The sequence below is a fragment of the Zea mays genome, chromosome 1 (genome assembly GCF_902167145.1).
Source record: "Zea mays cultivar B73 chromosome 1, Zm-B73-REFERENCE-NAM-5.0, whole genome shotgun sequence".
Lineage (NCBI taxonomy): Eukaryota > Viridiplantae > Streptophyta > Magnoliopsida > Poales > Poaceae > Zea > Zea mays.
In genome coordinates, this window is record NC_050096.1 from 56,866,619 (window position 1) to 56,935,394 (window position 68,776).

General features: G+C 45.6%; 7 protein-coding genes and 1 pseudogene across 9 annotated transcripts; 6 read left to right on the top strand and 2 right to left on the bottom strand.

The window, feature by feature from the left end:
- The first annotated feature begins 6,964 nt into the window (after positions 1-6,964).
- LOC100279871 (uncharacterized) lies at positions 6,965-12,949 on the top strand. The gene is made up of 17 exons (NM_001152824.1): positions 6,965-7,182; positions 7,336-7,453; positions 8,014-8,163; positions 8,481-8,591; positions 8,670-8,753; positions 9,199-9,297; positions 9,393-9,443; positions 9,510-9,559; positions 10,017-10,098; positions 10,507-10,601; positions 10,691-10,757; positions 10,853-10,903; positions 11,448-11,543; positions 11,712-11,810; positions 11,906-11,935; positions 12,024-12,089; positions 12,403-12,949. The coding sequence occupies exons 1-17, from the start codon at positions 7,022-7,024 to the stop codon at positions 12,487-12,489; spliced, it is 1,497 nt and encodes a 498-aa protein (NP_001146296.1). The 5' UTR covers positions 6,965-7,021; the 3' UTR covers positions 12,490-12,949.
- A 509-nt stretch (positions 12,950-13,458) lies between these two features.
- On the top strand, positions 13,459-15,879 carry LOC103634622 (probable phospholipid hydroperoxide glutathione peroxidase 6, mitochondrial; annotated as a pseudogene).
- Positions 15,880-16,872: 993 nt separating this feature from the next.
- Positions 16,873-17,851, top strand: LOC103634624 (E3 ubiquitin-protein ligase EL5). The gene has a single exon (XM_008657192.2). It carries the CDS (start codon positions 17,028-17,030, stop codon positions 17,520-17,522), a length of 495 nt encoding a protein of 164 aa, XP_008655414.1. The 5' UTR covers positions 16,873-17,027; the 3' UTR covers positions 17,523-17,851.
- Positions 17,852-17,906: 55 nt separating this feature from the next.
- On the bottom strand, positions 17,907-25,184 carry LOC103634623 (sucrose synthase 4). 2 transcript variants are annotated; one of them, XM_008657186.2, is made up of 15 exons: positions 24,803-25,184; positions 24,578-24,704; positions 24,274-24,425; positions 23,217-23,409; positions 22,992-23,110; positions 22,325-22,541; positions 22,128-22,223; positions 20,788-20,961; positions 20,168-20,284; positions 19,929-20,095; positions 19,433-19,657; positions 18,973-19,294; positions 18,607-18,851; positions 18,387-18,525; positions 17,907-18,265 (listed from the first exon to the last, which is right to left on the bottom strand). In XM_008657186.2, the coding sequence occupies exons 1-15, from the start codon at positions 24,898-24,900 to the stop codon at positions 18,227-18,229; spliced, it is 2,430 nt and encodes an 809-aa protein (XP_008655408.1). In that variant the 5' UTR covers positions 24,901-25,184; the 3' UTR covers positions 17,907-18,226. The 2 variants fall into 2 exon arrangements, with proteins under 2 accessions (XP_008655408.1, XP_020401960.1); XM_020546371.3 differs by having other exon boundaries at positions 18,387-18,851; positions 24,803-25,157.
- A 13,299-nt stretch (positions 25,185-38,483) lies between these two features.
- Positions 38,484-41,460, top strand: LOC103634625 (fumarate hydratase 1, mitochondrial; the record flags this gene model as incomplete). Its single annotated transcript, XM_020541572.1, has 9 exons — positions 38,484-38,582; positions 38,991-39,085; positions 39,175-39,241; positions 39,337-39,387; positions 39,932-40,027; positions 40,196-40,294; positions 40,390-40,419; positions 40,508-40,573; positions 40,893-41,460. Coding segments are annotated over 9 exons (690 nt in total), but the record flags the coding sequence as incomplete, so codon positions are not given.
- Positions 41,461-42,684: 1,224 nt separating this feature from the next.
- On the top strand, positions 42,685-44,290 carry LOC103634626 (probable phospholipid hydroperoxide glutathione peroxidase 6, mitochondrial). The gene is made up of 6 exons (NM_001351704.1): positions 42,685-42,926; positions 43,044-43,120; positions 43,241-43,302; positions 43,442-43,560; positions 43,737-43,904; positions 43,994-44,290. Exons 1-6 carry the CDS (start codon positions 42,888-42,890, stop codon positions 44,027-44,029), a joined length of 501 nt encoding a protein of 166 aa, NP_001338633.1. The 5' UTR covers positions 42,685-42,887; the 3' UTR covers positions 44,030-44,290.
- A 1,029-nt stretch (positions 44,291-45,319) lies between these two features.
- LOC103634627 (E3 ubiquitin-protein ligase EL5) lies at positions 45,320-46,086 on the top strand. Its single transcript, XM_008657202.2, has one exon. The coding sequence runs from the start codon at positions 45,438-45,440 to the stop codon at positions 45,945-45,947; it is 510 nt and encodes a 169-aa protein (XP_008655424.2). The 5' UTR covers positions 45,320-45,437; the 3' UTR covers positions 45,948-46,086.
- Positions 46,087-46,346: 260 nt separating this feature from the next.
- Positions 46,347-53,628, bottom strand: LOC542091 (sucrose synthase 2). Of its 2 annotated transcripts, NM_001111724.2 has the most exons (15): positions 53,258-53,465; positions 53,033-53,159; positions 52,737-52,888; positions 51,681-51,873; positions 51,458-51,576; positions 50,862-51,078; positions 50,665-50,760; positions 49,194-49,367; positions 48,590-48,706; positions 48,351-48,517; positions 47,856-48,080; positions 47,395-47,716; positions 47,047-47,291; positions 46,823-46,961; positions 46,379-46,706 (listed from the first exon to the last, which is right to left on the bottom strand). In NM_001111724.2, exons 1-15 carry the CDS (start codon positions 53,353-53,355, stop codon positions 46,668-46,670), a joined length of 2,430 nt encoding a protein of 809 aa, NP_001105194.2. In that variant the 5' UTR covers positions 53,356-53,465; the 3' UTR covers positions 46,379-46,667. The 2 variants fall into 2 exon arrangements, with proteins under 2 accessions (XP_023156234.1, NP_001105194.2); XM_023300466.2 differs by lacking the exon at positions 47,856-48,080 and having other exon boundaries at positions 46,347-46,706; positions 53,258-53,628.
- Positions 53,629-68,776: the final 15,148 nt, after the last annotated feature.

Here is a 68,776-nt window from a genome sequence, read left to right on the forward strand (position 1 = left end):
CCTTTAGAAGTTTGTGGAGATTCTTCATTCCAACATGGGCTAGTCGACGATGACAGAGCCAACCCATATTAGTCTTAGCAATTAAACAAGTGTTGAGTCCAGCTGTGTTATCATTAAAATCAACTTAATATAGCTGACCCTCTAACACTCCTTTAAATGCTATTGAATCATCACTCCTTCTAAAGACAGTAACACCTGTATCTAAAAATAGACAGTTGTAGCCCATTTTGCATAATTGGGAAACTGAAAGCAAATTGTAATCTAAAGAATCTACAAGAAAAACATTGGAAATAGAATGATCAGGTGATATAGCAATTTTACCAAGTCCTTTGACAAAACCTTGATTTCCATCCTCGAATGTGATAGCTCTTTAGGGATCTTCGTTTTTCTCGTAGGAGGAGAACATTCTTTTCTCCCCTGTCATGTGGTTTGTGCATCCGCTATCAATTATCCAACTTAAGCCCCCGGATGCATAAACCTACAAAACAATTTAGGCCTTGTTCTTAGGTACCCAAACAGTCTTGGGTCCTTTGATGTTAGAAACAAGCACCTTGGGTACCCAAACACAAGTCTTTGACCCCTTGTGTTTGCCCCCAACATATTTGGCAACTACTTTGCCTGATTTGTTAGTTAAAACATAAGATGCATCAAAAGTCTTAAATGAAATGTTAGGCTCATTTGACGCAGTAGGAGTTTTCTTCTTAGGCAATTTAACATGGGTTGATTGCCTAGAGCTAGAGGCCTCATTCTTATACATAAAAGCATTTAGCTCTTTAATCTTAGAAACTAAATTGTCGTTTTCAGTTCTAAGACTAGCAAGTGAATCATTACAAGCATTTAATTTTTCAACCTTAGCAATTAAACTAGCATTCTCAGTTCTAAGGTTTGAAATAGTGTCATGGCAAATGCTAAACTCCTTAGTTAAATTTTCATTTTTCTCTACTTCCTGAGCATAAGCATTTTTTACTTTAACATGCATTTTGTTTTCTTTAATAAGGAATTCCTCTTGGCTGTTTAAGAGTTCATCCTTCATGAATGGCTCCTATCAATTGCATGTTAAGGTTCGCAAAAAGGGTAAGCAAATCATCTTCATCTTCACTAGAACTACCCTCATCACTAGATGTAGTATACTTGGGGCGGTTCTAGTTTGTACCTTCTTTTTGCCGTCCTTTGCCATGAAGCACTTGTGGCCAATGTTGGGAAGAGAAGGCCTTTGTTGACGACGATGTTGGCGGCATCTTCGTCAGAGGAGGAGCCGGTGGAGCTCTCGTCGGAGTCCCATTCCCGACACACGTGGGCATCGCCACCCTTCTTCTTGTAGTACTTCTTCTTTTCTCTCTTCTTCCCCTTCTTGTCTTCGCCCCTATCACTATCACTAGACATTGGACATTTTGCAATAAAATGATCGGGCTTACCACACTTGTAGCACACCCTCTTGGAGCGGGGTTTGTAGTCTTTTCCCCTCCTTTGCTTGAGGATTTGGCGAAAGCTCTTGATGATGAGCGCCATTTCCTCGTTGTCGAGCTTGGAGGCGTCGATGGGAAGCCTATTTGATGTAGACTCCTCTTTCTTCTCTTTCGTCGCTTTGATGGGTTGCACCTCAGGTGTTGAGGTGGCGCCTTGCTCTAAGTTGACGATGTGTTTGGAGCCTTTGATCATTAGTTCAAAGCTCACAAACTTTCCAATTACCTCCTCGGGAGACATTAGCTTATATCTAGGATCACCACGTATTAATTGAACTTGAGTGGGATTATGAAATACGAGGGATCTAAGAATAACCTTGACCATTTCATGGTCATCCCATTTTGTGCTCCCAAGGTTGCACACTTGATTGACCAAGGTATTGAGCCAGTTGTACATCGCTTGTGGCTCCTCTCCTTGGTTGAGGATGAATCGACCGAGCTCCCCCTCGATCGTCTCCTGCTTGGTGATCTTGGTCACCTCATCTCCTTCGTGCGCGGTCTTTAGGACGTCCCAAATCTCCTTAGCGCTCTTTAACCCTTGCACCTTATTATGCTCCTCTCGACATAGAGAGGCGAGGAGTATAGTAGTCGCTTGGGAGTTAAAGTGTCGGATTTGGGCAACCTCATCCGAATCGTAATCTTCGTCCCCTACATTAGGTACCTGCGCTCCAAACTCAACAATGTCCCAAATACTTGTGTGGAGTGAGGTTAGGTGATGCCTCATTTTATCACTCCACATACAATAATCTTCGCCATCAAAACATGGTGGCTTGCCTAATGGAACAGAAAGTAATGGGGGTGCGCTTATAAATACGGGGATAACGAAGTGGCATCTTACTATACTTCTTGCGCTCATGGCGCTTAGAAGTGACGGACGCCGCATCGGAGCCGGATGTGGAGGGCGACGAAGAGTCGATCTCGTAGTAGACCACTTTCTTCCTCTTCTTCTTCTTGTCGCCACTCCGATGCGACTTGACGTGGGGAGGGGATTCCTCCTTGCCTTTGAGGCCGGACTCCCTTGATGGAGCCTTCCCGTAGCTTGTGGCCTTCTCGCCGGTTTCCATCTCCCTCTTGGCGGATGCTCCCGACAACACTTCGAGTTGTTAGACTCTAATGAAGTATCGGGCTCTGATACCAATTGAAAGTCGCCTAGAGGGGGGATGGATAGACAGAATCTGAAAATTATAAACTTAAGCACACACTATAAACCGGGGTTAACATTAGAATTAAATCAGAGTCCGAAAGAGAGGGGGAAACAAATTAACCAAGAAATAAAGCGGATGAACACAGTGATTTGTTTTACCGAGGTTCGGTTCTAAAGAACCTAGTACCCGTTGAGGTGGTCACAAAGATCGGGTCTCTTTCAACCCTTTCCCTCTCTCAAACGGTCACCTAGACCGAGTGAGCTTTCTCCTTAATCAAACGGGTCACTTAGACCCCACAAGGACCACCACACACTTGTGTCTCTTGCTTTGATTACAATTCTCTTGGGAACAAGAATGAGGAAGGAAGAAAGCGATCCAAGAAACAAGAGCGCAAAGAACACGAATAAACTCTCTCTCAAGTCACTAGGTGAGTGAAATGTATTTGGGACTTCGAGAGGCTTTGATTCTATTGAAAATGTGTCTAGGAGTGAATGCACTAGCTCTTGTATTGAATGTGAAGTGCTGGAAACTTGGATGCTTGGAGTGGTGGTGGTTGGGGGTATTTATAGCCCTCAACCACCAAAGGACCGTTGGGGCAGACTGCTGTCGATGGGCGCACCGGACAGTCCGGTGCGTCAGCCACGTCACCCAACCGTTAGGGTTCGGGAGCTTCTGACTGTTGGAGGCTTTGTCCTCTAGTGGCACCGGACGGTCCGGTGTGCCTCTAATGGGCAGCTCTGCTCTACCGCGCACTATTGTGCACTGTTCATCTGAATCTTCAGCTTTTGCAGGCGACCGTTGCGCGAAGTAGTCGTTGCTCCGCTGGTGCACCGGACAGTCCGGTGGCACACTGGATAGTCCGGTGAATTATAGCGGAGCACACTCTGAGAAACCCGAGAGTGGCCAGTTTACTCTGGTACGAACCTGGTGCACCGGACACTGTCCGGTGGCACACCGGACAGTTCGGTGCGCCAGACCAGGGCACACTTGATTTCTTTGCTCTTTTGTATTTGAACCCAATCTTTAATCTTTTATTGGTTTGTGTTGAACCTTTATGCACCTGTATAGTATATAATCTAGAGCAAACTAGTTAGTCTAATATTTGTGATGGGCATTCAACCACCAAAATTAATACTGGGAAAAGGTTAACCCTATTTCCCTTTCACCTGCGCGCTAAGGCCTAGTTGTGATAGGTCATGAGTGTGTCGTAGGTAGGGCTAGAAAAAAGCTCGAGGCTCACGAGTCTGATCTGGCTCACTCAGATTCGGCTCGGCTCGGAGAGGTTCGTGAACCCAAACGAGCCCGAACCGAGCCTACTTTTATGGCTCGCTCAAACAGCAAGCTCAGCCGAGCCAGACTGATCCCAAGTTGGCTCGCGAACCGGGCAGATCATGCAGTACTTATGTCGTGACACTATTACATTATTGTGTTATTGATTTATTTTCATATTTTTATGGACTTAATACTATATATAGTTTAAAATATGTTCATGTATTTTGGTACATATTTTCTATTTTATATATAATGGAAATATACAATTTATGCTCTAAATTGGATTTAGTGTGGTGGCTCGCGAGTCGGCTCGAGAGCCTGATCTCCGAGCTTGGCTCGCTAGGTGACCGAGTCGAGCTCGGATCACTCGTTTCTAGCCCTAGGCATAGGCTGAGGGGCACGTGGGCCATTAATGCGTCACAGTCCGAGGGGTTGGTAGGTTATGAGTGCTATGTGGTTCGAGGGGTTCGTAGGTCATGAGTGAGAGGCGGACTGGTGCCTCCGCAGGGGCTCCGTGCGAGGCATAGTTAATGATGTCGATCATTTATGATGAGTCAGTCTTGGGCCAGGCATGGGATCCAGTCGAGTGGTTTCCCTTCGACACGTCTAGCCCCCTATCAGGTTCCACCATGCCCAACGACCGGCTCGGTGCCGCAGGGTTCGTCTGGGGGCGGGTGCCTCCAGAGTGGACGTTATCCATCTTCTCCAGGCGACCAATGGGCTCTAGCGACCAAGAGCTTTCCCTTAGCGCGCTCCCTGACCAATGGGCCCTAGGGACCGGGGATCATATCACCGATAGTAGCCCTAGAGGGAACAATGTCTCTCTTCGAAGGCTGATGAAGGGTCGGGCAACATTTCGTCCTTCCACCTTTTGAACGATCATGGTGTTTATTCATCCTCCGAACTAGAGCCATTTTTATGGCATCTGGTCATCTCTCGGGGTGGAGTCAGGCGCTTCTCCGCCCCTTTATAAACTCCGGGGGTCCTTTGCTTGTTGGTTACCCTTGACCTCCCTTTCTCTTTGGCCTCTTCCTTGAGCGCACCTCCGACCGGTTGGTGATCGGATCTTAGGTCGTCAGGATGTCGCGCTCCGTGGACCACAAGCCGAGGTAGGTCTCTTCCTGAAGGTTCCCGCGACTCCCTTCTCAGGTTTGACATCATTCTCCCTCCTCCTTTCGTTACAGTGCGGTCACTGCCGACCAAGGGGTTGCGCCACCTGTCGTGCTATTATGGCTAGACTCCTTGTCTCCTTCCCCTCTCCCTCAGGCGTATCTAGGGAGTTGCGACGCCTCCCGCGCGACACATGCATAGGAGGTCGCCGAGGCTGAGGCCGAGCTGCTCCGCGTGCAGCTTACCAAAGCTATAATTTACGCATCAATTGATGGACATTTCATATGTATGAGTGGTGCTTATGACCTATGAGTTAAATTGATGATTAATGAACTATGTCTATTCATTAAATTGGTCTATAAGACTATGACTGTGGATTAAACTGGTGAACATATGTATAAATTATGAATTGATGAGTGATAAGATGTGTTGTGTTACATTGACGTGTATGTGAAACTATGAGTATAATTACAAGTTGCTATTACTAAATTGGTTTGAAAAATAACTAGAAATTATAATTATATATATATATATATATATTTGCAGTGATTTGCGAGCTTAACGAGCTAGCTCGAGCTTGTAAACAAGCCGAACCGACTCTTTATATTAACGAGTCAAATCGAGCCGAGCCAAGTTGGCTCCCAGCTCTAGTGGGCAATGCGCCAACCTGCTACTGCAGCCGTGGTGCTTGCACAGAAAATGGAAGACGCTGGCGACCGCCTGGGGTTCCACTAGGGGTGGGTATTTTAAAACCGAAACCCGAACCCGAACCGGAACCGAACCCGTCGGTCTATTCGGGTTTTTGGGTTCGGGTTTGGTTCCTATAAGTGCTATATTTCGGGGTATAGGTTCGGGTTCGGTTCCTAACCTTTCAAACCCGAATAGACCGAATAACCTGAAATATTAAAAAGCTCTAAATATATGATGATATTATTATATAATTTATGAAATTATTAGCTAAAAATTATGATATCATTTTAACAATAGTATATATATCTATGTATGCTATTTTTTATAGTCAATTGTTGTAATAATAGTACTTCCAATTAATTACTCATTGTATATATTTTAACAAAAGATACTAGTCTCTCTACTAAATCGAACCGAAATTGTGAGTCTATTCAGGTTCGGTTCCTAAAATTATTTTGAAAATTTCGGTTTTCATTTTTTTAAAATCCGAAATTTCATAAACCCGAATAGACCGAACCGAATGCCCAACCCTAAATTCCACACACGCCGCGACCGCCCCCGCCAGCAGCATATGTTACGTGAGCTACGTAGGAGTATAATGTGTATTACTTTTTTTGGATTTAATAGTTTTAAAAAGATCCCAATTTTATGAATTGAAAGATTTATTTTTGGATCTCTAATTTAAAAATAAGTATATTTTATGTGATTTAGAGCACAATAAAATATTCTATTACAATAGTAAAGTCTTAAATATATATTATAGGGCAGCCCACTATAGTAAATACTTGAGCCACTTGAGATGTTGTCTTATAATTTTTGAATCAAATTTTATAAAATGAAGTATTGTTGAAATAGTTTTTCCTACCGGAGTCGTATATTTTAATTTGAGACATCAGTTTGATATATTATTAGAGATGCTTTTAATGTTAGAGTCCTATACTTCAAATTAGGACTTATAGGGTAGTCTAACCCCGAAACAACTATACTAGTCCTTTTTTTTTAAAAAAAACTATCCTATCGTCCTATTGGGACTGCGTATAACAAAAAACAAAAGCATTCAACCGTGGACGGTCTAAAAAAAGCGTCTCCTCTAGTTTTTTTAAGAAAAACGTAGCCAATCAGATCCAACTTTTCCAGCAAGGCAGCCAATCAACCACCTACCACCACCCGATGCAGAATGCACGCGTGAGATCCGCCCATCAAAGCTCCCTGGTTCCCTGCCTCCTCTGTATACTAACTCTCCTCTCTCCCAGAGTCCCGGTCAGCTCGACTGCTCCAGTTCTTCCCATTTCCCAGCCGCCGCGGCGCCACGCAGACCTAGCAGAGAAACACCCACCCGAGATGGCGATGGCTCTGCGCCGCCTTGCGGGCGTGTCCGGATCGCCGTCGGCCTCCTCTGCCGCGGCCACGGTGCTACTCCGGTCGGCGCTGACCCGCCCGATCTCCACCGGCTTCCGCGAGGAGCGCGACACCTTCGGTCCCATCCAAGTCCCCAACGACAAGTGCGTGGTTTTCCCCCTTGCCTCCATAGATGCATAGCAGTTTATTCCGTTGATCTACTTTGTCGCGTGTTGTTTTGATCTGCTGGTTTCGCCGGCAGCCAAGATGATGTGGATGACCTGATGGTTTTTCCTGTTGTGTTCTGTTTCGGGCAGGCTGTGGGGCGCGCAGACGCAGAGATCGCTGCAGAACTTTGACATTGGCGGGGAGCGTGAGAGGATGCCCGTTCCCATCATCCGTGCCTTTGGCGTGCTAAAAAAGTGCGCCGCTAAGGTACAAAGTCAAACTGTTTTTTTTTCTGCACGTAGTGGGTGGCTAGATGCATTTCGTTGATTATCCCTTGTGGGCACTGCAAGCTGTAAAGCAATTTCTGTATTCCATGGAAGGAACGTTTGTCATAAGCAATGCGTGATGTGCCCAAATCCCATCTGCTTTATTATTCAGTGGTTATGATTGTATTTTGGAGTATATAAGATCACAACTCTGGATTTTCCTGTTTGTTGTGAGCCACCAAATATCTGTTTGCTTAACTTATTATAAGATCACAAATGGGATATTCTAGTTACAACTTACAACTTATATTTTGTTTGACTTATTGAATGTCACAAGACTACTTTCTAATTTCAGATAAATTCCATATTAGGTAGGCGCCTCTCACTTTTTTATTATCAATTTCAGATTGCTCTGTAGATCACATTAGACACGGTTATTTAGTGCCAGCTCGAACTTTTCTATATACATCCAACATTTCACTTTGGTATTTTGTAGGCTGCTTGGAAGTACTATCATTTATGTATGGATTAATGGATACCTTTTCCTTTTTTCTTTTGAAGGTGAATATGGACTATGGCCTTGATCCAACAATAGGGAAGGCCATAATACAGGCAGCTGAGGAGGTCGCAGAGGGAAAGTTGGATGATCACTTCCCACTTGTTATCTGGCAAACTGGCAGTGGCACACAAAGCAACATGAATGCCAATGAGGTCGGTGTCCTACACACCCAATATTTTTACTTCAAATCTTCCATAAAAACATCAATTTTAAAGTAGTATAGCTGTTTTTTTTTTGAATGGCAATCCCTGCTAAAGTGTGAAAAGTTAAGCTTCACTGTCCAAACACATGGCAAACTGAACCAACCTCCATTTGTGCTCCACTCTTCTGATTATCTCTAATTCTCTAATCTCTATGCAAAATAGTATTTAGTTTTCCTGTAAGCTAATGTTCATGTGAATTTTATTGTGAACCTATCATGCTTCTGCCAACTGTGCTATATTGTTTATGATCTCTTTTCCGAATTCAGGTAATTGCAAATAGGGCATCTGAGATCCTTGGACACAAGCGCGGTGAGAAGTTTGTGCACCCAAATGACCATGTGAATAGGTCACAATCTTCAAATGATACATTTCCCACTGTAAGCCTTAACTATTTTTATTTCAGTATTACTATTACTGCTGCAGATGTTTATTATTCATGGCATTGACGTTTCCAGGTAATGCATATAGCGACGGCCGTTGAGATACATTCGAGGTTTATCCCAAGTTTGCAACAGTTGCATGATTCACTTCATTCGAAAGTATTAACTTCTCCTTTCCTTAGGAACTATTTTACTATGCTTGTCAGTTGTCAAATGCCTTCCATAATTATATTGTGACCGTTTTGTAGTTTGTACTATGCTTGTTAGTTGTTAAGTGCCTTTTGTATAACTATATCATGACCTATTAATATTATATTATCCTACTGTGAATTTGTGCCTATTGATTATATCCACCTGCTGATTAGGGATTCAGATTGAAGTTGAAACATTAGAAATTTAGAAAATCATCAAAGATCTTAATATTTCGACATTGCTTGTACAAGAACTACATAGCGTGGCTCCTAACTATGTACAAGTTCTGTAGCAGTCCATTAGAGTCGCTTAATTCTTTTCCTGATTGAAGTTCGTATTAATAATTAGGTGCTTCATACCAATTTGTACATGCTAATGCTAATGTTTTGGATTTGCTAACGTGACTGTGCAGACTATTGAGTTTAAAGACATAATTAAAATTGGACGTACACATACCCAAGATGCCACCCCATTGACTCTTGGCCAAGAATTCAGTGGCTACACTACACAGGTAGGATTTATTCTAGCATCTTTTGTTGTCTTATTTATTAACTACGCAGTTAAGATTAACAGGTAGACTTATTAACTATTTAAGATTCTATGCAGGTCAAATATGGAATTGACCGCATTAATTGTACATTACCTCGGATGTACCAGGTACTATACTGCTAATGTTTGTTTTCTTTACAAATTAACACTACTGATAATTATTTTGCTGAGCAGCTTGCTCAAGGTGGAACTGCAGTTGGAACTGGCTTGAACACCAAGAAAGGGTAAATTGTCAATTAATGTTTGAGATAATTTGTTTACATTGATACATTTGACCGATAAATTTCAAATTTGGTTTTTGTTTCTAAATTTTATTGAGTTACCTAGTAGTCAATCACCAATTGCCTCTGGAAGAAAATTCATGTAACCTTGCCATCCAGAGTGCAATGAATAACCCAGGTTAATCTGTCAGTTCGAATTTTCGAATTAGTTTCATTACTATCTAGTTTCTTTTTCCAGTTTCATCTCCTATGTCTACTTCTGGATTAAAAGAAGTGGGATATGGAGATTTGAGTATCCTCCCAAATTGTTTTTTTTCTTTTATATGGTTAATCATTACCAATCTTATGGACTTATGGTACTTGGTTTAGGATTACTTTGAAACAGAGTGTTAATTCCATGCTTTACCTAAGGCGTTCCTTTCATTTATTTAAATACCTAAATCCAATCTGTCTTTTTCAGATTTGATGCCAAAATAGCTGCTGCAGTGGCTGAGGAAACAAACCTACCCTTTGTGACAGCAGAGAACAAGTTTGAAGCTTTGGTTAGTAACAGTGCACATATATAAATCTTACTCTAATTTGTTACTGCATATAGACAAGGAATTTGTTACTGTTTAGCAGTTGGAAGGGCATTTTTGAATATGTTGCCTCACAAAATGAAAATAACAAATAGTTACGAACTGAAATCAACTGACACAAATATCATCTGTTCCCAAGTTGAGTGGACGAAATATTAACATGTGTATGTCATTTTCATTTATTTTATTTAATTCTAGTTGTTAGGCTTTGTTCTTTGTAGAAGCAAAATCCAACCACTTATTTGTATAGTGTATTTAATATGGCTTTCGGTTTTATTGTCTGGCTACTTTTCCTTCTAATTTTATATTATTCAGACTATATTCTATTGTTTCATCACTATATGTTTTCATCAGTTTTTTCCTTATAAGTAGGCAGCACATGACGCTTTTGTTGAGAGCAGTGGTGCCGTAAATACAATTTCTGCATCTCTTATGAAGATAGCAAACGACATACGTTTGCTAGGAAGGTCGTTATTCCAATCTTCTATTTTTTATAACATATGATTTTCTCTAGCATTCTGGGGGCATGCACTAAATATTTCCAACACAATCATAGTGGTCCTCGGTGTGGTCTTGGTGAACTAATCCTACCAGAAAATGAGCCTGGGAGCAGCATTATGCCTGTAAGCAGACTGTTATTATATCATGATATGGTTTTTGTATGTTGATCAACGGAAGACAGCATTGTGAAGCTTCTGTTTCAACTTGTACTTTTCAGGGGAAAGTTAATCCAACCCAGTGTGAGGCTCTGACAATGGTTTGTGCACAGGTACAAAATTTAATGTTTGAAGAAAATTCTAATCTCCATATTCCTTGTGAGGACTACATATTCATCTATTATGTTGTTTATGGTTAAGGTGATCTGCACCTCATAAGTCATAACTACCTTCCAGCTTGCTTAGATAGTCAGAAACATTTTTAGGGAGCAGTTGTTGTAATTTACTGTAGGAAATTACATAGATCTGAGTCATATAATTTGTCTGATGCAGTGCTTTTTACTATACTTTTAAAACTAAATGTTGGATAAGGAACAATTGCATCTGAATAGCGATCAATAACAAATAATTGAGTTGATAAAAATGAATTCTTTTAGCATATCTGACAAATGAAATATGCTTATACGAGGGGCCCTCCACCTTTACTTTTTGCAAATAAGCTGAAATCTTGGTACCTGACTGTGGCTGCTGCTGAAGCTGAACCATATTTGTCTTGACATTCTATTTCTTCTGCATTATTTACTCTAGCATATGCATCTGACTATATCTGAATTTTAATAATTTCAAATAACTGTCATTTGGTTGATGGCATTGCAGGTTATGGGTAATCATGTTGGTGTTACAATTGGTGGTGCCAATGGGCATTTTGAACTGAATGTTTTTAAGCCAATGATCGCAGCCGGATTACTTCGAGTATGCTTTCTACTATCATACTTCAATACGGTTAATTTACTATAGGGACTCTTTCTAGCCTCATAACCCTCTTGTTGATTTAGGTACATAATGTTAATATATGAGTTGGTAACTTTAACCTCGTGATTTTTACTGCAAATGTCTTATAACCTTTCCCTTTTTCAACAGTCATTGAGGTTGTTAGGGGATGCATCCGTGTCCTTTGAGAAAAATTGTGTCAGGGGAATTCAAGCAAACCACAAGAGAATTTCACAACTTTTGCATGAGGTAACAATCCATGACATTTTTTACTGAGTACTTGCAAATGATTTGTGTATACTGTATAAGGTGCAATACTTATTTCTCTTCCTTTTTTTGTCCAGTCTCTGATGTTAGTGACATCTTTGAACCCTGTAAGTAAAATGAAAATTTACCTTTTTTAAATATCTGTTTGTGGTTGTAAAAAGTAGTGAGCCATGCTTACTTTTTGAACGATTGCAGAAAATTGGCTATGACAATGCTGCAGCTGTTGCTAAGAAAGCCCACAAAGAAGGAACCACGTTGAAGGTGATCTTTCGTTACTTATTTCACTTTGCCTTGGCCTTGCTCTGTGGTGTATTACGTGCTATCTTAGCTTAGGTGACTTGCGCATGTTGATATCTTGGCCTGGTTGGCTGAACTATTCAATTCTTAAGGCATTAGATATCTTGAATGACATTAAATCATGTGATATAAGTTCATTCTCCATTCTCTTGTTTATTCTTATCCTCCTAGAGTACCACCTAATCATGGGAATTGTATTTTGTGTTGATTTCACATTTTTTAAACTTCTCTCATGGTATTATACACTAATCCCTTCTCTATTTTATCTTTTCCCCAGGAAGCTGCATTAGACCTTGGAGTATTAACGGAGCAAGAATTCCATGAGCTTGTCGTCCCGGAGAAAATGATTGGTCCTTCTGATTGATAACCCCATGTTCACTATGTTTCTTTGAAGCATTCAGGTTGCCACATCCGCGAGTTCTGGTGGCCCTGTGTTTCCAAGTTAATGATTCTAGCGCACCCATAAATAAAGCAAATAATTTTTCATATGGTCATTAGGTCCTCACCGTACCGCACTAGAGAAATGATTTTTGCATGGCGGATGGTATCTGAGAAAACAGTTGTATTCTTGTTCAAATAGGGAGCAGTGCACTTTGATTCATGAGGCGCCTTCCATTATCTTGGCATCAGTCAACCTTTTCTTGCCAAGTAGCTAGTGCTATGTAACAAGTGACATGGCAACCATGTATAGAAATTATTTGCATGGGTTTGTGTTCTTGCCAGGTAGCTAATGTTATGTAATAAGTGACAAGGAAACAATGTCATGAATTATTTGCATTGGGTTTTGACGAGTGAAATAGAAATATACGCCCTGTTTTAGTTTTCTTTTTAGGGCTAGTTTGACCACTCCATTTTTCCAAATTTTTATTTTTACAAGGGAAATGAACTAATTTTCCTTGTAAAAATAGAAACACCTTCAGAAAATGAACTAATTCTCCTGCCTGTTGGCGTGTTGCCCATGGAAACCTGGAAGGTAGTCATCCTACGTCATTCTCGATCTTTGATCCAGGGTCGAATCCTGTTCAGACATATGGAGCAAAGGCAGTGAGGCCGTGCTTATATTAGTCGGCGTGAACTACAATGCCGGGCAGCTGGAGGAAGATGCTGAGGTTTATGCTCTCCCGTACGACTTTCCTGTGGTTCCATTCCCCTTGTACCGATCAAGAATCTCGTCAAGCTGCGGCTCTGCCTGCCTCAGATGATGGCGCAACACCAACCACAATGCAACCAAGGCGACAGCAACCTCGATCGTAGCTACAGCTAGCAGCCGCGGCGCAGCGTAGACTGCTCGGCTGATCCGCTATACTATAAAACGGGATCGAACCCACACGCATCCTCCCAGCAGGTGGCTGTCTGTGGCTCTCGCCTTGGTATATCCTCCTCCGACCGGGCTCCGGCAATCCGTCATGGCTGCCGCCAGCTCCGTCCACGGCTTCACCGTCAAGGTCCGGCCGCCTGCTAGTGCTAGCTAGTAGTTCCCTTGGAAAACTAATGCGTGCGAACGGTGATTCGATCAGAAGTGCATGCGTTATCACATTGCCTGTGTGTGTGTGTAGGACGCAAGCGGCGAAGACGTGCACCTGAGCACCTTCAAGGGCAAGGTTCTCCTCATCGTCAACGTCGCATCACAGTGGTAATACTACATACAGCCACCATGCAATATTATGTTCCCTCTGTCAGCACATATAGCATGCATCTGAGCGATTGCCTACGCAATGTAACTGTTGTTTCCTTACAATGACACACAGTGGCCTGACCAACTCCAACTACACGGAGCTCGCCCAGCTACACGAGATGTACAAGGACCAGGGTGAGTCACTAGTACAGAGAAGTTCTATAGTGGCGGTTGTAAACCTATTTATAGTGGCGTTTTTCGTAACCGCCGGTTGTAAACCTATTTATAGTGGCGTTTTTCGTAACCGCCAGTGCTAGGGGCCAGTAGAAATCATCATTTGTACAGGCGGGTAACTGAGGACCGCCAGTGAAAATCAATTTTCACTGGCGGTCGGCGTAATAAAACCGCCAGTGAAAATCGATTTTCACTGGCGGTCGACGTAATAAAACCGCCAGTGCAAATCGTTTCCAGGAAACATAAAACATATTTAAAAAATAGTTAAAAAAATTATTGTTATTAGGCCCACCCCACGCTACGCGGTTGCTAGTATTCGAAGCGGCGACCTCACCCTCGCGCGTACCCTCCCCTACCACTCCGTCTATGACATGTCTTGTGTCTAGTTTGTAGTTGTTTTCTCCACATATTACAACCATTTGAGTGTAAATTGCTTATTTGAGACCCTAAACGAATTCAAAAAAACAAGTTGTCAACTACAAAGATAAATAACTTTTGAAGTTCTAAAACTTTTATTTTGACACTTTTTTCATCCGAGGTAGTTTGCAAAATTTGAATTTTAAATTTGACATACTTAGATTCAATTTTTGAGAACCGAAATGAGTTCAAATAAAAAAGTTGTCAACTACAAAGTTTCATAACTTTTAGAGATCTACAACTTTTATTTTGGTGGTTTTGTCATACGAGGCCGTTTGAAAAACTCGAAAAATTAAGGATAAAAATGATTTCTAGTGGCGGTTCCTTAAGAAAACCGCCACTAGAAATCGTATTTCTAGTGGCGGTTCCTTAAGAAAACCGCCACTACAAATCATGGATTTCTACTGGCGGTTTTCTTAAGGAACCGCCAGTAGAAATACGATTTCTAGTGGCGGTTTTCTTAAGGAACCGCCACTAGAAATAACACAGTCGGTGGTGAAGCGAAACCGCCTGTAAAAATATATTGTCCCCGCAGGCTTTGAGCCTTTTTGTACTAGTGAGTCTCGGTCGGTCGGTCGCCTTTCAGAGAGACATCGACCGAATCCAGTTTCTCTTCTGGTTCTGCCCGTTTTCCTCACGTAATTAATTTGGGTCGGTTATGATTCATAATTTGGCGGACGTGACGACGGACGACCTTCAGATTTCGAGATCCTTGCGTGTTGCGTTCCCGTGCAACCAGTTCGGCGGGCAGGAGCCCGGCACGAGCGAGGAGATCGCCCAGCTCGTCTGCGCTCGCTTCAAGGCCAAGTACCCGATTCTTCACAAGGTAAATTTAAATCTGTGCGCGCAAACCTTCTTATAAAATTCTGGGTTTCTTCTTCTTCTTCTTCTTCTTTTGCATGTCCAAGCTGAAATAGACAACGATCGATCACATGCAATTAACGACACGTTTTCGTCGTTTGTTTTTTGCCGGCCGTAAGGTCGATGTGAACGGCGAGGACGCTGCGCCCATCTACAAGTTTCTGAAGTCCAGCAAGACCGGCCCCATGGGCGAAGACATCAAGTGGAACTTCGCCAAGTTCTTGGTGGACAGACAGGGGCATGTCGCCGAGCGGTATGCTCCGACCACCTACCCACTCAGCATCCAGGTGAGTGAGGAGGCGCGCGCGGTTCAGCTTCCTCGATTGGTCATCTCATGTGATCTTACTACAACACTGACTTTTTGCGTACCCGCAGAAGGACATCAAGAAGCTGCTCGGCGGGAGCTATTGAATTGAATATCCGGAGACAATAGATAGATGCATGCACTGCCACTTGAAACGCCTGAAATAAGCTTGCTATGTTTCTACCAGATAGTTTTGATAAATAACATGGTCGTCGCCTCGTTTGTAAATTAGCATGCATCAGAATCGGTTGAAAGAAGCTTGTAAACTGTAACCGTGCATGGCTCCTTCCTTCTTCCGAATTATATATTGGGATAGCAATCTATTTCTCTCGCAATCTAAAAAAACTCTCTAGCAAATATTGATCTATCCGGCAGTGTCATTTATGATATTTTTAGCTTTAATATCAAATTATTTACAATCGCCCCGTGGGCGGCAAAGCTGGTCGCTAGTTTGAGACCTAAGAGTGAGGGTTCCTATATGCACCGAGGAGATAAGGCCCCTGAGAAGTGGGGGGCCAGGGCGGTGACCCCGAGCATTAGTGTCGTGGTACGGTAGTGTTGAGCGCCTTGCGCGATAGTGTCACTCGATAAAAACGGTTCAGAATGAGATAAAACTTTGTGAGCGTAAAGATAGAGATAATCCAAGGGTGTTCTAGAAGTTTGAGCACTTAGATCAAAGACGAAGAATCGGAATAGAAAACTCGAACTCGAAAAGGAGTTTTCTCAAGAAGGTACAATTATGTTAGAGACTTGTGCACAAGATTGAATTAGCCCATACCAGAGGTGGCATAGGTTATTCTAATTTTCTGGAAGAAACAAAACAACCGCAAGTTTGACCAAAACTATGGAGGAAACGACAAAGACATATGGCCTTAACAATTAGTGAAAATCTAACAATATTTATTTGGTATCATAAATAATTGTTTTTTATTATATAAAATTTAGTCAAACTTGATGTGCTTTATCTCTCTAAGAAGTTTTACTTTCCATAGTAAAGTGTGGTTTTTTTATTTAAATCTAATATGCCTATATTAGTATTTGAAAAGCCCCTTAATTACCAAATTTTCGAAGATAAAGAAGCGATTAGATTAAGTGTATATACCGAGTAAGGAAGTAATTTGTGACCTAATTTAGGTCAGCTGCTGCGGCTAATTGCTCCCTTGCGAGTTGCGACATATGAAGGCATTATTCCTACCCAACGGCATGGGTTTAATTTAATACTAGTGAGCATGAGTACGTAACTATCGTTCATGGACGCTATCATATTATATTTGGCCTGATGACCTGATCTCTGGACACAAGACTTCTATGTATGCCTCCCTTCGGTCAGTGCGAAGTGCGAACTTCCCCTCTGCATAGACTGCGTAGTAGTGCGTACTATACCGGCTATGCGAGCTGGTGCGTACCGGCTAGTTTTGTCAGCTAACGGGGGTGGCCAGAGCCTAGGCCGATAGCCCGATACTCGTCGACGATGGACACCGATAGCGGTGGCATTGCGCCGGCGCCGCACGGGCGGGTCTCCAGCCGCGCCTCGTCAGCGCTGGCGGCCCTCAGCGTCCTCGTCGTGCTGCTCTACCTCGTGTGGCGCTTCATCTGGCAGTGCAGGAAGCACGGAACCAGAAGCAACGCCACCGGCGGAGCCACCTCGTCCGCTCGGCCGCTGTCTTGCCCGCCTCGGGACGCGGCGGCGGCCTACGGACCGCCTCGCGCAACGACGGCATCGCCGCTCTCGCTCTCGGTGTCGGTGCCCGTGGCCACGGCACGCAGCGGCGCGGACGGCAAGGTCGAGTGCGCGGTGTGCCTTGCGGAGCCCGGGGACGGCGAGGCCGCTACGCGGCTCGTGCTGGGCTGCGGTCACGGGTTCCACGCGGAGTGCATCCAGGCGTGGTTCCGAGTGAGCACGACGTGCCCGCTCTGCCGCGCCGCCGCACCGCAGAGTGTTCCACGGTACGACATCAGCGTGTGACAGTGCCTAGCACCATTCTTTCCCCCCCGTGTGGCACACTGGCAACGACGCGGCGCGTTGCGTTGCGAATTGTAGATTAATTTCGGTTAAGGGGGTATGACATATTCACATTTAAAGCCGGTTAATGAGCTTGTAGTCGCGTTCTTCTTTCTTGAATCGTTTGGCACGGTTGACACTCCCATGTCTCAGACATGTGGTTCAGGGTTATTCCGATCCTATGGCATATAGATTGGATGCTATTAGAAAAAAAAATTTAAGGATTTTGACTTATCCGATCCACATGGATTTGAGATGAAAACTGTAGCTACATGATGCGACTATTTTATTGAGGGGTGAGAGCTGGTTGTTAATGTTCCCAAACAAGGAGATGCTGAGCAACAGAGCTAGTACAATGGAATCTACCTTGAACAAGTTTCTTCACAGGTCAACAGAATATGATGTATTTATCAGCACTTCACCAGTGCCTGCGGCTTGCCAGCAAAGAAATTGCAGCCGACAGCTTGACATATTACAGTAAACAGTAACGAACACACAACTGCAACCCACCTGCCTTCAGTAATTTTGTTATACTGCCATTATGTACATAATAAAAACCAGTTCAGCTCCGGCACATTTTATTGGCTACCGTCTGCCGCGCCTAAATTACTGAAGGTCCTTCAGGTTTCAGTCTTGTACCAAGTGCTACGCAGTCGCAGTTGCGCAAGCTACTGCGGTTGGTCAATTGCAAGCGGCACGGTCTTCGCCTGCATGCACGGGAAGCAGAAGCCAGCCAGTCAATCTTACAAGGAAATACAATGAGAAGAGACTAATTTCATTTCCATGTACTGTAATGCTAAGACTAAGAGAGCTGAGAACAGAGCACACCAGCTCGCGGAACTTCAGTATGTAGAACATCTCAAGGTAGCGCCTCGTCTCCAGCCTCTCGAGCTTCGACACGTACTTCCAGAAACCGTAGACCCCGGCCAGTGTCATCAACCTCTCTGAGTATATCTTCCATGTGTACCTGGGTACGCAACACGTACGAAAGAAAATGAGCATCACACTAGAGACCAACCATGAGTAGAACAGGATTTCCAGCACCGACTTCTCGTATATGCGCTGCAGCCCTGCTCCAGATATTTTCACCCAGTGATCTGGGTCTTGCTTGCACCGCTCGAAGAAGTCGGCCATCAGATTAGCAGCCTGCTCGGGGTGGTACGGGTCAATGTGGAAGCCCGAGACGCCATGCTCTATGATCTCAGCTGGCCCTCCATGGAGCGTCGCGAAAGTAGGAAGTCCACAGGTCATGGCCTCAACGACGGTGAGACCGAACGCTTCATAGAAGGCCGGCTGTAGTTAACATGCCAAGATTAAAGTCGACCGGACCATACATATGCCAGGTATGGAATGGAACCTCTATATAATCTAGATTGTAATCCAGAGCCATATATATATATATATATATATATACCTGTACGAAAGCACCATGGGTATCAGCGATGTAGCGATAGAGCTCGCCGTTACGGGCCCTGTTTGTCTGGGCAGAGATCCAGCGGAACTGCCCGAACAAGTTGTGGGTCTTGATGAGTTCATGCATCTTCTCTATCTCCGCGATCTCTTCCCTGTCCTTGGACTTGTTGACATCATTGTACCCGGCAACGACGACAAGGTTTACCAGCTCCCTCAGCTTAGCGCACTTAGCAAAAGCTTCGACCAGCCCCGTTATGTTCTTCACCCTGTCGAGTCTTGCCATGGAGAAGAGGATGGGCTTTGACCGGTCATCCAGATGCCCACTGCGAATTAGTGATAACAATACCATCAGCAGAGATTTCAAAGCTCGAATCGAATTAGAAGAGAATACTGCAAAGGACGTCCATGTCACAACCCAAAAAGGCCTCAAAGGACCAGGCAGGATAGCAGAAAGTACTCACATGTGTTCATCGTTTTGCTCCGGGTCATAAATCAAATTTTCGATTGAACCATGAAGAGAGGTGAGTCGCTTGGCCTTCTCGGTATGTGGAAAGTATATGGACATGTCAGCTCCAGGAGAGACTATATTGAACTTTGGATCGAAGACATCGATCCCATGGACAACTCGGTACAGACCAGGCAGAGTAAAGGCAGTATGACTCTCATACTGTCCAACAGTATTTTTGCTGAGAGAGAGGAAAAAATTAGTATATGAGCGTCTTGTAGGAAATTAAGAATAGCTATTATACATATGTGATCACAGTCCATGCAAGATTAATGCATGAAAAAGCATGGATTGCATGTTACCATAACTACAATTAATACAGTAACTTAACATCAGAACAGTATATGCATGAGTGAGGTAAACATGATTCAGTGTGCATGCAAATTAATTGGTGAATGCTAAGTCACAAAAGAAATCTACAGTGGCCAACAAGACGGAAGCAGAATAAAAACCTTCCAGCGATTTCTTGGTATGTGCTGGTGATGATAAAATCAGCATTGTTCATAGCAATTATATCAGCCGTGAACTGACAGGAGAAATGGTACTTCTCATCGAAATTCTTCCAAAATATGTCTGAATCTGGATACTTAGTCTTTTCCAGAGCATGAGCAATGTTGCACTGCAAGGACCATGCATATATGGTTAGTAACGAAACAAATGTAGGACCTCAAGTATGATTAACAGAGCATACCTGGGTAATTCCCATCTTGTAAGATAGCAACGATGCCACAAGATTTCCATCACTGTAGTTTCCAATTATGAAGTCTGGAGTACCTTGTAATTCAGCAGCAATTTCACCAGCAGCATCCTGTATAAAATAGAAAAATACAGCTTTTTATCAAATAGGTAGGACCATTGAAGTAGAAAATGTCATGTAAGAAAAAGAACCAGTACACACAGAGATTTTGCATATAAGAAATCAACACTTACAAAAGGAGAAATGTTACTTTTTATGCAACTCTGCTGGAAATAATTTGAATTTTTACCTTTTGAGTGTTGAGACCTTTTCCTAATATGTACTCACTCCATTACAAATTGTAAGTTGTCTTGGCTTTTTTAAGTATATAGTTTTCGCTATGCACCTAGATATAGATAGTAAAACTATAAATCTAGAAAAAACCAAACGACTTACAATTTGAAATTGAGGGGTTATCAAATATCGTCTCCTAACTAACTATTCACAGATTTTACATTGTACCATGCAAGTCATAAGATACTTTCCTCAGTTTTTTTTCATTAAAAGAAGACAGTTCAGAGCCATCTCATGGTCAATGTTCAAGGTAAGAACCAAAAGAAACCAAAGATATTCACCTCAGCAAATGTTTCCAGATATGGCCACACATCAAATCTTGATATCCATTTCTTAAGTATCCCATTTTCATTTCTGAAGGGAACTCGTAATATGTAAGTATGCTGTGTTCCACTAATTCTCTCAAGCCGCTGATTGCATGATGTTCCTTTTGCATCTGGTATCAGCCGAGTAACCTAAAACAAATAAGTAAATAATTAATGAGCCTTGCTAGGGTACTCTGATACCCCATAAAAAGTAATATCTCGAACAAATCGTGGCCATTGATTTTTGAAAATTATGAACCAAAATAACTAAGAGACCAGAAAAGCGAATACCAAGAAAATAAAAACAAATCCCCTAATTTTAGGTGAACGGCATCCCATCTCACTGGAAACGCTAGGCCAGTTTGTGCATGCGCTTCCATGCATGTGACCAGAAAAGAACATCGTCTGTGCAACTACTCTGCTTGTTAGCGGGTGTTTGGTTCCCCTCACTGAAGTTTAATTCGTGTCACATCAAATGTTTGAATATTAATTATAGATATTAAATATATGTTTAATTAGGTTTAATAAATCTATCTTGTATTTTAGTCTTCATCTGTGTAATTAGATTTATAATCAGACTATATTTAATACCAGTAATTATCATTTAAACATTTGATGTTACAGGGACTAATCCATACAAGAACATGCCACTATCATTGCTTTATGAGCTTGTGTTTTTTTTTTAACTTTTTGCTTGCTAATCCATACAAGAACATGCGGCCACCATTGCTTTATAAGTTCTTTTTTTTTTGCTTCAAAATTCAAGAAGCCTGATGACTGGAGAAAAAATATAGCAACAATAGGTTCTCATTTCAAGTTTGGCACCGCCAGCAGCACTACCATCCAAACGAGCAGCAGGCGGTTGTACACATACTTTCAGGTTTCAGCTAATCATGGTCGATCATGTTCCAAAGTTCCAAAACAAATAGATTTGTCACAGCCAACAAACCACCCATGCAACAATTAGATCTTGAGGAAAAATTTCTTAATCTCAAAGATTTTTTTTCTTATAAAAAATATTTTAATCTCAATGTTTTCTCTTATTTATATAAATTTCACCTACTACCTCCTAGGGTCATATGTGATCACAATCATCTAGATCTAATCAAATGGATAGCTCACGGGTATTTCTGAGTACTGCAGCAAAACCCATAATTAAGAAGCTCTTCTGTTTCCAGTAAGGAGTTAAAACTGAACCAGCATACAAGACCCGGAAAAAATGGGACTGATGAACAATACAGCTAAGCATGTACAGAGAGGATATACAACCCTAACAGATGCTAAAAATGAAAGAATTAAAATAAAAATGCACTTACAATGAGAATCTTTGGGGAAACATCAAGCCCTTGTTTCTTTAAACGGAGAACCATCTCATTTTCTAGTGCACGGACTTGGTCCAGTATATAGACGATCTGGACAGCAACAAAGTAAACTCATGACTTGTGATAAGTGCAGGGTCAGGAAAATAGCTGATTTCAAGATTTGTTAACATCTCAGCCCATGTCATAATTACCTGTCCTCCTGTGTCTGGCAAGCCTAATACATTAGCTTGACCAAAGTATCCATGAGGGGATACCACAACAACGTTAAAAATCATGGGGATCCTCCCCAAGAATTTCTCTAGTGTAGATGGGTCTGGCGCTTGAATAATATCTAGAAGGAGATGGATCATTTCCAAAACATGCCCTGCTGTATCACCCCAACCTTTCTCCAGGCCCCACTCTTGAAATCTGAATGTTACCAAAAGAAAGAAAAAAACATATATATATATATATATGTGTTGAAGCTAACTAAATGCCTTCTTATTATAGAAAGTATTCTTCATTTTGTAGGCATGCCAGAATGCCTAACTAAATGTTACCAAAAGAAAGAAAAAACATTTTCTAGGCATGCCAAAATGCCTAGAAAAGAACAACTAAATGCCTTCTTGAAAGAATTGATTCTGTAAGTATCACCACGAGCTTTATTATAGAAAGTATTCTTCATCCAAATGCTTTTTTAATCAGCTCTGAGAAAATTAAATTGCAAACTTCATGCTAAAATAGTGCACATCTGGGCAATGCAGGGTTTATTCGCAAATTCAAGCCCCAAAGTAGGCGCAACAAAAAAAAATGCCAAACTATTACCTTACAATAGTACATGAAGGAGCAATAAGCCCATTGTGGTAGATAAAGACTTACTTATAAGCAAATTGTGAGTATGGTGTGTCAGCAGGGAGCTTTGACAAGTGCTCCTCAGCTTTGGTCAGCACAGACTGAAGCCTCCCCAAGCTTTGTATTCTATCATTAAGCATCATAACCTATAACCACATATGTATAGCTTCAGCCTCAACAGTTCAACACTATGCATAACATCAGACCAATTTTTGACCCCAAAAAGTTCCATGTGTCTAGAGGAAATCTCACATGCCCCTTGTGCCGGTGGCCACGGAGGAAATCCAGCAGGGGCTCCAAGCAATCCCTGTTGCGGAACATGATTGAGGACAAGTGTCGGTTGAGGAACTGCACACCGTTTCCAATAGATGATGACCGATTTGGGCGTGGGACTGAGACATTGAACGGCTCGAAGTCAAGCTCGAGAACGTAGGGATCATTGTGCCTGCCATTTTGGATACAGTTTAACTTTTTTTTTGGGCGATATATACTCTTAAACATGGCCTTAAATACGTTCTTTATAACGAAGTGACGAAAGAAAAGTATGGATAAACATGAGAACAGTCTGAGAAAAAAAAAGTTTTGTTTGCTTAAAATGTACGAGGAACGTGTCGAAGCAAAGCTCCGGGCAATCCTGGAAGGTACTTCAACTAACTTATTGCATACATCAAATCTAGGAAACAATATGGTCGGAAAGTTATTAACGATAGGGAGCTTACGTTTGTTTGTCCTCCAAAAACATGTATTGACATTAAAAGGAAGGTGTACAAAAGTTTCTCTTCAAAGAAAGGTGTGCAAAAGTGCCATGTTTACTCAATTGGAGTGTCAACCTGACTGGACCCCAGCAAGCGCGGCTGCTGAGTTGCCTGAGAGCAAGTTTACTAAGGTCCCGTTTGTTTCCTTTCATTTTGAGGAATTGGAATCTTACTAATGGAATAGGCTAATTTTTTAGAATATGACATTCCACCACTTTCCAAAGTTATCATATAGGTTTATCTCAAATTCATGGGATGAGAGATGGAAATTGATTCTATAACTTTACATGCTATGTTTCCGATGTACAACTTAAAGCACACTATTCTATTTGCTTTGCTATAACATAAATGTAGTATATAATTATCTTTCTCATATGATTTAGAATAATATACAAATATATTACATATATAAATATATGAAATTAATTAGTTTTGTCTAAATTATAATTATTAAAATGGAATTCAATTGCAACGAAACAAACGGGGCCTAAGAGAACAGGGACGCACGCAAAATCAAAGCAGAGAACGGGGGCGCGGAGTAAAGCAGCACGTACTGGCCGTCGACAAGCTCCTCCTTGAAGCGGAGGTACTCCGAGACTGTGAGCTGCTCGACGCTGAGCTCGTGAACGTTGACGCGGACGTACTCCCAAACTCCCGGGCGCGGGCGCACCGCGATGGCCACGAACGGCGGCAGCACGATCGCCTCCTGCGGAACGGGCGGGGGGGGGGGGGGGGGGGGGGGGGGGGGGGATGCAAACACGCACACAGGGCCAAGCAACAACCCACTCACTCAGCATATAGATATAGCCGAAATCATCGCCGGGAAGGGAAAGAGAGCGCGACGGACGGCGCCGGCACCTGCGCGGAGCGGAGGACGTCGAGGAAGGGTCCCTCGGCTAGCGCGCGGCCCCCGGAGCCCTGGACCTCGTCGAGCGCGTCGAGGATGTGGTGCGGCTGCAGGATGCCCTTCCCCTTGTTCACGTACCTGTAACAGCCAGCCGCGGCAGGCAGAGCAGAGCAGAGGCAAGTGATCAGAGGTCGGCGACCGGGGTCGGTCGGTGCGGCCTGCGGGGGGGCGCTTACTTGGACAGGAGGGCGACGAGCTCGTTGCGGTGCGCGTGGAGGGTGTCCTCGACGCGGTCGCGGATGCTCGGGTTGCGGTCCAGCTTCGGCGCAGACATGGCTGCCGTGCAGCCCGCCAGTGGTCAGTGGGTCGTTTGTTCGCGGCCGCGAGGGTGGGTGTGGTGGTGCCGGTGGCGACTGGCGAATTGCGAAGTGGCGAGAGATGCGAGAACACAGCGGAAGGCGGCCCCCGACTTTATACAAGGCACGCGGCGTGCAACCGCTCGCCGTGGCGCCCTGTCTGTGGACGCGTAGCAGGCGGGGTGGGGGCGACCATCGCGTACGTGTGTGCGTGTGACGCTGTTGTGTTTGTGTGACCCCGCGCGTCAGCACGCGGGTGCGTGGGTTCCGGCAGAGGCAGTCAGCGGATCTAGCCAAGGAGTCGTTTCGTTCCCTGGCGTGGCGTGACGTCTAGAAGGAACGCTAGGGTGTGCCTCGCTGACTTCTGGGTCCAGATACGTGGTATCTTGCAGCACCGGCATGCCAAGAATGCCCACGTTCGCGTGGGGATGGAAGAAAAGGCGCAGCAGGTGGAGGGCACGGGCACTACTGGTCGAGACCGACCAATGGACCCCGCTCTAACGTGGCTCCCATTAGTGCGGATAACCATCACATTTGCTTTTGCTTCCGCCGTCCAGATCGGCGCTCTGCCACGAGATGGTTCCGTTTCCCTTTTCTTCACCACCCCTCTTGTTTAGTTTTTGCCCTGGACTGGGCTTGTTTGTTTCTGTGAGGGGTCGGGGGTGTAGCGAGGGAGCGGCGACGAGACGCTTCTGGAGAGAAAACGACAGAGACGTGGCCGGGGACGTGGACAGAGGCTATAGAATAGTAGGCCAGTGTGGCAGTGGCAACGACACAGGACACACAATGCTGTCGTAGTCTCATTAGAACAATGCCAGCACAAATCAAAGTATCTCAAATTAAATTAATTATAAATAAAAACGTAAACAATTATAACATTTAAAAAACATTATTTAATTTGTTTTAAATTATATTTTATAATTTGCTTATGTAGTGTAAAAATATTAATGCTTTTGTTTATATATTTAAACGAACTTGTTAACAAATGTATTTGCAATCGTTTTTTTTTTTTTGGAACAAAATAGCATGCACAAGTATGTTAATAACTCTTTCCAAGAGAATCACTCCCATCAGTCGAACGGTTAAGGTCTCCTTTGAAACACGAAAAAAATTCCCTGTTGATTCCTTCTTGTGTTCTAAAGAAGGCCTAAAATGTCAATGGATTCGTGTATGAGTAGAAGAGAACCGTTTCTACACTTACACTAAAAGTTAGGAGTAAACATTTCTCTGTTGTACTTTTTTATAAGGATTAGCATAGAAATTTTTTTAGTCGGCTCCTCACCCTATGCTCCATCCTAGAAAATTCAATAAAATCGCATCATCAAAAAATATACTTCGCATGAGTTTATCTTTTTGAGTTTGTTCTAGATCAATCGCTATCAACTTTGACCAATTATATTAAATGTTTATAAGATATTATAACATAAAAATAAAATTAATATATTCATCATGATCTAAACTATCATGATATGTGATTATTTTAGTTTAGAATAATTTAATCGTATATATCAAAGTTTAAATAGTTTAACTTACGATAAACTTAGAAAGATAAACTCGTGGAGAGAGAGGCAGATAGCAGAGCTCCTCCAAACAGAAGCCATGAGCAATTTAAGTGAGATTTATTTCTACACGGAAAGGGGGCCTCGGATATGTTTGGCAAGGCAAGTTTAACTGAACTGAGAAGTGGGAAAGGTTAAGCAAGGAGAGAAACATGGGTCGGTTGTTTTGACATGTGGAAAAGCTTTGCTCCAATGCTACAGTAGTCATTGGCATTGGAGTTCGAACCATCGTTTTTTTTTATACGGCGAGTTTTGCCGTGCTCGTCTGAAAGAGCCGAAATGCCGAATCGGCTTGCTTAGGCAAGCAAGGTATACACCAAAACACAAGCAACAACAACCTGCAGTGCGCAAACAATCAGTTATCACTCACAAAGGTAACTTTTTTTTCCTTTTTTTTGGTCAACGGTTAACCTGCTGTGCTGGCTACCTCGTTGTGCGTGCTGGGCTTGCTCAGCCCCGAGCCCCCGAGACCCAAATTAGGTAGGCTTCCTTGCTCCGGCCGGCGGTGGGAACTTGTTTGGCAGAACATGATTTTGCTATTGCAAGTGCCACCAAACACATACATGGAGCACCGAAGATCCCCTAATGTCTGTGCTTTGCGGGGCAATCTGCCCTTTTTCTTTTCGTTCGTTCTGTTCATTGTTTCTCACGATGACGTGACGCGATACCTATGTGGCTATGTGCATCTGTGCGCCCGTGGACAGCGCGCTCTTGCAGGGGCGCGCCGCATGCAGCCAAACTGGAGTGAGCGCAAGTTGGAGCGTTTGCAGAAACGGTGCCCGCGACGATGATGCACCCACGCCGCACTACGCCGACAGGCACTCGCCCATTCTTCCGGACACCGCTTTGGTGTTTGGTCACTGCTCATCTCATAGGTGGTTACTACACGTATCTCATGAACAGTTTATTAGGCCCGCTTCTTTCGGACCAAGTTGCTATCAGGTCAGGAAAACAAGAGTCTATATCCCCAGTGAAGCGTGAATATGAGTGTGTAAAATATTGATTTTGTTTTATACTACAGTGAAGTTTGAAATGGAGGGGTGAGACACGTGGTGAAATAAGGAGGCTGTTGGAAATAATCTAATGCTTCGTTTAGATGTCGATATTGAAGGGCATGAAATTGAATTGGATTCAAAACTAAATCAGATATGGTATTGAAATGAGATGTAATTTCAATTCTATAGTTTGGATGTCGCTAAATTGGAGTTTGGATTATACGGTCCAATTTCACGTAATACAGATGGATGACGCTATGTATTGTGAGAGAGAGTTTCTAGTTATAGTCAAATTCCAAAAAAATTGAGCCTCTGATTCCAAATCTCAATTCTATGTGCAACCAAAAACAAATTTAGAAAGTCGATTCTAACTATCAATTATGTGCTCCAATATCAACATTCAAACGAGCTACAAAGAGTATACGAGTAGTTTTTTTTTACTATGCTCTAACTCCCTGTCACAAAACAATTGTCGTTCTTGAAAATAAATATATTTAATTTTGATCAAATATAAAAATTTATTATTATTGCAATATATAATTAGTACTAATGTACTATTATATAGATTATTGAATTCATTTTTTATAAATAACTTATTCAAATGTATAAATATTGCTGATGTTTTTTATAAATTTAATTATTATTATTTTTAAAATGATCAGCAGAGAGTAGCTTTCAATTCTTCATAAAAAACTTAGTTTTAAAAGGGCATAGAAGAAATTTCGGTGGGTGTGCATTATAAAAGAAAAAAAAAAGAAGGTCATTGCTCATTTACCGTGTGATTAGTTGCCCGTTCCATCACCTTCTAGACTATCGTGTGCATTAACTTTATCTAAGCGCGTGTTTGCACGTGGAAGACGTAAGCCGCATGAACATATGCAAAATAAGCTATTTTAAAATTGTTTGTCTGTATCCACCCATACATTTAAAACATCCATATCCGGTCAGCCACGCTCGCGCGAACTAGATTGTGTACAAGCAGCGAACCAATCAAGTGGAAATGTGTCTGGCATCCACGACTTCATGCTCCTCCACGTCCCAATTAACCAATGGAACTCATCCAAAAAGGAAGGGGAAGAAGCCATGAAATGAAACAGGTCCATCCGTGATCCGTCCATTCGGTCATTCCGGACAGATACTTGATCAGGCTCACATTATGGGTGTTTACTAGTACGCATCACGTCGAGTTGCTAGCTCATTAATTCGACTAGGCCAAATGGGTTTTCTGCTTTCGAGAATGTGATCTGTTAGGTTTTGGTGTGTTGCCAGTACAAGCAGGCAACTCTCTATGTCCACCGACTAATTTTCATTTTTTTCGCTACCTAGTTTTTTCTAATTTAAAATAAAATGGGACCGCATGGTTTGGTAGAGAAGAAAACATGGGCAACTCTTTGCTTAAATACCGTCTAATTTATTACTTGCACCGTCTCACCTTATACCATTGTATTTGTTGACTTTGCTCGAACTTGGAATCAGGAAGAGATAAAAATTGCAATAAAGTAAATAACACAATAGACACGATAATTTTTATCCCGTGGTTCGATTAAGCGTAATATGTTTGTCTACTCCACAATGTCACGTTCAATGGACGAGGATTGCACTCAACCCATATCAAGTGATCCAAAGATCAAACTTGAGTACCACACTTCTTCCTTATATCTCACAATATCCCGGTTGTGAAGAATCTCTACAAGTTGGAGTCTCTCACACCTTACACAAAAGTGATCACAATCAAAACTGGAGTAAGGGAGGGAGTAGAATACACACACAAGAGCACAATGCAGCAACAATGCGCACAAATGCAAAAAAGAGAGCGCAACAACAAAATGACAAAGTAACGACTCAGAAAATGCGCTAAAATCTCTCTCAAACACTTCGAAGGTGTGGTTATAGAGTCTGGAGTTGTATTGTGCTCAAAGTATGCTTGGTGTGTTGCTTCATGCGCATAGGGGTCCCTTTTATAGCCCAAGAGGTCTAGGATTCGTTGTAGTTTCATTTGAAAGGCTTTGATTGCCTTATGTCCGCGGGTGCATCGGACTGTCCGGTGGCGCACCAGACAGTTCATGTGCAGCGGCAACAGAATCGTCTGATTGGTTGCCTTCCTTTTCAGGTGGGCACTGAATTATCCGGTGGCACACCAGATATGTCCGGTGACCCTCCCAACCGTTGTCGAGTAATGGCTTGGAAAATGCACTTATATCTCTCTCATGCCCAAGGGTACATTTACCTTTCACAAGTTCAACTACTTATATCTTGTTGTGGACTCGTAAGCAATAGCACATTTTATATATGTCATAGTGTTGAATATGTCTTGTTGTAGCGACAGATATATCTTGTCATAATGGCAAGGACTGGAGTCCACGTCGTTAGCTACGACGTAGTTGGTAGCCAATGTAGTAGTCTATACTTTACAATACTTTGCTAGTACACTATCATCCATCTCATTTAATATAATGGATGGGAGCCTTATCCAGACTACTAGTACCATGTGGTCATCTGGAGTAGAGACAGACAAGGTACCATGGCCTATTTGGACGTGCTATAATGTTGAGCATGTCTTGCTTTAGCAACAAATATGTCTTGTCATAGTGGAAGTATCGAGCCCACACTATTGACTAGTGTAGTTGTTAACCGGTGTAGTAGTTTGTACTTTACAATCCTTGTTGGTACACTGGCCCATTTAGCCCTAGTTACAGGGATGATAACACGTGGTATTGGATACATTTGCTATCTGTGTCATTGCAATAGTGCTCTTTATTGATCGTAATATCATCCATCATATTTAATACGATGGACAGGTGTTGGTACCATATGTGTTACAACCCCTAGGAAGAAATATTGTGTAAGGGCTAGTTTGGGAGCTCAATTTTCCCAAAGAATTCTTATTTTCCCTGGGAAAATGAACTAATTTCCCTTAGGAAAATGAAAATCCCTTAAATTAGACTAATGCAGCAGTTGTTAACAAGTTATTGGTGGGTAGAGTTCAGTACAGCGGTGGCACAAAAGCAAAACGAAACTACCACAAACAACCAATGAGTTTTTCTAAAAAAAAAATGCCACCGTTGCGGTAGCTATTCGAGCTTATCTTGGCTGCCAAGTGTCAAATTCTACTGCTAATTTCTGCCTAACCAAAATACTTCTGAAATGATAACCAGATTCTCTCCTCCAGAATATGCTCTATCATATATTATATATTAGGGATGCTCTAGAATATTTCATCTGAGACAAAACAAAGCATGTTTTATAAAGTCTATTTCCATACCCATAATGCCTTTTTTTTCCCGCTGTGTTATATCCTTTTCCCTCGGATAATAATAAGTGACACACGTTGCAGGTCCTTCTCTTCACCACGTTCTTGAGAAAGAATCCAAACTTTTTTTTCTCCCGCACTAGTCGAGGCGCCAGACAGTAGTCATTGGAAACCAGTCCAGTACCGTGAAGAAATTCGAGATTAAGGCGTCCTAATTTTGTACGAGTACCTGATTCCGGCTCCATAACGCGTGCCTTTTGCAATGCGGCGGGTGAGCTTGTGCTTTGGTTGATCCCCTAACACGTGTGCAGAAGAAGGAAATCTTCCCGGGAGCTGTGCGCCGAGCAGCTACTTCCACAAATGCAGCTACTGCCTTTTCTTCCCCCCCCCCTAACCTTAATTTGTACCCCCTCACTTGCAGACTTCTTATTTCTCTTTATTTAAGTGTCCTTTATTTCCTGTCATCCATATCATGCCATCGATACGTTAAATATTCATATTTAAGACATATTTTGCTCTACAATTTTTATATACGTATTTATCATATCCTATCTTAAACATTTTTAGTTTTGCTTAATCTGTTTACTAAAATATAAAAAAGAATAGAGGAGAGAAGAGAGTATCTAGGGCATGTTTCGCATAGCTTCTTAGCAAAACTTTAAAGAGGAGTTAGTCAGAGCTTGCCAGACGCCCTAACTCTAGAGTTGAAAGCTCTATAGAGTTTTCAGATCTACAATACAAATTTTTTGAGTACCTCTTTTGCTGCTTCGAAATCTCTAAAAACAACCTAGACATAGAGTTTAGAGTTATTTACCCATCACTGGTTATGAGAAAGCAATATAAACTCTAGAGCACAGCTGCCACCCAGAGTTTTGGAGTACAACTCCTCTGAAGTGGAGTAGAACCATGCCAAATATGCCCCTATATGGAGAGAATGCATGAGTGTTCTCTATATATTTGGAGATTGATTTAAAGAATAAATTGGAGTATAAAGATGAGAGAATATTCTATAGATTTTGTCGGAGAGCAAATCTCCGGCCGGGTGGCGGAGTGCACCCACCCTAAATCCTAAGATGAGGAGGGGCCTAGGCGTTTTGCTTGTTAGTTGGGAAGACGGGAAGAACACAAGAACACACGAGGGTTTAGAGTGGTTCGGGCCGCCGGAGCGTAACACCCTACTCCACTGTTTGATGTATTGCTTGTGAGCTTGTATGAGCTTGTGAGTCCAAGATTGGGTCTAAAGATTGAGCCTGTGTGTAACATCGCATGCCTCCCCTTTTACAGCTGAAGGGGGGCATGCACAAAGGTACTGGGCCCCGACATGTGGGCCCAGGGACATAAAGAATATAGCGCTTGGAGCTACAAATGTTGCTGCTGGGGCAATCTTCTTGTGCCCTGGCACCCGAGATCTGCGTATCATCGGCGTGCAGGGGAAGCTTCTTGTAGAAGGGATGATGAGTACAGTGCACCACTCGACACGGGCGCACTGTTCGACAACAGACTGGTCAGCCACGCCGTCTGCTGGATGACCATGACGCCGTCTGCCAACGGATTGGACAGGGCGCATTAAATGCTGAGAGGGCATGTCGCCCGTTAACGTGGTGGCAGGCGGCGCGTCCTCTCTGCAATAAATGCAGGGGCTGCTTGGCTGTATGGGCCTTACATCAGGTTTGACCCGTTGGCTTATGTCACGGGCCACAAGCCACGCGGCAGTAGCGGATCTCCGCCTGAGCGGGAAGCGTAAGGCAAGGCCTGGACACGTGCCGGCACCGGACCCCTACTCATGCCGGGGTCCTCCTCGTCAAGGGATTTTGCCAAGGCCCGGACCTTACTCGGAGGGACCTGGGGCTTACCCGAGGGACCCGACATGGCCTCTTGGGAGCTCTGGACTCGTAAGTACAGGGGTCCGGTGTCCCTCTGTGGAGGTCCGGATCCATTGATGCACCCTGGGAAGTATTATCTTTCCTTGCCACGTGGTGGCCCTAGACCTGCCCATGCGGTGGGATCGGGTGCCGCTCTCCGTGTGGCCTGGTGGTGCCGTACGGGTGCAGCGCCTTCATACTGTAGAAGAGGGTACCCCTGATTCAAGGTACCGACAGTGGCCCCCGGGCCCGCCTCAGAGGAGGATGTGAGTCTGCAGGTGGGGCCAGAGTCTGATTGGTGGTTGGCCTGCTGCACCTGCGCGCCTGTTGATGTAATTACTGCCGGCCCGCCTATGGTCACGCCGACTGCTACGCCTATTCCCACGGCTGACTGGCTCGTGACCTTCGTACTTAATGTCACTGTTGGGCCATGCGCGGGGTGCCTCGAGTCGCTGCACTGGTTCTGAAAAACTTATCTTTTCAGACTTCCGCGACGGCCCCGAGAAGACATGGCATTGGCGCAAGCGGCGGTGCGATTTTTCCGCACCCGGTAACCGGCGCGCCGGTTGCATGACATGTGGGCCTGGGCCCCCGTGTTGGACCGCCGGTTGCAGCGAAGCTGAGGGGGCACATAACCGCGGGGCGGTTGTACGCTTCTTACGTGGCGGTTCGCCTTTTTGACCGCTGGTTATGGCGAAGATGAAGGGGTGCTTAACCGTGGGGCGGTTGCATGCCCCTTTTGCGGCGGTTCGCCTTCGTGACCGCTGGTTGCCCCAAGAATGGAGGGGCGCATAACCGCGGGGTAGTCGCACGCTCCTTCTTCGGGTTAGTCTGTATGACGTGTGGGGCCTGGCCCCCGTGTCATAAGGTGGGAACCTTGGTGCATGTTCGGTGTCTTGTACTCATCAAGCATGATCCTCGCTTTTTAACAAGAATAAAGAATTTGCTTCCAAAGACTCTAAAATATGAAACATTGGGCTTTTTACCGGTGAGGAGTTCATAAGATGTCTTTTTAAGGATTCGATGAAGATATAACCGGTTGATGGAGTAGCAGGCGGTGTTAATCGCCTCAGCCCAAAGCCAGTTCGGTGTCTTGTACTCATCAAGCATGATCCTCGCCATGTCCAGTAGAGTTCTATTCTTCCTCTCCACTACACCATTTTGTTGAGGTGTGTAGGGAGAAGAGAACCCATGCTTGATGCCCTCATCCTCAAGAAAACCTTCAATTTGTGAGTTCTTGAACTCCGTCCCATTATCGCTTCTTATTTTCTTGATTCTCAATCCGACCTCGTTTTGAGCCCGTCTCAAGAATCCCTTTAAAGTCTCTTGGGTTTGAGATTTTTCCTGCAAAAAGAACACCCAAGTGAAGCGAGAATAGTCATTCACAATTACTAGACAGTACTTACTCCCGCCGTTGCTTATGTAAGCTATCGGGACAAATAGAACCATGTGGAGTAGTTCCAGTGGCTTGTTTGTTGTCATTATGTTCTTGTGTGGATGATGTGCGCCAACTTGCTTTCCTGCTTGACATGCACTACAAACTCTGTCTTTCTCAAAATGAACAATTGTTAGTCCCAAAATGTGTTCTCCCTTTAGAAGTTTGTGGAGATTCTTCATTCCAACATGGGCTAGTCGACGATGACAGAGCCAACCCATATTAGTCTTAGCAATTAAACAAGTGTTGAGTCCAGCTGTGTTATCATTAAAATCAACTTAATATAGCTGACCCTCTAACACTCCTTTAAATGCTATTGAATCATCACTCCTTCTAAAGACAGTAACACCTGTATCTAAAAATAGACAGTTGTAGCCCATTTTGCATAATTGGGAAACTGAAAGCAAATTGTAATCTAAAGAATCTACAAGAAAAACATTGGAAATAGAATGATCAGGTGATATAGCAATTTTACCAAGTCCTTTGACAAAACCTTGATTTCCATCCTCGAATGTGATAGCTCTTTAGGGATCTTCGTTTTTCTCGTAGGAGGAGAACATTCTTTTCTCCCCTGTCATGTGGTTTGTGCATCCGCTATCAATTATCCAACTTAAGCCCCCGGATGCATAAACCTACAAAACAATTTAGGCCTTGTTCTTAGGTACCCAAACAGTCTTGGGTCCTTTGATGTTAGAAACAAGCACCTTGGGTACCCAAACACAAGTCTTTGACCCCTTGTGTTTGCCCCCAACATATTTGGCAACTACTTTGCCTGATTTGTTAGTTAAAACATAAGATGCATCAAAAGTCTTAAATGAAATGTTAGGCTCATTTGACGCAGTAGGAGTTTTCTTCTTAGGCAATTTAACATGGGTTGATTGCCTAGAGCTAGAGGCCTCATTCTTATACATAAAAGCATTTAGCTCTTTAATCTTAGAAACTAAATTGTCGTTTTCAGTTCTAAGACTAGCAAGTGAATCATTACAAGCATTTAATTTTTCAACCTTAGCAATTAAACTAGCATTCTCAGTTCTAAGGTTTGAAATAGTGTCATGGCAAATGCTAAACTCCTTAGTTAAATTTTCATTTTTCTCTACTTCCTGAGCATAAGCATTTTTTACTTTAACATGCATTTTGTTTTCTTTAATAAGGAATTCCTCTTGGCTGTTTAAGAGTTCATCCTTCATGAATGGCTCCTATCAATTGCATGTTAAGGTTCGCAAAAAGGGTAAGCAAATCATCTTCATCTTCACTAGAACTACCCTCATCACTAGATGTAGTATACTTGGGGCGGTTCTAGTTTGTACCTTCTTTTTGCCGTCCTTTGCCATGAAGCACTTGTGGCCAATGTTGGGAAGAGAAGGCCTTTGTTGACGACGATGTTGGCGGCATCTTCGTCAGAGGAGGAGCCGGTGGAGCTCTCGTCGGAGTCCCATTCCCGACACACGTGGGCATCGCCACCCTTCTTCTTGTAGTACTTCTTCTTTTCTCTCTTCTTCCCCTTCTTGTCTTCGCCCCTATCACTATCACTAGACATTGGACATTTTGCAATAAAATGATCGGGCTTACCACACTTGTAGCACACCCTCTTGGAGCGGGGTTTGTAGTCTTTTCCCCTCCTTTGCTTGAGGATTTGGCGAAAGCTCTTGATGATGAGCGCCATTTCCTCGTTGTCGAGCTTGGAGGCGTCGATGGGAAGCCTATTTGATGTAGACTCCTCTTTCTTCTCTTTCGTCGCTTTGATGGGTTGCACCTCAGGTGTTGAGGTGGCGCCTTGCTCTAAGTTGACGATGTGTTTGGAGCCTTTGATCATTAGTTCAAAGCTCACAAACTTTCCAATTACCTCCTCGGGAGACATTAGCTTATATCTAGGATCACCACGTATTAATTGAACTTGAGTGGGATTATGAAATACGAGGGATCTAAGAATAACCTTGACCATTTCATGGTCATCCCATTTTGTGCTCCCAAGGTTGCACACTTGATTGACCAAGGTATTGAGCCAGTTGTACATCGCTTGTGGCTCCTCTCCTTGGTTGAGGATGAATCGACCGAGCTCCCCCTCGATCGTCTCCTGCTTGGTGATCTTGGTCACCTCATCTCCTTCGTGCGCGGTCTTTAGGACGTCCCAAATCTCCTTAGCGCTCTTTAACCCTTGCACCTTATTATGCTCCTCTCGACATAGAGAGGCGAGGAGTATAGTAGTCGCTTGGGAGTTAAAGTGTCGGATTTGGGCAACCTCATCCGAATCGTAATCTTCGTCCCCTACATTAGGTACCTGCGCTCCAAACTCAACAATGTCCCAAATACTTGTGTGGAGTGAGGTTAGGTGATGCCTCATTTTATCACTCCACATACAATAATCTTCGCCATCAAAACATGGTGGCTTGCCTAATGGAACAGAAAGTAATGGGGGTGCGCTTATAAATACGGGGATAACGAAGTGGCATCTTACTATACTTCTTGCGCTCATGGCGCTTAGAAGTGACGGACGCCGCGTCGGAGCCGGATGTGGAGGGCGACGAAGAGTCGATCTCGTAGTAGACCACTTTCTTCCTCTTCTTCTTCTTGTCGCCACTCCGATGCGACTTGACGTGGGGAGGGGATTCCTCCTTGCCTTTGAGGCCGGACTCCCTTGATGGAGCCTTCCCGTAGCTTGTGGCCTTCTCGCCGGTTTCCATCTCCCTCTTGGCGGATGCTCCCGACAACACTTCGAGTTGTTAGACTCTAATGAAGTATCGGGCTCTGATACCAATTGAAAGTCGCCTAGAGGGGGGATGGATAGACAGAATCTGAAAATTATAAACTTAAGCACACACTATAAACCGGGGTTAACATTAGAATTAAATCAGAGTCCGAAAGAGAGGGGGAAACAAATTAACCAAGAAATAAAGCGGATGAACACAGTGATTTGTTTTACCGAGGTTCGGTTCTAAAGAACCTAGTACCCGTTGAGGTGGTCACAAAGATCGGGTCTCTTTCAACCCTTTCCCTCTCTCAAACGGTCACCTAGACCGAGTGAGCTTTCTCCTTAATCAAACGGGTCACTTAGACCCCACAAGGACCACCACACACTTGTGTCTCTTGCTTTGATTACAATTCTCTTGGGAACAAGAATGAGGAAGGAAGAAAGCGATCCAAGAAACAAGAGCGCAAAGAACACGAATAAACTCTCTCTCAAGTCACTAGGTGAGTGAAATGTATTTGGGACTTCGAGAGGCTTTGATTCTATTGAAAATGTGTCTAGGAGTGAATGCACTAGCTCTTGTATTGAATGTGAAGTGCTGGAAACTTGGATGCTTGGAGTGGTGGTGGTTGGGGGTATTTATAGCCCTCAACCACCAAAGGATCGTTGGGGCAGACTGCTGTCGATGGGCGCACCGGACAGTCCGGTGCGTCAGCCACGTCACCCAACCGTTAGGGTTCGGGAGCTTCTGACTGTTGGAGGCTTTGTCCTCTAGTGGCACCGGATGGTCCGGTGTGCCTCTAATGGGCAGCTCTGCTCTACCGCGCACTATTGTGCACTGTTCATCTGAATCTTCAGCTTTTGCAGGCGACCGTTGCGCGAAGTAGTCGTTGCTCCGCTGGTGCACCGGACAGTCCGGTGGCACACTGGATAGTCCGGTGAATTATAGCGGAGCACACTCTGAGAAACCCGAGAGTGGCCAGTTTACTCTGGTACGAACCTGGTGCACCGGACACTGTCCGGTGGCACACCGGACAGTTCGGTGCGCCAGACCAGGGCACACTTGATTTCTTTGCTCTTTTGTATTTGAACCCAATCTTTAATCTTTTATTGGTTTGTGTTGAACCTTTATGCACCTGTATAGTATATAATCTAGAGCAAACTAGTTAGTCTAATATTTGTGATGGGCATTCAACCACCAAAATTAATACTGGGAAAAGGTTAACCCTATTTCCCTTTCACCTGCGCGCTAAGGCCTAGTTGTGATAGGTCATGAGTGTGTCGTAGGTAGGGCTAGAAAAAAGCTCGAGGCTCACGAGTCTGATCTGGCTCACTCAGATTCGGCTCGGCTCGGCTCTGGCTCACTCAGATTCGGCTCGGCTCTGGAAGAAAAATCTTCAATGATCCTCGCTTTCTAAATTTTATTGAGTTACCTAGTAGTCAATCACCAATTGCCTCTGGAAGAAAATTCATGTAACCTTGCCATCCAGAGTGCAATGAATAACCCAGGTTAATCTGTCAGTTCGAATTTTCGAATTAGTTTCATTACTATCTAGTTTCTTTTTCCAGTTTCATCTCCTATGTCTACTTCTGGATTAAAAGAAGTGGGATATGGAGATTTGAGTATCCTCCCAAATTGTTTTTTTTCTTTTATATGGTTAATCATTACCAATCTTATGGACTTATGGTACTTGGTTTAGGATTACTTTGAAACAGAGTGTTAATTCCATGCTTTACCTAAGGCGTTCCTTTCATTTATTTAAATACCTAAATCCAATCTGTCTTTTTCAGATTTGATGCCAAAATAGCTGCTGCAGTGGCTGAGGAAACAAACCTACCCTTTGTGACAGCAGAGAACAAGTTTGAAGCTTTGGTTAGTAACAGTGCACATATATAAATCTTACTCTAATTTGTTACTGCATATAGACAAGGAATTTGTTACTGTTTAGCAGTTGGAAGGGCATTTTTGAATATGTTGCCTCACAAAATGAAAATAACAAATAGTTACGAACTGAAATCAACTGACACAAATATCATCTGTTCCCAAGTTGAGTGGACGAAATATTAACATGTGTATGTCATTTTCATTTATTTTATTTAATTCTAGTTGTTAGGCTTTGTTCTTTGTAGAAGCAAAATCCAACCACTTATTTGTATAGTGTATTTAATATGGCTTTCGGTTTTATTGTCTGGCTACTTTTCCTTCTAATTTTATATTATTCAGACTATATTCTATTGTTTCATCACTATATGTTTTCATCAGTTTTTTCCTTATAAGTAGGCAGCACATGACGCTTTTGTTGAGAGCAGTGGTGCCGTAAATACAATTTCTGCATCTCTTATGAAGATAGCAAACGACATACGTTTGCTAGGAAGGTCGTTATTCCAATCTTCTATTTTTTATAACATATGATTTTCTCTAGCATTCTGGGGGCATGCACTAAATATTTCCAACACAATCATAGTGGTCCTCGGTGTGGTCTTGGTGAACTAATCCTACCAGAAAATGAGCCTGGGAGCAGCATTATGCCTGTAAGCAGACTGTTATTATATCATGATATGGTTTTTGTATGTTGATCAACGGAAGACAGCATTGTGAAGCTTCTGTTTCAACTTGTACTTTTCAGGGGAAAGTTAATCCAACCCAGTGTGAGGCTCTGACAATGGTTTGTGCACAGGTACAAAATTTAATGTTTGAAGAAAATTCTAATCTCCATATTCCTTGTGAGGACTACATATTCATCTATTATGTTGTTTATGGTTAAGGTGATCTGCACCTCATAAGTCATAACTACCTTCCAGCTTGCTTAGATAGTCAGAAACATTTTTAGGGAGCAGTTGTTGTAATTTACTGTAGGAAATTACATAGATCTGAGTCATATAATTTGTCTGATGCAGTGCTTTTTACTATACTTTTAAAACTAAATGTTGGATAAGGAACAATTGCATCTGAATAGCGATCAATAACAAATAATTGAGTTGATAAAAATGAATTCTTTTAGCATATCTGACAAATGAAATATGCTTATACGAGGGGCCCTCCACCTTTACTTTTTGCAAATAAGCTGAAATCTTGGTACCTGACTGTGGCTGCTGCTGAAGCTGAACCATATTTGTCTTGACATTCTATTTCTTCTGCATTATTTACTCTAGCATATGCATCTGACTATATCTGAATTTTAATAATTTCAAATAACTGTCATTTGGTTGATGGCATTGCAGGTTATGGGTAATCATGTTGGTGTTACAATTGGTGGTGCCAATGGGCATTTTGAACTGAATGTTTTTAAGCCAATGATCGCAGCCGGATTACTTCGAGTATGCTTTCTACTATCATACTTCAATACGGTTAATTTACTATAGGGACTCTTTCTAGCCTCATAACCCTCTTGTTGATTTAGGTACATAATGTTAATATATGAGTTGGTAACTTTAACCTCGTGATTTTTACTGCAAATGTCTTATAACCTTTCCCTTTTTCAACAGTCATTGAGGTTGTTAGGGGATGCATCCGTGTCCTTTGAGAAAAATTGTGTCAGGGGAATTCAAGCAAACCACAAGAGAATTTCACAACTTTTGCATGAGGTAACAATCCATGACATTTTTTACTGAGTACTTGCAAATGATTTGTGTATACTGTATAAGGTGCAATACTTATTTCTCTTCCTTTTTTTGTCCAGTCTCTGATGTTAGTGACATCTTTGAACCCTGTAAGTAAAATGAAAATTTACCTTTTTTAAATATCTGTTTGTGGTTGTAAAAAGTAGTGAGCCATGCTTACTTTTTGAACGATTGCAGAAAATTGGCTATGACAATGCTGCAGCTGTTGCTAAGAAAGCCCACAAAGAAGGAACCACGTTGAAGGTGATCTTTCGTTACTTATTTCACTTTGCCTTGGCCTTGCTCTGTGGTGTATTACGTGCTATCTTAGCTTAGGTGACTTGCGCATGTTGATATCTTGGCCTGGTTGGCTGAACTATTCAATTCTTAAGGCATTAGATATGGTAAACTTGAAGGACATTAAATCATGTGATATAAGTTCATTCTCCATTCTCTTGTTTATTCTTATCCTCCTAGAGTACCACCTAATCATGGGAATTGTATTTTGTGTTGATTTCACATTCTTTAAACTTTTCTCATGGTATTATACACTAATCCCTTCTCTATTTTATCTTTTCCCCAGAAAGCTGCATTAGACCTTGGAGTATTAACGGAGCAAGAATTCCATGAGCTTGTCGTCCCAGAGAAAATGATTGGTCCTTCTGATTGATAACCCCATGTTCACTATGTTTCTTTGAAGCATTCAGGTTGCCACATCCGCGAGTTCTGGTGGCCCTGTGTTTCCAAGTTAATGATTCTAGCGCATCCATAAATAAAGCAAATAATTTTTCATATGGTCATTAGGTCCTGACCGAAGTAGAGAAATGTTTTTTGCATGGCGGATGGTATCTGAGAAAACAGTTGTATTCTTGTTCAAATACGAGCAGTGCACTTTGATTCATGAGGCGCCTTCCATTATCTTGGCATCAGTCAACCTTCTCTTGCCAAGTAGCTAATGCTATGTAACAAGTGACATGGCAACCATGTATAGAAATTATTTGCATGGGTTTGTGTTCGTGCCAGGTAGCTAATGTTATGTAATAAGTGACAAGGAAACAATGTCATGAATTATTTGCATTGGGTTATGTTCTTGCCAGGTAGCTAATGTTATGTAATAAGTGACAAGGAAACAATGTCATGAATTATTTGCATTGGGTTTTGTTCTTGCCAGGTAGCTGATGTTATGTAATAAGTGACAAGGAAACAGTGTCATGAATTATTTGCATTGGGGTTTGACAAGTGAAAATAGAAATATACCCGTGTTTTAGTTTTCTTTTTAGGGCTAGCTTGACAACTCTATTTTTCCAAATTTTTATTTTTCTAAGGAAAAATAAACTAATTTTTCTTAACGAAAAAAAAATCCCATGAAAAAAATGGGATTGTCAAACTAGCCCTGATCTTTCTAGAATGGAATTATGTCCCAGAGGGTTCTGGCATCAATTTTCGCTTGGACAATTTCCGAACTTGCTAACTCCGCTATCTTGGAAACCTTTTTTTTTGAATTGTGTAGCATTTGTTAGCTCTATTATAAAGATGTACGATGCGAGAGATATATATAAGCATTCGAGCCGTTTAGATAATACTACATCCTTGAAGGCAAAGTCAACCATGTCCACCATATACGTTTCTAGAGCAGCGGAAAAAGATGTTTTTATGGCATGTTTGGTTCGAAGAGAATTGAGAGAGATCCGAAGAGATTAGATCTTAAAATTGAATAGGAGATTTAGGGAGTGTTTGAATGTATTAGAGATAATAATTAGTTGACTAAAAATTACTATTAAAATTAGCTAGCTAATGAATAGATAATTAATTATTAGCTAATTTGTTAAAAATAGATAATAGTTAAATTATTAGCTAAACTGTTTGGATGCCCTAGCTAATTTTAGCAGATAAAGGTGCCGTTTGTTTCATATGATGTAACGTGGTAATGATTCACATTTGAATACCGACGGTAACAAGTTTGAATAAGTCGATATCCATTTATAATGTGGTATAGATTACGATTAGAATTAACATGATTTAACGTTACCGGCTAACTATTACGTTACTAATATGCGAACCAAACGGCACCTAACTTAATAAGTTGGGTCCATCATATTCCCCCTGCCTGTTGGCGTGTTGCCCATGGAAACCTGGAAGGTAGTCATCGTGCGTCATTCTCGATCTTTGATCCAGGGTCGAATTCTGTTCTGGACATATGGAGCAAAGGCAATGAGGCCGCGCTTATATTAGTCGGCGTGAACTACAATGCCGGGCAGCTGGAGGAAGATGCTGAGGTTTATGCTCTCCCGTACGACTTTCCTGTGGTTCCATCCCCTTGTACCGATCAAGAATCTCGTCAAGCTGCGGCTCTGCCTGCCTCAGATGATGGCGCAACACCAACCACAATGCAACCAAGGCGACAGCAACCTCGATCGTAGCTACAGCCAGCAGAGCCGCGGCGCAGCGTAGACTGCTCGGCTGATCCGCTATATAAAACGGGATCGAACCCCCACACGCATCTCCCAGCAGGTGGCTGTCTCTGTGGCTCTCGATCGCCTTGGTATATCCTCCTCCGACCGGGCTCCGGCAATCCGCCATGGCTGCCGCCAGCTCCGTCCACGGCTTCACCGTCAAGGTCCGGCCGCCTGCTAGTGCTAGCTAGTAGTTCCCTTGGAAAACTAATGCGTGCGAACGGTGATTCAGAAGTGCATGCATGCGTTATATCACATTGTCTGTGTGTGTGTGTGTGTAGGACGCAAGCGGCGAAGACGTGCACCTGAGCACCTTCAAGGGCAAGGTTCTCCTCATCGTCAACGTCGCATCACAGTGGTAATATACTACATACAGCCACCATGCATTATGTTCCCTCTGTCAGCACATACAGCATATGCGTCTGAGCGATTGCATGCCTAAACAATGTAACTGTTGTTTCTTTACAATGACACACAGTGGCCTGACCAACTCCAACTACACGGAGCTTGCCCAGCTACACGAGATGTACAAGGACCAGGGTGAGTCTCTGTCGGTCGCCTTTCAGAGAGACATCGATCGAATCCAGTTTCTCTTCTGGTTATGCCCGTTTTCCTCATGTAATTAATTATTTGGGTCGGTTATGATTCATAATTTGGCGTACGTGACGACGACCTTCAGATTTCGAGATCCTTGCGTTCCCGTGCAACCAGTTCGGCGGGCAGGAGCCCGGCACGAGCGAGGAGATCGTCCAGCTCGTCTGCGCTCGCTTCAAGGCCAAGTACCCGATTCTTCACAAGGTAAATTTAATTCTGTGCGCGCAAACCTTTCTTATAAATTTCTGGGTTTTCTTCTTCTTCTTCTTCTTCTTCTTCTTCTTCTTCTTTTGCATGTCCAAGCTGAAATAGACAACGATCGATCACATGCAATTAATAACAACACGTGTTTTCGGCGTTTGTTTTTTGCCGGCCGTAAGGTCGATGTGAACGGCGAGGACGCTGCGCCCATCTACAAGTTTCTGAAATCCAGCAAGACCGGCCCCATGGGCGAAGACATCAAGTGGAACTTCGCCAAGTTCTTGGTGGACAGACAGGGGCATGTCGCCGAGCGGTATGCTCCGACCACCTACCCACTCAGCATCCAGGTGAGTGAGGAGGCGCGCGCGGTTCAGCTTCCTCGATCGGTCATCTCATGTGATCTTACTACAGCACTGACTTTTTTGCGTACCCGCAGAAGGACATCAAGAAGCTGCTCGGCGGGAGCTATTGAATTGAATATCCGGAGACAATAGATAGATGCATGCACTGCCACTTGAAACGCCTGAAATAAGCTTGCTATGTTTCTACCAGATAGTTTTGATAAATAACATGGTCGTCGCCTCGTCTTTCTTGTAGTACTAGTTTGTAAACTAATTAGCATGCATCAGAATCGGTTGAAATTAAATAAGCTTGTAAACTGTAACCGTGCATGGCTCCTTCCTTCTTCCGAATTATATATTGGGATAGCAATCTATTTCTCCCACAAACTAAAAAAAAAATCCCTAGCAAATATTGATCTATATCTAGCAGTGTCATTTGTGATATTCTTAGCTCAAATATCAAATTATTTACAATCGCTTGCGTGTAGGCTGTGGGCGGCAAAGCTGGTCGCTAGTTTGAGCCCTAAGAGTGAGGGTTACTATATGCACCGAGGAGATGGGGCCCTGAGAAGTGGGGGTTCAGGGCAGTCCACCCTCCTCAGACACGGTCCCGAACATTAGTGTCGTGGTATGGTAGTGTCGAGCGCCCTGCGCGGTAGTGCTACTCGATAAAAACCACTCGGAATGAGGTAAAACTTTGTGAGCGTAAAGATAGAGATAATCCAAGAGTGTTCTAGAAGTTTGAGCACTCTAAGATCAAAGACGAAGAATCGGAGTAGAAAACTCGAACTCGAAAAGGAGTTTTCTCAAGAATGTACAATTATGTTAGACTTGTGCACAAGATTGAATTAGCCCATACCAGAGGTGGCATATAGGTTATTCTAATTTTCTTTTGAAGAAACAAAACAACCTCAAGTTTGACCAAAACTACTGAGGAGTGAGGACACCGCAAATATTTACGGCGTTAAACAATTAGTGAAAATCTAATAATATTTATTTGGTATCATAAATAATTGTTTTTAGTATATAAATTTAGTCAAACTTGATGTGCTTTAACTCTCTAAGAAGTTTTACTTTCCATATTAAAGTGTGGTTTTTTTTTAATTTAAATCTAATAATATTAATCTAACATGCCTATTAGTATCTGAAAAGTACCTTACCAAATTTTCGAAGATAAAGAAGCGATTTAGACTAAGTTATACAAAGTTAAAGGACGTAATTTGGGACCTAATTTAGGTTACCTGCTGCGGCTAATTGCTCCCTTGCGAGTTGCGACAAATGAAGGTATTATTCGTACCCAACGGCATGGTGTGTTTCATTTAATACTAGTGAGCATGAGTATATATACGTAACTATCTACTATCGTTCATGGACGCTATCATATTATATATTTGGCCTGATGACGTGATCTGACACAAGACTTCTATGTATGCCTCCCTCCGGTCAGTGCGAACTTCTCCTCTGCGTACTATACCGGCTAGTTTTGTCAGCTAACGGGGGTGGCCAGAGCCTAGGACGATAGCCCGATACTCGTCGACGATGGACACCGATAGCGGTGGCATTGCGCCGGCGCCGCACGGGCGGGTCTCCAGCCGCGCCTCGTCAGCGCTGGCGGCCCTGAGCGTCCTCGTCGTGCTGCTCTACCTCGTGTGGCGCTTCATCTGGCAGTGCAGGAAGCACGGAACCAGAAGCAACGCCACCGGCGGCGCTACCGCTCCTCCAGCCACCTCGTCCGCTCGGCCGCTGTCTTGCCCGTCTCGGGACGCGACGGCGGCCTACGGACCGCCTCGCGCAACGACGGCATCGCCGCTCTCGCTCTCGGTGCCCGTGCCCGTGGCCACGGTACGCAGCGGCGCGGACGGCAAGGTCGAGTGCGCGGTGTGCCTTGCGGAGGCCGGGGACGGCGAGGCCGCTACGCGGCTCGTGCTGGGCTGCGGCCACGGGTTCCACGCGGAGTGCATCCAGGCGTGGTTGCGAGTGAGCACGACGTGCCCGCTCTGCCGCGCCGCCGCACCGCAGAGTGTTCCACGGTACGACAGCAGCGTGTGACAGTGCCTAGCACGGTTCTTTCCCCCGTGTGGCAGACTGGCAACGACGCGACGCGTTGCGTTGCGAATTGTAGATTAATTTCGGTTATGGGGGTATCACATATTCACATTTAAAGCCGGTTAATGAGCTTTCTTGAATCGTTTGGCACAGTTGACACTCCCATGTCTCCCATCTAGTAACCAGAAGACCTGGGTTATTCCTATGACGCGATTAAAAAATATATGAAGGATTTGGATATAGATTAGATGCGATTAGAAAAAAAATATAAAGGATTTTGACTTGTTATCCAATCTACATGGATTTGAGATGAAAACGGTAGCTACATGATGCGACTATTTTATTGAGGGTTGAGGGCTGGTTGTTAATGTTCCCAAACAAGGAGATGCTGGGCAACAGAGCTAGTACAATGGAATCCACCTAGAACAAGTTTCTTCACAGGTCAACAGAATATGATGTATTTATCAGCACTTCACCAGTGCCTGCGGCTTGCCAGCAAAGAAATTGCAGCCGACAGCTTGACATAATACAGTAAACAGTAACGAACACACAACTGCAACCCACCTGCCTTCAGTAATTTTGTTATACTGCCATTATGTACATAATAAAAAACCAGTTCAGCTCCGGCACATTTTATTGGCTACCGTCTGCCGCGCCTAAATTACTGAAGGTCCTTCAGGTTTCAGTCTTGTACCAAGTGCTACGCAGTCGCAGTTGCGCAAGCTACTGCGGTTGGTCAATTGCAAGCGGCACGGTCTTCGCCTGCATGCACGGGAAGCAGAAGCCAGCCAGTCAATCTTACAAGGAAATATAATGACAAGAGACTAAATTTCATTTCCATGTACTGTAATGCTAAGAGAGTTGAGAACAGAGCACACCAGCTCGCGGAACTTCAGTATGTAGAACATCTCAAGGTAGCGCCTCGTCTCCCGCCTCTCGAGCTTCGACACGTACTTCCAGAAACCGTAGACCCCGGCCAGTGTCATCAACCTCTCTGAGTATATCTTCCATGTGTACCTGGGTACGCAACACGTACGAAAGAAAATGAGCATCACACTGACTAGAGACCAACCATGAGTAGAACAGGATTTCCAGCACCGACTTCTCGTATATGCGCTGCAGCCCTGCTCCAGATATTTTCACCCAGTGATCTGGGTCTTGCTTGCACCGGTCGAAGAAGTCGGCCATCAGATTAGCAGCCTGTTCGGGGTGGTACGGGTCAATGTGGAAGCCCGAGACGCCATGCTCTATGATCTCAGCTGGACCTCCATGGAGCGTCGCGAAAGTAGGAAGCCCACAGGTCATGGCCTCAACGACGGTGAGACCGAACGCTTCATAGAAGGCCGGCTGTAGTTAACATGCCAAGATTAAAGTCGGTACATATGCCAGGTATGGAATGGAACCTCTATATAATCTAGATTGTAATCCAGAGCCATATATATATATATACCTGTACGAAAGCACCATGGGTATCAGCGATGTAGCGATAGAGCTCGCCGTTACGGGCCCTGTTTGTCTGGGCAGAGATCCAGCGGAACTGCCCGAACAAGTTGTGGGTCTTGATGAGTTCATGCATCTTCTCTATCTCCGCGATCTCTTCCCTGTCCTTGGACTTGTTGACATCATTGTACCCGGCAACGACGACAAGGTTTACCAGCTCCCTCAGCTTAGCGCACTTAGCAAAAGCTTCGACCAGCCCTGTTATGTTCTTCACCCTGTCGAGTCTTGCCATGGAGAAGAGGATGGGCTTTGACCGGTCATCCAGATGCCCACTGCGAATTAGTGATGACAATATCATCAGCAGAGATTTCAAAGCTCGAATCGAATTAGAAGAGAATACTGCGATGGACACCCACATCACAACCCAAAAGGCCTCAAAGGACCAGGCAGGATAGCAGAAAGTACTCTCACATGTGTTCATCGTTTTGCTCCGGGTCATAAATCAAATTTTCGATTGAACCATGAAGAGAGGTGAGTCGCTTGGCCTTCTCGGTATGTGGAAAGTATATGGACATGTCAGCTCCAGGAGAGACTATATTGAACTTTGGATCGAAGACATCGATCCCATGGACAACTCGGTACAGACCAGGCAGAGTAAAGGCAGTATGACTCTCATACTGTCCAACAGTATTTTTGCTGAGAGAGAAAAAAATTAGTATACGAGCGTCTTGTAGGAAATTAAGAATACCTATTATCCATATGTGATCACAGTCCATGCAAGATTAATGCATGAAAAAGCATGGATTGCATGTTTATCATAATTACAATCAATACAGTAACTTAACATCAGAACAGTATATGCATGAGTGAGGTAAACATGATTCAGTGTGCATGCAAATTAATTGGTGAATGTTAAGTCACAAAATAAATCTACACTGGCCAACAAGATGGAAACAGAATAAAAACCTTCCAGCAATTTCTTGGTATGTGCTGGTGATGATAAAATCAGCATTGTTCATAGCAATTATATCAGCAGTGAACTGGCAGGAGAAATGGTACTTCTCATCGAAATTCTTCCAAAATATGTCTGAATCTGGATACTTAGTCTTTTCTAGAGCATGAGCAATGTTGCACTGCAAGGACCATGCATATATGGTTAGCAACGAAACAAATGTAAGACCTCAAGTATGATCAACAGGGCATACCTGGGTAATTCCCATCTTGTAAGATAGCAATGACGCCACAAGATTTCCATCACTGTAGTTTCCAATTATGAAGTCTGGAGTACCTTGTAATTCAGCAGCAATTTCACCAGCAGCATCCTGTACAAAAAAGGAAAATACAGCTTTTGTCAAATGGGGAGGACCATTGAAGTAGAAAATGTCATGTAAGAAAAAGAACCGGCATACAGAAAATTTGCATATAAGAAATCAACACTTGCAAAGGCAGAAATGTTGCTTTTTCATGCAACTCTACTGGAAATAATTTGGATTCTTACCTTTTGAGTGTTGGACCTTTTCTTAATATGTACTCTCTCCATTACAAATTGTAAGTTGTCTTGCTTTCTAGGTATATAATTTTCACTGAGTTACATAGTAAAACTACAAATCTAGAAAAAAAAACGAATTGCAATTTGAAATTGAGGGGGTATCAAATATCGTCTCCTAACTAACTATTCACAGATTTTACATTGTACCATGAAGTCATAAGGTACTTTCCTCAGATTTTTTTTCATTAAAAGAAGACAGTTCAGAGCCATCTCATGGTCAATGTTCAAGGTAAGAACCAAAAGAAACCAAAGATATTCACCTCAGCAAATGTTTCCAGATATGGCCACACATCAAATCTTGATATCCATTTCTTAAGTATCCCATTTTCATTTCTGAAGGGAACTCGTAATATGTAAGTATGTTGTGTTCCACTAATTCTCTCAAGCCGCTGATTGCATGATGTTCCTTTTGCATCTGGTATCAGCCGAGTAACCTAAAACAAATAAGTAAATAATTAATGAGCCTTGCTAGGGTACTTTGATACCCCATAAAAAGTAATATCTCGAACAAATCGTGGCCATTGATTTTTTGAAAATTATGAACCAAAATAACTAAGAGACCAGAAAAGCAAATACCAAGAAAATAAAAATAAATCCCCTAATTTTAAGTGGACGGCATCCCATCTCACTGGAAACCCTAGGCCAGTTTGTGCATGCGCTTCCATGCATGTGACCAGAAAAGAACATCGTCTGTGCAACTACTCTACTTGTTACTTGTTAGCGGGTGTTTGGTTCCCCTGAATGAAGTTTAGTTCGTGTCACATTAAATGTTATATTAATTATAGATATTAAATATATGTTTAATTATGTTTAATAAATATGTCTTGTATTTTAGTCTTCTTCTGTGTAATTAGATTTATAATCAGACTATATTGAATACCAGTAATTATCATTTAAATATTTGATGTTACAGTATACAAGAACATGCCACTATCATTGCTTTATGATCTTGTGTTTTTTTTTACTTTTTGCTTGCTAATCCATACAAGAACATGCAGCCACCATCGCTTTATAAGTTTTTTTTTCTTCAAAATTCAAGAAGCTTGATGACTGGAGAAAAAAGTAGCAACAATAGGTTCTCATTTCAAGTTTGGCACCGCCAGCAGCACTACCATGCGGGGGGGGGGGGGGGGGGGATGTCCCCCCTAATTCTATAGGGGCTGTTAGTTTCTTTAGCTAATTCTCATGTAAACGATGCAAAAAATGCTTCTAACAACCCCCTCTAATCTAATTTGGTCTCCCTAATCTCAGATCCTAGCTTCGCCCCTGGCATGCGGTTGTACACATACTTTCAGGTTTCAGCTAATCATGGTCGCTCATGTTCCAAAGTTCCAAAACAAATAGATTTGTCACAACCAACAAACCACCCATGCAACAATTAGATCTTGAGGAAAATTTTCTTAATCTCAAAGAATTTTCTTATAAAAGATATTTTAATCTCAAAGTTTTTTTCTTATTTATATAAATTTCACCTACTACTTCCTAGGGTCATATGTGATCACAATCATCTAAAACTAATCAAATGGATAGCTCACGGGTATTTCTGAGTACTGCAGCAAAAACTCATAATTAAGAAGCTCTTCTGTTTCCTGTAAGGAGTTAAAACTGAACCAGCATACAAGACCCGGAAAAAATGGGACTGATGAACAATACAGCTAAGCATGTACAGAGAGGATATACAACCCTAACAGATGCTAAAAAATGAAAGAATCAAAATAAAAATGCACTTACAATGAGAATCTTTGGGGAAACATCAAGCCCTTGTTTCTTTAAACGGAGAACCATCTCATTTTCTAGTGCACGGACTTGGTCCAGTATATAGACGATCTGGACAGCAACAAAGTAAACTCATGACTTGTGATAACTGCAGGGTCAGGAAAATAGCTAATTTCAAGATTTGTTAACATCTCAGCCCATGTCATAATTACCTGTCCTCCTGTGTCTGGCAAGCCTAATACATTAGCTTGACCAAAGTATCCATGAGGGGATACCACAACAACGTTAAAAATCATGGGGATCCTCCCCAAGAATTTCTCTAGGGTAGATGGGTCTGGCGCCTGAATGATGTCTAGAAGGAGATGGATCATTTCCAAAACATGTCCTGCTGTATCACCCCAACCTTTCTCCAGGCCCCACTCTTGAAATCTGAATGTTACCAAAAGAAAGAAAAAACATATATATGTGTTGAAGCTAACTATTTTTCTAGTCGGTTGTGAAAAAACAGATTAATGGCATGCCAAAATGCCTACAAAAGAGCAACTTAATGCCTTCTCGAAAGATTTGATTCTGTAATTGTCAACACGACATTTCTTATAAAATGTATTCTTCATCCAAAAGCCTTTTTAATCAGCTCTGAGAAAATTAAATTGCAAACTGCAAGCTAAAATAGTGCACATCAGGGCAATGCAGGGTTTATTCACAAACTCAAGCCCCAAAGTAGGCGCAACAAAAAAAAATGCCAAACTATTACCTTACAATAGTACATGAAGGAGCAATAAGCCCATTGTGGTAGATAAAGACTTACTTATAAGCAAATTGTGAGTATGGTGTGTCAGCAGGGAGCTTTGACAAGTGCTCCTCAGCTTTGGTCAGCACAGACTGAAGCCTCCCCAAGCTTTGTATTCTATCATTAAGCATCATAACCTATAACCACACATGTATAGCTTCAGCCTCAACAGTTCAACACTATGCATAACATCAGACCAATTTTTGACCCAAAAAAGTTCCATGTCTAGAGGAAATCTCACATGCCCCTTGTGCCGGTGGCCACGGAGGAAATCCAACAGGGGCTCCAAGCAATCCCTGTTGCGGAACATGATTGAGGACAAGTGTCGGTTGAGGAACTGCACACCGTTTCCAATAGATGATGACCGATTTGGGCGTGGGACTGAGACATTGAACGGCTCGAAGTCAAGCTCGAGAACGTAGGGATCATTGTGCCTGCCATTTTGGATACAGTTTAACTTTTTTTTGGGCGATATATACTCTTAAACATGGCCTTAAATACGTTCTTTATAACGAAGTGACGAAAGAAAAGTATGGATAAACATGAGAACAGTCTGAGAAAAAAAAAGTTTTGTTTGCTTAAAATGTACGAGGAACGTGTCGAAGCAAAGCTCCGGGCAATCCTGGAAGGTACTTCAACTAACTTATTGCATACATCAAATCTAGGAAACAATATGGTCGGAAAGTTATTAACGATAGGGAGCTTACGTTTGTTTGTCCTCCAAAAACATGTATTGACATTAAAAGGAAGGTGTACAAAAGTTTCTCTTCAAAGAAAGGTGTGCAAAAGTGCCATGTTTACTCAATTGGAGTGTCAACCTGACTGGACCCCAGCAAGCGCGGCTGCTGAGTTGCCTGAGAGCAAGTTTACTAAGGTCCCGTTTGTTTCCTTTCATTTTGAGGAATTGGAATCTTACTAATGGAATAGGCTAATTTTTTAGAATATGACATTCCACCACTTTCCAAAGTTATCATATAGGTTTATCTCAAATTCATGGGATGAGAGATGGAAATTGATTCTATAACTTTACATGCTATGTTTCCGATGTACAACTTAAAGCACACTATTCTATTTGCTTTGCTATAACATAAATGTAGTATATAATTATCTTTCTCATATGATTTAGAATAATATACAAATATATTACATATATAAATATATGAAATTAATTAGTTTTGTCTAAATTATAATTATTAAAATGGAATTCAATTCCAACGAAACAAACGGGGCCTAAGAGAACAGGGACGCACGCAAAATCAAAGCAGAGAACGGGGGCGCGGAGTAAAGCAGCACGTACTGGCCGTCGACAAGCTCCTCCTTGAAGCGGAGGTACTCCGAGACTGTGAGCTGCTCGACGCTGAGCTCGTGAACGTTGACGCGGACGTACTCCCAAACTCCCGGGCGCGGGCGCACCGCGATGGCCACGAACGGCGGCAGCACGATCGCCTCCTGCGGAACGGGCGGGGGGGGGGGGGGGGGGGGGGGATGCAAACACGCACACAGGGCCAAGCAACAACCCACTCACTCAGCATATAGATATAGCCGAAATCATCGCCGGGAAGGGAAAGAGAGCGCGACGGACGGCGCCGGCACCTGCGCGGAGCGGAGGACGTCGAGGAAGGGTCCCTCGGCTAGCGCGCGGCCCCCGGAGCCCTGGACCTCGTCGAGCGCGTCGAGGATGTGGTGCGGCTGCAGGATGCCCTTCCCCTTGTTCACGTACCTGTAACAGCCAGCCGCGGCAGGCAGAGCAGAGCAGAGGCAAGTGATCAGAGGTCGGCGACCGGGGTCGGTCGGTGCGGCCTGCGGGGGGGCGCTTACTTGGACAGGAGGGCGACGAGCTCGTTGCGGTGCGCGTGGAGGGTGTCCTCGACGCGGTCGCGGATGCTCGGGTTGCGGTCCAGCTTCGGCGCAGACATGGCTGCCGTGCAGCCCGCCAGTGGTCAGTGGGTCGTTTGTTCGCGGCCGCGAGGGTGGGTGTGGTGGTGCCGGTGGCGACTGGCGAATTGCGAAGTGGCGAGAGATGCGAGAACACAGCGGAAGGCGGCCCCCGACTTTATACAAGGCACGCGGCGTGCAACCGCTCGCCGTGGCGCCCTGTCTGTGGACGCGTAGCAGGCGGGGTGGGGGCGACCATCGCGTACGTGTGTGCGTGTGACGCTGTTGTGTTTGTGTGACCCCGCGCGTCAGCACGCGGGTGCGTGGGTTCCGGCAGAGGCAGTCAGCGGATCTAGCCAAGGAGTCGTTTCGTTCCCTGGCGTGGCGTGACGTCTAGAAGGAACGCTAGGGTGTGCCTCGCTGACTTCTGGGTCCAGATACGTGGTATCTTGCAGCACCGGCATGCCAAGAATGCCCACGTTCGCGTGGGGATGGAAGAAAAGGCGCAGCAGGTGGAGGGCACGGGCACTACTGGTCGAGACCGACCAATGGACCCCGCTCTAACGTGGCTCCCATTAGTGCGGATAACCATCACATTTGCTTTTGCTTCCGCCGTCCAGATCGGCGCTCTGCCACGAGATGGTTCCGTTTCCCTTTTCTTCACCACCCCTCTTGTTTAGTTTTTGCCCTGGACTGGGCTTGTTTGTTTCTGTGAGGGGTCGGGGGTGTAGCGAGGGAGCGGCGACGAGACGCTTCTGGAGAGAAAACGACAGAGACGTGGCCGGGGACGTGGACAGAGGCTATAGAATAGTAGGCCAGTGTGGCAGTGGCAACGACACAGGACACACAATGCTGTCGTAGTCTCATTAGAACAATGCCAGCACAAATCAAAGTATCTCAAATTAAATTAATTATAAATAAAAACGTAAACAATTATAACATTTAAAAAACATTATTTAATTTGTTTTAAATTATATTTTATAATTTGCTTATGTAGTGTAAAAATATTAATGCTTTTGTTTATATATTTAAACGAACTTGTTAACAAATGTATTTGCAATCGTTTTTTTTTTTTTGGAACAAAATAGCATGCACAAGTATGTTAATAACTCTTTCCAAGAGAATCACTCCCATCAGTCGAACGGTTAAGGTCTCCTTTGAAACACGAAAAAAATTCCCTGTTGATTCCTTCTTGTGTTCTAAAGAAGGCCTAAAATGTCAATGGATTCGTGTATGAGTAGAAGAGAACCGTTTCTACACTTACACTAAAAGTTAGGAGTAAACATTTCTCTGTTGTACTTTTTTATAAGGATTAGCATAGAAATTTTTTTAGTCGGCTCCTCACCCTATGCTCCATCCTAGAAAATTCAATAAAATCGCATCATCAAAAAATATACTTCGCATGAGTTTATCTTTTTGAGTTTGTTCTAGATCAATCGCTATCAACTTTGACCAATTATATTAAATGTTTATAAGATATTATAACATAAAAATAAAATTAATATATTCATCATGATCTAAACTATCATGATATGTGATTATTTTAGTTTAGAATAATTTAATCGTATATATCAAAGTTTAAATAGTTTAACTTACGATAAACTTAGAAAGATAAACTCGTGGAGAGAGAGGCAGATAGCAGAGCTCCTCCAAACAGAAGCCATGAGCAATTTAAGTGAGATTTATTTCTACACGGAAAGGGGGCCTCGGATATGTTTGGCAAGGCAAGTTTAACTGAACTGAGAAGTGGGAAAGGTTAAGCAAGGAGAGAAACATGGGTCGGTTGTTTTGACATGTGGAAAAGCTTTGCTCCAATGCTACAGTAGTCATTGGCATTGGAGTTCGAACCATCGTTTTTTTTTATACGGCGAGTTTTGCCGTGCTCGTCTGAAAGAGCCGAAATGCCGAATCGGCTTGCTTAGGCAAGCAAGGTATACACCAAAACACAAGCAACAACAACCTGCAGTGCGCAAACAATCAGTTATCACTCACAAAGGTAACTTTTTTTTCCTTTTTTTTGGTCAACGGTTAACCTGCTGTGCTGGCTACCTCGTTGTGCGTGCTGGGCTTGCTCAGCCCCGAGCCCCCGAGTTTATCTTTTTTCTAGATTCCAGCAAGGAGAAGAAAGACGACCCTGTCGCCAGGGTGTGGACCGTCCGGCCTCAGGGTGTGGACCGTCCGGCCGTCAGGCAAGAAACCCTAGCCCCTGCGCCAGGTCGCGGACCGTCCGGCCCCAGGCCACGGACCGTCCGCGCCTGACCAGAGAGCACCGCCGCTGGTTCTTTTGAGTAATTGGCGCCTCCAAAAGGGTGTTAACAACAGGGCTTAGGCACTCCACTACCGGACACGTTAGCGCATAGCTATGCCCCCCGTTGTACGTCTGGATCCTCTCCTTGCCTCTATAAAATGGAGGTCCAGGGCCACCCTGAGGGGGGTTCGCGCGGGGGGAAGCGGCGGACGAACTCTGTGTCTCTCTCTCCCCCACGCGACGCGCTTGTAATCCCTACTACGAGCGGCACCCCTGATGCAAGATAATACAAGGCTTGTCCCACCTCTTGTATTCCATCCCGCGCCAACCCATCTGGGCAGGGGCACGCAGCGATTTCACTGGTCGGTCCAAGTGACCCCCGGGTCCGAGACGCCGACAAATACACAAGCAAGTTTTGCTCCACCTCCATTGCTACAAATAGCCATTGACACTGGAGTTCGAATCATCGTTTTTTTACACGGCGAGTTTTGCCCTGCTCGTCTGAAAGAGCCGAAATGCCGAATCGGCTTGCTTAGCCAAGCAAGGTACACCAAAACACAAGCAACAACAGCCTGCAGTGCGCAAACAATCAGTTATCACTCACAAAGGTAACTTTTTTTTGGTCAACGGTTAACCTGCTGTGCTGGCTACCTCGTTGTGCGTGCTGGGTTTGCTCAGCCCAGAGACCCAGATTAGGGTAGCCTTCCTCTGCTAAGCTGGGGTTTTCCTTGCTTCCGGCCGGCGGTGGGAACTTGTTTGGCAGAACATGGTTTTGCTATTGCAAGTGCCACCAAACACATACATGGAGCACCGAAGATCCCCCCTAATGTCTGTGCTTTGCGGGGCAATCTGCCCTTTTTCTTTTCCTTCGTTCGGTTCATTGTGTCTCACGATGACGTGACGCGATACCCTATGTGGCTATGTGCATCTGTGCGCCCGTGGACAACGCGCTCCTGCAGGGGCGCGCCGCATGCAGCCAAACTGGAGTGAGCGCAAGTTGGAAGCGTTTGCAGAAACGGTGCCCGCGAGGATGATGCACCCACGCCGCACTACGCCGACAGGCACTCGCCCATTCTTCCGGACACCGCTTTGGTGTTTGGTCACTGCTCATCTCATAGGTGGTGGTTACTACACGTATCTCATGGACAGTTTATTAGGCCCGCTTCTTTCGGACAACGTTGCTATCAGGTCAGCAAAACAAGAGTCTATATCCACAGTGGAGGGTGAATACGAGTGTGTAAAATACTGTTTTTGTTTCATATTGCAGTGAAGTTTAAAATGGAGAGTGAGTCACGTCGTGAAATAAAGGAGGCCGCTGGAAATAGTCTAATGCTTTGTTTAGATGTTGATATTGAAGGGCATGAAATTGAATTGGATTCGATATCAAATCAGCCATGATATTGAAATGAGATGTAATTTCAATTCTATAGTTTGGATGTAGCTAAATTGAAGTTTGGATTATACGGTCCAATTTTACGCAATACATAGGGATGACGCTCTGTATTTTGTGTGAGAGAGTTTCTAGTTATAGTCCAATTCCAGAAAATTGAGTCTCTGATTCCAAATCTCAATTCTATGTGTAACCAAACAATAAATTTAGAAAGTTGATTCTAATTATCAATTTTGTGCTCCAATATCAACATTCAAACGGGCTACAAAGAGTATAGGAGTAGTTTTTTTGGCTCTGCTCTAACTCCCTGTCCCAAAACAATTGTCGTTCTTGAAAATAAATATATTTAATTTTGATCAAATATAAAATTTATTATTATTGCAATATATAATTAGTACTAATGTATTATTATATAGATTATTGAATTCATTTTTTATAAATAACTTATTCAAATGTATAAATATTGCTGATGTTTTTTTTATAAATTTAATTATCATTATTTTTTGAAATGATCAACAGAGAGTAGCTTTCAAGTTTCAATTCTTCATAAAAAACTTAGTTTCAAAAGGCATAGAAGGAATTTTTCTGTGGGCGTGCATTCTAAAAGAAAAAAAAGAAGGTCATTGTTCATTTACCGTGTGATTGGTTGCCCGTTTTATCACCTCCTAGACTATCGTGTGCATTAACTTTATCTAAACTCGTGTTTGGTTGCCTGCACGTGGAAGACGTAACCCCGTATGAACAGATGTAAAATAAGCCATTTTAAAATTATTTATCCGTATCCACCCATACATTTAAAACATCTATATCCGGTCAACCACGCTCGCGCGAGCTAGATTGTGTACAAGCAGCGAACCAATCAAGTGGAAATGCGTCTGGCATCCACGACTTCCTGCTCCTCCACGTCCCACTTAACCAATGAAACTCATCCAAAAAGGAAGGGGAAGAAGCCATGAAATGAAACAGGTCCATCCGTCCATTCCGTCAATCCGGACACATACTTGATCAGGCTCACATTATGGGCGTTTACTAGTACGCATCACGTCGAGTTTCTAGCTCATTAATTCGACTAGGCCAAATGGGTTTTCTGCTTTCGAGAATGTGATCGGTTAGGTTTTGGTGTGTTGCCGGTACAAGCAGGCAACTCTCTATGTCCACCCACTAATTTTCATTTTTCGCTACCTAATTTTTCTAATTTAAAATAAAATGGGACCGCATGGTTTGATAGAGAAGAAAACATGGACAACTCTTTACTTAAATACCGTCTAATTTATTACTTGCACCGTCTCACCTTATATCATTGTATGTATTGACTTTGCTAGAACTCGTGTTTGGTTGCCTGTACGCGCACGAGACGCAGGCTACATGAGTGACGAGTGGGTGTAAAGAAACCCGTTTTAAGGTCATTTCATTGCATCTACTCATACGCCGGAAAAGGTCATATCTGGCGGCTAGCATCACGCGAGTTAGAGTTAATTAAAACCAAGTTTGAGGTAGAGAGGAAGAGAGAAGTTCCTTTCACATAATTGCTCTACACTACCGGAATCACCGCCTTTGCCGAGTGCCTGAAGCACTCGGCAAAGCCTTAAAAACACTCGGCACAAGAGCACTCGGCAAAGCCTTAAAAACACTCGGCACAGGCTTTACCGAGTGTCGCACTCGGTAAAGAAGGCTCGGCACACAGTGCATCGACAAAGCCTTCTTTGCTGAGTATTTTTTCTCGGGCACTCGGCAAAGAGGTTTGCCGAGTGCCAGACAACACTCGACAAAGAAAAGCAGCCGTTACGGCGTCGGGTGACGGAGACGGCGTCTTTGCCGAGTGTCCTGAGTGACACTCGGCAAATGTGTTACCTTTGTCGAGTGTTGTCGGTCAGACACTCGGCAAAGAATCCATCTTTGTCGAGTGCCACCTAGGACACTCGGCAAAGAATCCGCCAGAGAGGGTCCCCATATCAGGTTCTTTGCCGAGTGCTTGGCACGGCACTCGGCAAAGCGTGCTTCTTTGTCGAGTGTCAAGGACATTGCACTCGGCAAAGAACCTATACCGGTGCCCAGGTCTTGGTTCTTTGCCGAGTGCTATGGTCTGGACACTCGGCAAAGCACCTCTTTGCCGAGTGTTACACTTGGCAAAGTGACCAGTAGACACCTTTTTTATTTGTTTTTTATATTCCATCCAAACAAACGAAAGATATCACATATATATCACATATATACATCACAGATATCATCACAAACATAAATAGCCAACACAAACATAAATATCCATCACAAACATATATAAGTGTTCAACACAAGTATCCAACACAAACATAAGTCTCATACGTCTCAATCTCTGACATAAGTGTCGGCGTTTCGACCTTGGGGGGTCCCTGGATCGACGAGTAAATTGTCGTTGCGTGTCCCAGCCTAGATGGGTCGGCGCGAGACGGAACACAAGGGGGAAAGACAATGAGGGGAACCGCGGCTCGTGTTCTCCTGCGCCCAGGGCGGATGCGCTTGAAGTAGGGGGTTACAAGCGTTCGCGAGGGAGAGAGAGAGAGACTGCTCGTCAGCCCGTCCTCCCGCGCGGCCACCTTTTTTGTACGAGGGCACTGGACCTTCCTTTTATAGACGTAAGGAGAGGGCCCAGGTGTACAATGGGGGGTGCAGCAGTGTGCTAACGTGTCCGGCAGAGAGGAGCCAGAGTCCTATGTACATGCCGACGTGGCTGTCGGAGAGGTGTTGGTGCCCTGTTCATGTGACGTCGTGGCCGTCGGAGGAGCGCTTAAACCCTGTAGAAGCACAGCTGTCGGGGCTATCGGGACCTTGCTGACGTCTCCTTGCTTCCGTAGGGGGCTGAGAACCGTCGTCGTCATGGAGCACGCGGGGTGTCATCATTACTTGTTTGACCGGGGCGAGCCAGATGGGACGCCGGTCTTGTTCCCCGTAGCCTGAGCTAGCTAGGGGTAGGGTAATGATGTACCCCCCTACGATGTGGTTGGCCCGAGCCCAAGGTCGGGCGAGGCGGAGGCTCTTCCGAGGTCGAGGCTGAGTCCGAGCCCTGGGGTCAGGCGAGGCGAAGACCGTCGTCCGGGGTCGAGGCTGAGTCCGAGCCCTGGGGTTGGGCGAGGCGAAGACCGTCTTCCAGGGTCGAGGTTGAGTCCGAGCCCTGGGGTCGGGCGAGGCGGAGACCGTCTTTCGGGGTCGAGGTCTCTTCCAGGGTCGAGGTTGAGTCCGAGCCCTGGGGTCGGGCGAGGCGGAGCTTCCTATGGCGCCCGAGGCTGGACTTGGCTGTTGTCAGCCTCACCCGGGCGGGTAGCACAGCAGTCGGAGTAGTGTAGGCGGCGCTGTTTTCCTGTCAGGTCAGTCAGTGGAGGGGCGAAGTGACTGCAGTCACTTCGGCCTTGTCGACTAAGGAGCGTGCGTCAGGATAAGGTGTCAGGCGATCCTTGCATTGAATGCTCCTGTGATGTGGTCGGTTGGCGTGGCGATCTGGCCAAGGTTGCTTCACTGTGAAGCCTGCCCGAGCTAGGCCTCGGGCGAGTCGAAGGTGTGCCCGTTACTTGAGGATGCCCTCGAGCGAGGCGTGAATCTGCCTTGGTCTACTGTTCCTGCCCGAGGCTGGGCTCAGGTGAGGCGAGATCGTGTCCCTTGAGTGGACGGAGCCTTGACCTGAATTGCGCCCATCAGGCCTTTACAGCTTTTGTGCTGATGGTGGTTACCAGCCGAGTTTAGGAGTCTTGAGGGTACCCCTAATTATGGTCCCCGACAGTAGCCCCCGAGCCTCAAAGGGAGTGTTGGTACTCGCTTGGAGGCTTTGTCGCAACTTTTTGCAAGGGGACCGACCTTTCTCGGTCACACTTCGTTCCGTTGGGTGCGCACGAGCGCACCCGCCGGGTGTAGCCCCCGAGGCCTCGGAGGAGTGGTTTGACTCCTCCGAGGTCTTAGTGCCTTTCGTGATGCCTCGGCCGGTCTGGTTGTTCCCTCATGCGATCTGATCGTAGTCCGGGTGCATGGTCAGGTTCCGAGTTCTCGGGCTGGTATGTTGACGCTGTCAACGGTTTGGCCGGAGCCGGGTTCGCGAGAGCAGACCCCGAGCCTCTGCACAGGGCGAGAGACGGTCAGGGACTGACTCGGCTTTTTTCATACGCCCCTTCATCGCCTTACCGCAATGAGGAGGGGGAAAGCGCCATGTTGCCCTCGGAGGGCGTCGAACATAGTGTCTCCAGTGAGTTGCTAACGGGTGATCCGAGTGGACACCCGTGCCCCGTTCGATAAGGGTCGGCTAGTGGCCCAGAGGCATGCTCCAAAAGTACCTGCAGGTGATTTGCCGGACCCGGTCCCGTTTGATAGGGTCCGAGGGCTCGATGCCTCCCTCTGATGGGATTCCGTTACAGAATCGCTCCTGCTGGTCTCGGAATTGTCCTAGGGTACCTCGGGAGCGTAGCCCGAGCCTTGGTTATGTATCGAACATACTCAGAGTCATCCCTCACTCTGCATGTTCTGGGGCGACTGTCGAACCCTTCGGGGGGCCAGCCTACGAACCCCTGATCAGTAGTGGGCGTGGAGCCCGATCGGCCTGAGGCGGCTGTCGAACCCTTCCGAGGGGCCAGCCTTCGAACCTCTGACCAGTAGTGGGCGTGGAGCCCGAGTGCTCTGAGGCGGCTGTCGAAACCTTCCGAGGGGCCAGCCTTCGAACCTCTGATCAATAGGAGGGCTCGAGGCCCGCTTCCTTCGCGGAGAAGGATCCCTTTCGGAGTATCCCCTTTCCCGGTCCCTGTAGCAAGAGAGAGAAAGGGGAAGAGAAAAAGGATACGAAATTGAACGACGTGGCGCACCTTTTTTTGACGCGGTCATTATGGCGGAGGTGAAGCGTCGCCCGCTTCGCCTGCCAATGGTATCGCCTGCCATACCGCGGAGTTAATGCGACGGGACGAGTGGTTTGCGGGGCAGTCGTTGTGCATGCGCGAGCCGTTCGAGGAACGGAACATGGGCGCGTCGTCTTCACACCGTGGGAGAGGGCTCTCCTGCTGCTCCAGGAGGGGACGTGAGCCTGCAGACGATTTGACCGCTGCTTCCGCTCGCCTGTTGCCGCCATTACTGTCGGCCCACTTCTGGCCATATCGACCGTCGCGCCTTCTCCCGCGGCTGGCTGACCCGTGACCGGCGTGTTTGGCTGGCACTGCTGGTCCACACGCAGGGTTGCCTCGAATTGCGGCATTGGTTTCAAAGTCGAGAAGGCGCGGCGCTGGCGCAAGTGGCGCTGTAGTTTTTCGCACATAGTAACCGGCGCGTCGGTTACATGACGTGTGGGCCTGGGACTCCATGCTGGACGCGTTGAAGTCGAAAGGGTGCATCCCCATGGCACGGTTGCATGCTGCCTGCATGGCGGTCCGCCCTTTCACCCGCTGGTTTTAGGCGAAGACAGAGGAATGCTTGTAACCGCTGGGCGGTTACACGCTCCGCGCGTGGCGGTTTGGCTTCTTCTGTCCTGGGCCAGCTTGCATGTCGTGTGGGACCCAGCCCCCGTGTCGTAGGGGGAGGACCTTTGAGCGCGTTGGTGAAGACCTTGGAGCGCGATCTCGTGGAGATCGGTACCTTTCAGCCATCGTTCGGCTTCAAGGATTTTCGTCGTGCAGCCCGGCTGCATTCCCTCACCAATGGGCAGTTTGGTGGGGAGAAGCGAGCCGGGCTGTGGCCTCCGCCCCGCCCTCAGCTTCAAGGATTTTCGTCATCCGGGCTGAGGCGGGGGAGCGCACCGAGTGGGGATCTGCCGGTAGGCAGGTGGCTACCGTCGTCGGTGCTGAGGTGGTGGCAGCTGGAGAAGTCCTCGTCGCCGACGAGATCGTCGGCGCCATCTGCGCTCCGGGCCTCCGGCTCTTTGGCTTTGATAGCTTGTCCTCGCCCCTCGAGTGGGGACGTGGGCGAGGGCCTTGTCGCAGCAGCGTTTGCCCTGAGGTCATCGCTGCTGTTGTTTGGCTGCCTAGAGCGGAGGTCGTTGTCGCTGCTGCAGGAGTGGGTGGCGGCGAGCCACCTGGAAGTTGTCGTCCCGCAGGCCCTCCGATGTGGAGGTTGTTCATACCCGTGGGAGTGGAACCGGAGTTCCGTTTGTAATGGCATCTTGAGTGCCGGTGTATGTTCATTGCGGCTGTCGGGGCCTGAACATCTGTGTATTTGGGCGTAAAGCCGTGTTTCTTCCTCATTTCGAGCACCAGGTCTCGCCTGTCGGCTAGCTGAACCGCTTAACCAAGTGTGAGTTGCCCTACGCGGAAGGTGACGAGTGAGGTATCCATATCCCAGAGGCGTAGGAGTCCCTCGGCTCGGTCGGCCTTGCCACTCAAGGCTTCTCTTGCCCAGTTAAAGAAAACCCTCAGTCGCTCTGCGATGAGCCGGAGCTGGAGGCAGCGGTGTCAGCAGGGACAGAGGCGAAGTTGGCTCGAAAAAGGGGCTTTGTCGGCCTAGGGCGAGGAGGTGTAGCAGCGGTGGCCGAAGCCTGGCCGGGTCGTCTACTGGCGGGACCAACCCCGGAGTCGGGCTGCCGAGGCCACGAGCCGGGCTGGTGTCCTCGGGGGACAGCTGGCTGAGGCCACGGAGCGGCTAGACAAGCCGTCTGCTTGGGCCGAGTTCCTGGAGGAGACCCTGGCGGCGATGGCCCAGGCGCAGTGCTGACATCTTCCTTCGAGGTGGAGATCCTTTGCCCATGTTGCCGTTCGAGGCTGGGTCAGATTCCGTCGAAGGTGGAGACGATGCCGAGGGTGCTGCTGCTCCCCCTATTGATGTCTGAACCTGTGGGAACAGTTTGTCTGTAGTGTGCGTATGTTTTTTGCGGCCGCCGAGGCCCAAACATGTCATTGTCGTGTTATAAAGCTGTGTTTCTTTTCCTCTTGTTTCGAGTATCAGTACTTGCTTGTCGGTAGCAGAATCGTTAATCCAAGCGAGAGTTACTTATCGCGGAAGGTGATGAGTGAGGTATCCATATCCCGGAGGCGTTGGAGTCCCTCGGCTCGGTCGACCTTCGCCGCTTACGTGTACTCTTGCTCGTCCGCGGGATTCTGTTATCGGTATAGTCGAGAAGGCACGAAAAATCATTTCGGCAGAGAAATTTCTGAGCGTTAAGACTTGTTCGGTTAGCAGAATCGCTTATCCGAGCGTGAGTTACTTATCGCAGAAGGTGATGAGTGAGGTATCCGTATCCCGGAGGCATAGGAGTCCCTCGGCTCGGTCGGCCTTGCCGCTTACGTGTACTCCGTCGTTTTCAGGATCCCACTATCGACGTAGTCGAAAAGCACGAAAGATGTTCTGGCCGAAAGACTTTTTTCGAGGAAAATTTTGACGCAGAGGGGGTTCCCCCCTTCTAGCCCCCGAGGGAGGGTCGGGCTTTGCCGAGGCAAGGCTGACCCTTCCTTGATGGTTAGACTTTACTTGTGTATGTAAACAAAGTATATGAATGACTTGAAAACATCTTAAGGGTAGAAGCGACGTAGCTGTCGGATGTTCCAAGCGTTGCTGTAGACCTCGCCTTGACTGTTGGCCAGCTTGTATGTTCCGGGCATCAAAGTCTTGGCGATGATGAATGGCCCTTCCCAGGGAGGCGTGAGCTTGTGGCGCCCTCGGGCGTCTTGTCGTAGCCGAAGCACCAAGTCGCCCACCTGGAGGTCTCGGGACCGAACCCCTCGGGCGTGGTAGCGTCGCAGGGACTGCTGATACCGCACCGAGTGTAGTAAGGCCATGTCCTGAGCCTCTTCCAGCTGGTCCAGTGAGTCTTCTCGGTTGGTCTAGTTGCTTCGGGTGTCGTATGCCCTCGTCCTCGGGGAGCCGTATTCTAAGTCTGTGGGCAAGATAGCCTTGGCCCCATAGACTAGAAAAAACGGCGTGAAGCCCGTGGCTCGGCTTGGCGTCGTCCTCAGACTCTAGACCACCGAGGGGAGTTCCTTCATCCATCGCCTGTCGAACTTGTTGAGGTCGTTGTAGATCCTCGGCTTGAGTCCCTGTAGAATCATGCCGTTGGCACGCTCTACCTGCCCATTCATCATGGGGTGAGCTACGGTGGCCCAGTCCACCCGGATGTGGTGGTCCTCGCAGAAGTCCAGGAACTTCCTGCCGGTGAACTGGGTGTCGTTGTCGGTGATGATGGAGTTCGGGACTCCAAAGCGATGGATGATATTGGTGAAGAACGCCACCGCCTGTTCGGACCTGATGCTGTTTAGGGGTCGGACCTCAATCCACTTGGAGAATTTGTCGATAGCGACCAGCAGGTGCATGAAGCCGTGCCTTCTGCAAGGGACCGACGAGGTCCAGACCCCACACAGCAAACGGCTAGGTGATGGGTATTGTTTGCAGAGCCTGAGCGGGCAGGTGGGTCTGCCTTGCATAGAATTGACACCCTTGGCAGGTGCGTACAATCCTAGTGGCGTCGGCCACCGCGGTTGGTCAGTAGAAACCTTGTCGGAAGGCGTTTCCAACGAGGGCTCGAGGCGTTGTGTGGTGACCGCAAGCCTCCGAGTGTATTTCTTGCAATAACTCCTGACCTTCGGTGATGGATATGCATCGCTGGAGGATGCCTGAGGGGCTGTGGTGGTAGAGCTCCTTTCCGTCACCCAGCAAGACGAACGACTTGGCGCGTCGCGCCAATCGTCGAGCCTCGGTTCCGTCGAGGGGTAGCTCTCCTCTGTGGAGATATTGTAGGTACGGGGTCTGCCAGTTTTGATTAGGCGGGACCCCATTCTGCTCCTCCTTGACGGGCAGTGTCTCACCCTCGGCGACCGAGGGTGCCTCGGGCAGGGCCGAGGGTGCCTCGGGCTGAGCCGAGGCCTTCTCGGGCTCGGGCGTGTCGTCGGTCTTGACGGAGGGTTGATGTAGGTCTCGGGAGAAGACGTCCGGGGGGACCGTTGTCCGACCCGAGGCTATTTTAGCCAGCTCGTCCGCAGTCTCGTTGTACCGTCGGGCGACGTGGTTGAGCTCGAGCCCGTAGAACTTGTCTTCCAGGCGCCGAACCTCGTCGCAGTAGGCTTCCATCTTCGGGTCGCGGCAGTGGGAGTTCTTCATGACTTGGTCGATGACAAGCTGCGAGTCGCCACGAGCGTCGAGGCGCCGAACCCCTAGCTCGATGGCGATGCGCAACCCGTTAACCAGAGCCTCGTACTCGGCCACGTTGTTGGACGCCGGGAAATGGAGGCGCAGCACGTAGCGAAGGTGCTTCCCGAGGGGTGAGATGAAGAACAGGCCCGCGCCTGCTCCTGTTTTCATCAGCGACCCGTCGAAAAACATGGTCCAGAGTTCTGGTTGGATCGGAGCTGCTGGAAGCTGGGTGTCGACCCATTCTGCCACGAAATCCGCCAAGACTTGGGATTTGATGGCCTTCCGAGGGGCGAACGAGATTGTCTCGCCCATGATCTCCACCGCCCACTTTGCAATCCTACCCAAGGCCTCTCGGCACTAGATGATCTCCCCCAAGGGAAGGATGACACCACAATCACCGGATGAGACTCGAAGTAGTGTCGCAACTTTCGCGCGTCAGAATTACCGCGTACAATAGCTTCTGAATTTGTGGGTAGCGGATTTTGGTCTCGGACAGTACCTCACTGATGAAGTAGACCGGCCTCTGGACGAGCAATGCATGCCCTTCTTCTCGTCTCTCGACCACGATCGCGGCGCTGACCACCTGAGTGGTTGCGGCTACGTAGATCAGGAGAGCTTCTCCGGCAGCGGGGGGCACCAGGATGGGCGCGCTTGTAAGGAGCGCCTTCAAGTTCCCGAGGGCTTCCTCGGCCTCGGGGGTCCAAGTGAAGCGCTCGGTCTTCCTTAAGAGGCGATACAGGGGCAGGCCTCTTTCGCCGAGGCGCGAGATGAAGCGGCTCAGAGCCGCAAGGCATCCCATGACCCTCTGTACTCCTTTCAAGTCCTTGATAGGCCCCATGTTGGTGATGGCCGCGATTTTCTCCGGGTTGGCCTCGATGCCCTGCTCGGAGACGATGAACCCCAAGAGCATGCCTCGGGGGACTCCGAAGACACACTTCTCGGGATTGAGTTTTACGCCTTTTGCTTTGAGACACTTGAATGTCGTTTCAAGGTCGGAGAGGAGGTCGGAGGCTTTCCTCGTCTTGACTACGATGTCATCGACGTAAGCCTCGACCGTTCGGCCAATGTGCTGTCCGAACACGTGGTTCATGCACCTTTGGTATGTCGCGCCTGCATTCCTTAAACCGAATGGCATAGTAATATAGCAGTACATGCCAAAGGGTGTGATGAAAGAAGTCGCGAGCTGGTCGGACTCTTTCATCCTGATTTGGTGATACCCTGAGTAGGCATCAAGGAATGATAGAGTTTTGCACCCAGCAGTGGAATCCACGATTTGATCGATGCGAGGCAGAGGGTAGGGAACCTTTGGACATGCTTTGTTTAGACCAGTGTAGTCTACACACATCCGCCATTTCCCACCTTTCTTTTTCACAAGCATAGGGTTGGCTAGCCATTCGGGATGGAATACCTCTTTGATGAACCCTGCAGCCATCAGCTTGTGGATCTCCTCGCCTATGGCTCTGCGCTTTTCTTCGTCGAATCGGCGCAGAGGCTGCTTCACGGGTCGGGCTCCAGCTCGGATATCCAGCGAGTGCTCGGCGACATCCCTCGGTATGCCAGGCATGTCCGAGGGACTCCACACAAAAACCTCGGCGTTTGCGCGGAGAAAATCGACGAGCACTGCTTCCTATTTGGGGTCGAGCTCGGAGCCGATCTGGACTTGCTTGGAGGCGTCATTGCTGGGGTCGAGAGGGACGGACTTAACCGCCTCTGCTGGCTCGAAGTTGCCGGCGTGGCGTTTCGCATCTGGCACCTCCTTGGAGAGGCTCTCCAGGTCGGCGATGAGGGCCTCGGACTCGGTGAGGGCCTCAGCGTACTCCACACACTCCACGTCGCATTCGTACGCGTGTCGGTATGTGGATCCGATGGTGATGACCTCGTTGGGGCCCGACATCTTGAGCTTGAGGTAGGTGTAGTTGGGGACGGCCATGAACTTGGCGTAGCATGGTCTCCCCAGCACTGCGTGGTAGGTTCCTCGAAACCCGACCACCTCGAACGTGAGAGTTTCCTTTCGAAAGTTGGAGGGAGTCCTGAAGCAGACGGGCAGATCGAGTTGCCCAAGGGGTTGGACGTGCTTCCCGGGGATGATACCGTGAAAGGGCGCCGCACCGGCCCGGATCGTGGACAAATCGATCTGGAAGAGCCCGAGGGTCTCGGCGTAGATGATGTTGAGGCTGCTGCCTCCGTCCATGAGGACCTTGGTAAGCCTGACGTTGCCGATGACGGGATCGACAACGAGCGGGTACTTCCCCGGGCTCGGCACACGGTCGGGGTGGTCGCCTTGGTCGAAGGTGATGGGCTTGTCGGACCAATCTAGGTAGACTGGCGCCGCCACCTTCACCGAGCAGACCTCCCGGCGCTCCTGCTTGCGGTGCCGAGCCGAGGCGTTCGCCACCCGGCCACCATAGATCATGAAGCAGTCATGGACCTCGGGGAACTCCTCTGCCTTGTGGTCTTCCTTCTTATCATTGTCGTGGGCTTTTGCCACCTCCCGCCGGTGGCCCGGCCTTGTGGAAGTAGCGCCGAAGCATGACGCACTCCTCAAGGGTGTGCTTGACGGGACCCTGATGATAGGGGCACGACTCCTTGAGCATCTTGTCGAACAGGTTGGCCCCTCTGGGAGGCTTCCGGGGGTCCCTGTGTTCGGCAGCGGCGACAAGATCTGCGTCGGCGGCATCGCGTTTCGTTTGTGACTTCTTCTTGCCCTTCTTCTTTGTGTTGCGCTGGGCGGACGCCTCGGGGACGTCTTCCAGCTGGCGTCCCTGAG

Bases quoted from the DNA above. Each gene is read 5' to 3' on its own strand.
- LOC103634626 (NM_001351704.1), top strand. From the start codon at position 42,888: ATGGCTGCCGCCAGCTCCGTCCACGGCTTCACCGTCAAG. The intron at 43,303-43,441 runs GTGAGTCTCTGT...GACGACCTTCAG, and splicing joins CGAGATGTACAAGGACCAGG to ATTTCGAGATCCTTGCGTTC. The intron at 43,561-43,736 runs GTAAATTTAATT...GCCGGCCGTAAG, and splicing joins AGTACCCGATTCTTCACAAG to GTCGATGTGAACGGCGAGGA.
- LOC103634627 (XM_008657202.2), top strand. From the start codon at position 45,438: ATGGACACCGATAGCGGTGGCATTGCGCCGGCGCCGCACGGGCGGGTC.
- LOC542091 (NM_001111724.2), bottom strand. From the start codon at position 53,355: ATGTCTGCGCCGAAGCTGGACCGCAACCCGAGCATCCGCGACCGCGTC. The intron at 51,874-52,736 runs GTACGTGCTGCT...CCAAAATGGCAG, and splicing joins GAGGAGCTTGTCGACGGCCA to GCACAATGATCCCTACGTTC. The intron at 48,707-49,193 runs GTGAATATCTTT...TTTTTTGTACAG, and splicing joins ATCTGGAAACATTTGCTGAG to GATGCTGCTGGTGAAATTGC.
- LOC103634623 (XM_020546371.3), bottom strand. From the start codon at position 24,900: ATGTCTGCGCCGAAGCTGGACCGCAACCCGAGCATCCGCGACCGCGTC. The intron at 22,542-22,991 runs GTAAGTCTTTAT...GGTAACATTCAG, and splicing joins TACTCACAATTTGCTTATAA to ATTTCAAGAGTGGGGCCTGG. The intron at 19,658-19,928 runs GTTTTTATTCTG...CCTCTCTCTCAG, and splicing joins TACCAAGAAATCGCTGGAAG to CAAAAATACTGTTGGACAGT.
- LOC100279871 (NM_001152824.1), top strand. From the start codon at position 7,022: ATGGCGATGGCTCTGCGCCGCCTTGCGGGCGTGTCCGGATCGCCGTCG. The intron at 9,298-9,392 runs GTAGGATTTATT...GATTCTATGCAG, and splicing joins TCAGTGGCTACACTACACAG to GTCAAATATGGAATTGACCG. The intron at 10,904-11,447 runs GTACAAAATTTA...ATGGCATTGCAG, and splicing joins TGACAATGGTTTGTGCACAG to GTTATGGGTAATCATGTTGG.
- LOC103634624 (XM_008657192.2), top strand. From the start codon at position 17,028: ATGGACACCGATAGCGGTGGCATTGCGCCGGCGCCGCACGGGCGGGTC.